Source organism: Arachis ipaensis, chromosome B9 (assembly GCF_059453495.1).
Source record: "Arachis ipaensis isolate K30076 ecotype BB chromosome B9, ASM5945349v1, whole genome shotgun sequence".
NCBI lineage: Eukaryota > Viridiplantae > Streptophyta > Magnoliopsida > Fabales > Fabaceae > Arachis > Arachis ipaensis.
The window spans coordinates 143,452,001-143,524,089 of NC_142444.1; the positions used below are offsets into that span (position 1 = coordinate 143,452,001).

The 72,089-nt window shown below is 33.8% G+C and overlaps 1 protein-coding gene, 1 long non-coding RNA gene and 2 pseudogenes across 6 annotated transcripts in view; 2 read left to right on the forward strand and 2 right to left on the reverse strand.

Moving 5' to 3' along the window:
• Positions 1-29,296: 29,296 nt before the first annotated feature.
• On the forward strand, positions 29,297-30,624 carry LOC107616486 (uncharacterized; annotated as a pseudogene).
• A 9,147-nt stretch (positions 30,625-39,771) lies between these two features.
• Positions 39,772-40,860, forward strand: LOC148546640 (zinc finger BED domain-containing protein RICESLEEPER 1-like). Its single transcript, XM_088498102.1, has 2 exons — positions 39,772-40,702; positions 40,808-40,860. The coding sequence occupies exons 1-2, from the start codon at positions 39,772-39,774 to the stop codon at positions 40,858-40,860; spliced, it is 984 nt and encodes a 327-aa protein (XP_088354228.1).
• Positions 40,861-53,145: 12,285 nt separating this feature from the next.
• LOC107616648 (uncharacterized) lies at positions 53,146-57,458 on the reverse strand (annotated as a pseudogene). Its single transcript, XR_015899948.1, has 7 exons — positions 57,342-57,458; positions 56,732-57,220; positions 56,125-56,280; positions 55,893-56,000; positions 55,024-55,128; positions 54,341-54,382; positions 53,146-54,254 (listed from the first exon to the last, which is right to left on the reverse strand). The product of XR_015899948.1 is annotated as an uncharacterized LOC107616648 (transcript).
• Positions 57,459-69,585: 12,127 nt separating this feature from the next.
• The window catches only part of LOC107616904 (uncharacterized), a 3,922-nt gene continuing 1,418 nt past the window's right edge, over positions 69,586-72,089 (reverse strand). For 3 of the 4 annotated variants that reach the window (XR_015899962.1, XR_015899961.1, XR_015899960.1), the window contains exon 3: positions 69,586-72,089. This exon is cut by the window's right edge. This is a non-coding gene — a long non-coding RNA (uncharacterized LOC107616904). The other variant, XR_015899963.1, reaches the window with a different exon arrangement.

Below are 72,089 nucleotides of genomic sequence, written 5' to 3' on the forward strand. Positions count from 1 at the left end.
TGTGCGCTAAATGTGCAATTTCAAATTTTCAGAGATTGTTTCTTTTTTCCCTCCCAACCAAAATAAACTATCTATCTCAAAATTCAAATTTTTTAATTGAGATGTATTTATAAATAGAACAAGTACCTCTTGGTTGAGTTACGGCCATCTTACCTCTTTCTAGCTTATTATGTTGTTTTCTTATAAAGTTTGTTTTAATATTTGTTTTAGTTAGATTTTAATTTTAATTCTCAGGATAGCCTTAATTCTAGAATTTTGAAGAAACTTGAAGTTCAATTAGTTGAAGAGAATGAGTAGTGTCAAAGGTACTACATCTTTTCTATATGTATCTGATGATTTTTAATTTTTCAAGAACTTGAAGTTCAATTAGTTGAATTTCAATGTTTCTTTTTCTGATATTTTTCTTTTGTACAATGAAAAATTCAGAATTAATTTGAAAATAAGAAAGTTCATTAGAGTGCACAAAACGAGTTAAATAAACACTATTATGAGAAAATTATCTCTTTTATATAGGGTTAAAAATTTTTTTCTTAATATCTTGGTGTAATTTCTTTTTTCATTGTGATATGATACTTTAAGATTTTTACATCATACTTTGCCTCACTTTTATTTATTTATTTATTTATTTTTATTCTTCCCTTACAATTTTGTATTTCTCTTAAATTTTATTTTTTATTTCTATCCAATTTCTCTTTGGTATAAGTTTTTACTATTATTAGTAGCATTTAGATTTTCAAAGCAATTTCCGATTCACTATGAGTATTGAGAAGAAGTGAAAAGTGGTCATTTTAAGTACACTTGTTCTGCCAATGGTAAAAAAAGGACTTTCAAAGACCATGAGGTTGCTATCAAAAGGAAAGGTCTCAGTTTTTATTTTATTTTTTTTTTTTATTATAAAAGCTTTGGTTTTGATTGGTTCTTGAGTTTCATATTTTTAAAGTTTTGATAAAGGTTTCAATTTTCATTTACATATAATTTATTTCTTTTCCATAGTGGATCCTCAAAAATGAATGTTATATTAGAATTTGTTTTAAATACTCTTGAACTCTGATTTTTCTAATTTCTTTCTCTCATATTAATTTGTTTATTTGATAATGTATTAGATAAATCTTGCTCTCTCATATATAATTTTTTTTATAAATTTGGATTATGATATCATAAACACTTAAAATCCTATTATGCTATTCGCTGAGTTATCGTGTCCACGTGTCGGACACATTTTGGACACGACACTCACCGACACGCGTGTCTGCTGTGTCCAACCGTGTCTTAATAAAAAATAAAAAATTCTTCTCCGGACACGCCTGGACACACATAAATACTATCACGTGTCCGCGTGTCCAGTCTTATTCTTAACATATATTCTTAAAATAAATTTAGATATAGTATATGTTATTATTTATTAAAACAAAAAATATTTTAAATACTTCATGTAATTAAAATAAGACATTAAAAATAATTAAAAATTTTAATTTATATTTTAATATCAATAAAATATCAAAATATTATTACAATTTATCTAAAAAATACTTTATATTTTATATATATGCGTGTCCCCGTGTCATGTAAGATTTTAAAATTCGCGTATCGGCATGTCTCGTGTCGTGTCGTGTCCCGTGTCCGTGTCAGTGTCCGTGCATCATAGGATGGTTCTAATTTCTGTTCATTTGAGATCTTCAAGGTATTGGTACAATTCCACTGTCTAATGTGTAAGAAGTTTGATATGCAATATTAGTTCAGAATAGTCAGTCTATGGATTTGATTTTCATGATCTTTCTGTTCGCAGGAAAGAATAGTTGCACCTCATCAGAAGCATGACTATGATACAATCTGTAATCTGAATCAGGAGCCGGCCTCTGGCAATATATATCAAATGTTTCAGTGGCTTTTCTCACTCAGCAAAGGTGATCAATAGCCCAGAGATGAATTTTATTTTGTTTGCTAGGTAAGAAGCCTCAATTGTTAACATTTTTTTCTTTTTCTTCGTTGGCGATACCACTTTAACATATTTTCAGACTTGAGCATCGATCCGATCTAGCAAGAACCGATTTAGATAGATTTTGCTGCCACGGTGGGATTACCTTTTCTATCTTAGGCTTGCGGCCTTATGCCAAGAATTGGAGTTGGATAGAAGTTGAGTTTAAAATGTCCGTTTTTCCTTTTCTCCCCGTAGCAATGCTTCTATAGTTATCAAACATAGAATTGATGTGTCATTTCATGACTCTTGAACTCTGTAATGGTACATATATTTTTTTGTTATTTTTTGTAGGTCTTACTCTCTTTTGTTTATTTCTTTATTTCTTGATTGAATAATTTATTTCTTTTTCTTTTTTGTTTCTGTAGGGGTAAATATTGAAAATTGTTATTAATATATGAGGTCTATATTAATTTTATAAGTATCATTAACATTTTTCTTTTTATGATTTTTTGCATCGAAAGGAATTCAGTCTGATTTAGATTTTTGCCTTTTTTTTAACCTTCTAATTAAAATTGTGTGTTTTAACTTACTAACCGGATTTCATTTGTATGATAAGCACTATTGTTGTGAATTTTATATATAAGTATATATGTACACCTCTAAAGTTGACCCTTCTTAAGATTTAATTGTATACAATTTTTGATGGGATGGGTGTTTATTGGATTGAACTCTTCCTAATTTCTTGGCTAACAATGATTATGAATTGGTTTTGTGTCAATTTCATCACCTGGTTACTTCATTTGGAAACATTTTTTGTGTTAGTTCATTGGAATTAATAGGTAACCCTATTTTATTAACGTGTGGTCAGTTGAATTTGAAGTGTCTATTAACGTTTCAAACCAATTTATGAGATTTGGCAATGATATGTAACTATCTTTCTATTATTCGACTATATCCAAATTCCTTTTGTAAGTTACTATATGTTGTTATTATTAAAAATTATCATGCTCTTTTGAACTTATTCAGTTAATAAACTAATGGCTATGGCTTGGATGATTTGTTTGACTGTTTTTGAATGGTGTTCATCATGCCTCAATCCCAAGGAAGCTATGCTCAGGTGAGTTTTTGTGAAATTTTTCCTCTATTTCATTTTAAAATCTTATATAAATGCTTATATCTCCAATTGTATTGGTTAAAAATACTCTGTTGTATGTTATGCAATTTGACATGACTTTTGTGTCATTCCTCTCATACAAATGCTTTAAAGTTGCAAGACTACCTTTGTGAGGAATGGAAAATAATCTTACTGCTTATCCATTCTTAGAAATAGTCTTTATGCCATTATTATTTATTTAGAACTGTCTTTATTAGAATTGATTATGCAGATTCACTTCATGTTTTGCCTACTTTAGTTGTTTGATCTTTATTCCTATTTTATTTTAGTTATTGTGTTGTTATTGTATTTTTATCATCATTAAAAATTTAATTAACTCTCCATTTAACTTCATAGAAGTTATATAAAATTAGCTACAACACAATATTTATATTTACAAAACTTGAATGGAAGGTTTTATTTATTTATTTAAGAATTAAGGTAATAGTTTTCTCTCTTAAAAACTTGCATGTTCTTGCACATTTCCAATTTTCAGTGTAATATTCATTTCAAGTAGGACCATTCTGAATGTTTAAGGAATCAATGATGCTTGGTTTTAGTTTTGAAACATGGAAAGAATGTAGTAGGTTTATATATACTTATTTGATTCTGTTATGCACGTGTAAATCAATTAATTCTTAGGTGTGTAATTGGTGAGAGTAAAATGTGATTTGTTTATTTTATTTTCTCTTTTAATGTAGAAAGTAGAGATCTATTTGGTATGATTTATATAAATTAGACTGATTATTACACCAATTGAAAATAGGGGTGAACAAGTATATATGTTGTGATAAAAGTGATGTTCTTTATCCAAATTAACTCACAATTTGAAGGCAAATGTTAGAAGAGTTTGCAACTAGATGGTTCCTTTCATTTAAACTCTGACGAAAATAGCTTCCATAAGTATCATAGATTTTCTAATTCTAATAATTCACTTGATAATTTTTGTTTTTATTTTCTTCAATTGCAAGAGCAGAAGAAAAGATTTAGCCTTTTCCATTTGAGAATAATTATTGCATGATTATAATTCAAGTGACCATAGCAGTTAGTTGTTCATTAGAGCCCTTTTTTTCTTCTTCATATTGGTTTATAGCTTTTTTGGATCAGTAATTGAAATTGGCCAAACTTATAATGTATATTACTATATAATTTTTTAATATAATCTGAATTCACCAATTTAGTCAGCGTTTGGTTCTGAGTTTAGTTGTTGCTTCAATTGCAGATCTTCTTGCAGAGGGAGAAAACATTCCGTCAAGGTAGAAGAAGAAGGGACAGTAGTTAGAAGTTGGCCAGTGACTCAAAGGTTAGTCTATATTTTTATTTTCATTTCTTCAATTACAAAAGGAGTAAAAAAGATTGATCCTTTTCCACTTCAAAATAACTATTGCATGACTATAATTCAAGTGATAGACTGCTGACTAATATTTGAGCAAGCCAACAGGGATGCCTTTATCTTGACTGTAGCAGTACATGGAGCCCTTTTTTCTTCTTTTTTATATTGGTTTATAGCTTTATTGGATCAATAACTGAAATTGGCCAGAATTTATAATTAATGTATATTACCATTTTTTTAATATAATATGAATTCACTAATTTAGATTAGCGTTTGGTTCTAATAAGTTTAGCTGCTTCTTCAAGTGCAGGTCTTCTGGCGGAAGGGGAAGCGGATCGGCCAAGGCAGAAGAAGAAGGGGGCGACAGTTGAAAGTTGGCTGGTGACTCATCAAAGGTTAGTTCAAATTAGAATATCCAATACATGATTATTTTGCGCACCCCTAATTTCAAATTCCAAAACTTTTCTACACCCAACCATTGAGGATTCTATTCTTCTCTCTTTCCTTCTTCAATCAAATTATCTATTTCATGTCTAAATCTTTGTGATTGTTTTAGTGACCGAAAGAGAATCAAAAGCAAAAGAAGAAGAAGAAACAGTCTTGCAGAGAAAGGAAAGTTATTATTGCACTTATTTGTATCTAACGATCTAACGTAAAGCTTTATTCAGTTTAATCTACTTCTATTTTGGTTGAAGGTTAAGATTGGGCTGGGTTGTCAAAGGAGCTAATGGTGGTATGGCTAATTTGCCTAGACATCACTCTTTCCGACAATTTCAAATCATTTTCAACTGGTGCGTATAAGGTATCTATTTTTTTTTTCTACTGAAATTTTATTGCTAGCTGTCTATGTCATGCTTATTAGGCTGTTTCTTCTTTTTGTTGATTTTATACTATTGTGTTAAAATTTTATTTATGTAGTTGGTGCAATATTAATCACTTAGATGTTACTTATTACAAAACATATTCCTTTTGTGCATCTTTTTTATGAAATGCAGGTAATCCTAATTATGTATCACAATGATTTCATATTAATGTATAATAATATTTTCTGTTTTATTAAGATTTTTGTGTATTTGATACTTGTTTATTTAGTCTTTTATCATGAAAACTCAAAGATAGATTTTTTTGTGGAATTTTTTTTTCTTCTTCAATATTCACTTTTTCTTTTTTCTCGAAAAATGGACTAGAGCAAAGGAAAGGTCTCAAGGCATTGAGCCAATAAAATAGGAATATTTGCTGGTTGGAGTTGAATTCGAAGGGAAAAGGCCTTGATGTATATTTAGTAGATGTTCGATGTTATGATTTGGTTTAACTAAATTTTCTAGAGAAAAAATTCTGTTTTATATGCAAACTGGCTTCTTGAAACCTAGCTTATTACTCTAAAGATTTTGTGTCTACTACAGAATATTAATATTTATTTTTTAGTATCTATTAATTAAAAAAATCAGTTTATAAGTAAAACAGAATTTGGTAACATGAGGGTGAATGCTACAAATTTGATCAAAGTATCCTGAGCTACCCTCAAAAGAGTACTAAGATCTGGGAGCACAAAGCAGGCGGTCTTAAGAGCAATTGCTCAGGAGCTATGTTTCACCAAATACCGAATCCAAACATAGCACATAGGCATATTATAAAACGTGAGCCCTTCAGGTATGAATACCTTATAACTTCTCTCATTGTAAAGGATTTGATCCTCCCACCCTCTGAATCATTAATTAATTCTAACAATCCAGGCTTTTTAATTAGGAATCGTATGATTGGAGTGCAGTAATGGGTCACTTGAAAGGGGCCGAGAGTGCCTCCCGCGTAATAATTGGAACCCATACTCTTAATTATTTATTTAAACTGGCTAATTTTATCATCCATTTGTGTAGATTATTGATGAAGCTGAGTTCTTTTTATTTGGAATTGATGACCTTACCCAAATGACATTTGGGTATAGTAGAGATGATGTTGGAAAATTTCTTTCCATTTACCTATCAAGCGGCATTCTGCAGAGTGATCCATTCGAAGTTAGTTGTGTAACGTTTATTTGCTCATTGAGGACATGTGAAAGATGGTTCTTGAAATTTTTTAACTGTTTGACAATAATATTAAATGTTCAACTATTAAACTAAATTTTGAAGACTCTTGCAGAGTTCTAATTGAAAGGCTTGTAACACCTCAAGTTGTAGTTTAAGAAATTTGTTAATCTGGCGTAAGAGGGTTGAATGATTAGCTTCCAGTTCTTTGGTTATTCTATTGTTAGAGCTCCTTTCAGTTCTTAACTGCTTTGTTACATTTTAGCTTCCAATCCTTTTTGTTTTATGTGCGCATTTGTTGGGAGCTTCTATTAACTATGCTTTTTGTATTTTTTTTAAGTGCTTCTATTACTTTATGGTTTTTGTTTCAAATTGATTTTGAAAGCTTGCAAAGAATTTGGCCTAATTTTACTAGATTCAAGTATTGTTAGTTAGGTTAAGTTAGATAATTAGTAATATTCTAGCTTTTTTTTTCTCGAATAATATTCTTGGGGGATAATATGGTTGTGTGTTTGATAAACATTGCTGATTATGCTTTGCTAATAACAACAATTGATAATTTAGATCCAATCATCTATCTATTATTAAGGTTTTGTATAATTCAACAATACATAATAAAAAATATAGAGTTTCAAGATAATATATATTCTGTAGCTAAATTTCAAATAATGGAAAAGCTCTAATTTTTAGGAAATCTTTTTAAAGAAAAATTAATCAAATGTGGTTTGATCACTAAAACAGAAGTGAGTGGACTAATCGGGTTTTGCATGACTATACCATAGATGAAGAAGAGTTGAATAGATACATACATGACACTAATAGTGTATTTGTTAACGTAGTCACATTTTTTAAGTTGTATTTGAAATAGTAGTCATTTCATGTTCTTAATTTTACTGTTGTGATGCCAGCTTGGTGGAATCAATTTTTTTCTTTCAATGGAGTGTTCTCCTTTTATACTTTTACTTCGTACTGAAACTACTTTAATTCTTGATATGAAAATGATCAATCCGTCTGGGTATAACAACTAGAATCAATATATTTTGCTTATAGCTATAGTCAATTATATCTAGCATACATTTTATTTAATAAAAATACTCAAGAAGATTATGCTAAAGCTATAGATATTTGCTTTTTCAAACGGTCCATAACCATCAAAAAGTCAGTTGATAGGACAAGAGATTAGAACAACCAAAAGAGCGAAACTTTAGTTCTTATGATTTCTTTGATAAAAAAAATTTATATTCCCAAGGAAAAACAAAGTGAGAGTCCAAATATATTTTTTGTTTGGAGAAAAAAATTTGGATTCCTAACTATAGTGATTATTCTTATGAAAAAGTGTGTTTTTGGGGAGTTTCATGAGTTGATTCAACTATGAATTTAATTGCTCTGACAGTAGAGAGTATGTATTTGAGTATATCAAGAGAAGTCCCTTCATGGACATTTTTCACGCTCAGAAAGAAGCTCGGATTGATGATAAGGTAAATTGTTATCTCTCCCTACTATGTTTTATGTTATGCTTATTAGCTTATATGCATAGTTTATGGAGGCACCATAAATGTTTGCAAGATGTTCTTGAAAATGAATGCTGAGTTATTCAAACAAATAACATTTAGAGCAAGAAGCTAAAGCCAAAGATGTTGAACAGTAGAAGAACTAAGAAGAAACTAGCAAATGTTGGGGAATAAAATAGGATGGACGATATGGTCACATAGTAGGTTCTCATTGTAAATTTAATACGTGAAAAATCATGAGGATGCCACTCTCCATAATCATTTCATAAGTTATTGGTTTATATCTCTCTTTTGGGATAATTAACATTTTTTGAAGAACAGTCATTAGTATAACTTATTAGAAGTTGCTAGCAACATTTTTTATAAGTTGTAAGTAATGTCTGCAGATTAAAGATGCTCTGTAAAATACTTCATGAAGATTTTTATGATTAAAGATTATTTATGAATTAAGGTTGAATATGTTTGTAGTATTACTTAGATTTTTTGATGACATTTATATTTTCCTGCAACAGTTATCCATCACAAATGAATCTAAGACTGAACTGAAAAATAAGTGTCAAAAATAACTAAATGATTTTAATTGATTTTTTTTTTCAGACTGAATCCTTTTTTTTAAGCGCAGTAATAGAAAATGGATTGTATTTGATTATTACGGAAGTAAGATTTGGTAATCTCAATATCTTGCAATCTCATTTTATTACTATATTGTATAAAATTTACACGCTTTAGCTTTTATGTTAGTTAGATAAAGGAAAACACTTAAAATATAGATTTTTAGTTTGTTTAGTCATTTTCTTATTTCAAATTGTTATCATTAGTTAGTTTTTGATCATCGCTTAATTAATGTAATTTAGCATTATGCTGATATTTTTTAGGATTCTTTTGAAACCAACGAAATCAATATAGTATCTTTGTCTCTAAACTTATTGAGCTTAGTACTTTTAGCTTAATGCTATAAAAAAATTGTAATAAGAATTCAAAATGGTCGTAGATATGATACATTTTCTTTTATGTCACACATTCATTTTTTACTATTTGATTTTTCATTTGGATATTTAGAATAGAATAAAGTTAAAATGGTCATTACCTAATATCAAATATTCATATACATAAAACTACAAACTATTATTTATTTACAAATGTAATTTACAAAAATTGTTCATGTATTAGAAAAAAATTGATGTGTTCTAATTTTATACTTTACATGTATATGTCAAAATTTAATACAAGACTCAATTGACAAGAGTTTCACGTAATTACATAAATGGTGAGATATGTTGACTTAATATAGTTTTTTATTTAATGTGTTTTGAACTTAACTATAAAACCAATTATTAGAATTTTGAATATTTCGTGAAAGACATTATAATATGTACGAGATGTCTCCGGTACGGATTTGAAGGGTGGATCGGGAACCCGCGGGCAAGGCTGGAACCGGATTGCTTGACTGGAACGATGGGGGGCGGTACCTGCAAAGACACTCCGACGCTCAAGTCAGAATGGATCTGAGAGGTATGAGGTGTGTGGAATGAATGATACCTGAAGGGACTTGGGCCCTCCTTTTATAGATGATGACCGTTATCTTATCTTATCTTGTTTGATTAGGATAAGAGAGATATTTGAATTTGGAAGTTGGTTAGGAGCCTTGAAGGGCCGGTTCTGGGCCTTCGGGTCGACACGGGTTGTCCCCGGATAACCGGGTGTGCGGGATCCGTGGGTCGGATCCGTAACAGTTTCCCCCACAGCAGGAGAGCGAGCGAGGTCGGTCTGTCGCTGGGAGACGTTTGTTATGGGCTCGATTTTTTCTCGATTGCCCGTATGATTTCTTTGAGGTGAGGTCGGTGCCTCGGTTTTCGTGTCGTGGAAGATTCGTCTGACCGTTTAGGTCTGACGTGACTCTTCCGTATCAGTCGCGTCTGTTGCGTTCTTCGAGGCGTTACCTTCTTTCGAGGGGGTATTTATTGCAAGTTGCGCTTTTTCTTTTTTGCCCTCGCGTTTGCTTTGCTTTCTGAGGGTATTTTCGTCGTTTTGCTTTTTCAAAAACCGTTTTGGTTTTTCTCCTTCAGTTCCCTCGTTCTGCTTTTACTTCTCTATTGCTTCTTTTTCCAATCAAAGCATTTCCTTATTCTCCATTTTTGCTTTCTGTGGTTTCGGTTGGTCTTCTTCTGCGGCATCCTTCCTTCGGGTTTTCTTCCTTTGATTTATCAGGTTAGCATTTCTCTTATTTCTTTTTGCTTCTTCTGCTTTGTTTTCTGCAGTGTTTTGTTTTTGTTTTTGCTAAGTGTAGTTTTTAGAGTAGTTTTGTGGTGTTTGTATGGTGGTTAGATAGTTCTGTTGGGTTTTTAGAAAGGAGCTGGGGAGAGTGCCACCGTATAATTGGTGGTGTGCGATGGCGGTGTTTGTTTTTGGTTTTTTACCCGCCGTCGTTTTCTGCCGTGAGGTTTGGCTGACGGTGGTGCTCGTCGATATTTTAGGTATGGCTCGCCGACGGACGGAGGGTGTGAGGGCTCCGGTGGCCCCGGCGGGGGGTGTCCCTGACCTTTTTTCTTGGGTCACCAGTGATGTTTGGGGGACACCGTCGCGGATGACGGAGGCGGACCTCCAACGGCTCCGTGATGAAGGGGCTGTTTGTGGGGGTGGCGATGCCGAACGCCACTACGAGCTTGCCCTCCCTGGGGTTGACGAGAGGGTTTGCTATACCAATCTCGACTCCCCGACAGTGCCGGATTGGATGTGGGTGTATGAGGCTATGTTTACCCGGCTTGGTGTTCGGCTTCCCTTTTCTCCGTTTGTTCAGCAGTTGTTGAACCGGTGCTCCGTGGCGCCGTCCCAGCTACATCCGAACAGCTGGGCGACGATACGGTCTTTTGAACTTGTTTGTGATTATTTAGAGCTACCTGCCTCAGTAAATGTTTTTCTTTTCCTTTTCTTGTGTACTCTTCCAACTAAGGAGGGGAAACATAAGAAGGGGTATGTATCTTTCCGAGCTCAGCCCCACCGTCGGGTTTTCGGTTTGTATGAAGACTCCTTTCATGGTTTTAAGAGTGGTTACTTTAAAGTTCGTCCCGCGAGGGGGAATCACCCTTTTTGGTTGACGCTGGAGGGTGAACGTCGGTTCCCCACTTACTGGAACTTTAAGGCTGGTCCGTCCGTGTTTACTCGGGTTTCGAAAGAGTTCTTGTCCTCGGAGGAGCGGGATATCGCTCTTGTTCTGTGGCAGTTATTTGGGGAGCGTCCTCTTAATCCTCGGGACGTGATGGGTGATCCTGTTGCTTGCCGGTCGTATGTTGGTGTGTGTCGTGTGTGTCCGTTCTTTACTTGTTTTTATGTTTTGTTTCCCATTTTCGTAACTTGGGATTTTTGTTTCTTGTTTCCTTGCAGTTGAGATGGCTGGTGGCTTGACATCCTTGGTGCGTCTGAAGGCGGCGATGGCCCAGGAGGAGGGGTCGTCGTCCCCGGCTACTCCTGTTTCTAATCCTGCCGTGGAGTCTCAGCCGGTTTCTCAGGAGGTGATTTCCTCGGGTGCGCGGGCCGACGCTCAAGTTTCTCCTGGCCCCGCGAACTCTCTTGAAGTCGTCGTGGTGACGGCTGCTGAGGCTTCTCGGAAGAGAAAAAGGCCTGAGGACCCGAGCAGTGAGACTTTTGAGGATGAGGGTCTTGTGCCCAGCGTGATGGATCGACGCTTCGATGCCCCGGGGTTTATTGATCAACACTTGATGCCTGGAATGGAGCCGTTTTTTTATGGCTGCGATGTTTCGTTCCAGGCCAAGTCGGTGTATCGTGCTCTCCTCCGATCTGCCGTTGTTGTTCGGAAGGCTGAGCCTGTGATGGCTCAGGTCGGTTTGCTAGATAAGAAGCTTCGTCATTCTCATGCTGAGGTAGCCAAGTTGAAGGGGGAACTTGAGGCTGCCGAAGCTGCAAGGGAGAGGGCTGTGAAGTCTTCTGAGGAGGCCGGGTCAGAGATTCTCCGACTTGCCGAGGTTGAAACTTCGCTTCTCTCTCAGTTGGCAGAGGAGCGGCAGCGGGCTTCCGATGTGGGTTCTCAGGCTGCCATGCTTCTCGCCGAGTCGGAGGCTCTAAAGGCCGAGGTTGCTGCCTTGAAGAGGGAGAAAACGGAGTTACTAGCTGATGTGAAGGATGCAATTGCGGCTACCGAGGAAACGATGAGGGCTCAAGCTTCAGTGCTGGCTCCTGGTGTGGATATGTCCGTGATGGGGGCCTTCAAGACTGTTCGCGATGGCCAGATCGTTGACCTTGAGTAGCTTTTATTTTTATCTCTTTTGATTTTTCTTTTGAACTGTGTTTTTGGATATTTTCGGATGGCCAAGGGCCGTGTATTTTGATTTTGGAACACTTTATTTTCGTTTTAATAGTACTTATTGGCCGTTCGGGCCTTTTGTATGTTCCGTTGTTATTTTTGGGCCGTCCGGGCCTATCATGTATTCCGTTTTAGGCTATTTTGTGTGTATTTCGTTTGTTTCCTCAGACCGTCGTTTGGTCGGGTTCTTTTGTGGATATCCGCGTGTTTGGGCCTGGGGGGTGATCAGTCCCCCAGTTGCGGCCGTGTTTTTGTTCTGTATTTGGGATACTAAGGAAAATAGAAATAGCTGTTTTAATGGAATTTTTATTGATGGTTGGGCCTCGTTAAAACCCTCCGTTGGTGGCGGGAAAGAGTACCCGAGTTTAAAACTTAGATGAGAAATAAAACCTTAGAATTTGTAAACTGGTAGGAGAAGTACAAAAACAGAAATGAGGACAAGGGTGCGACCTTTGTAGGTTGGTCTAGGCGTAGTACCGTCGCAAGTTGGCGGCGTTCCATGTTCTCGGGACTTCGTCGCCGTTGAGCCGTTCAAGTTTGTACGCTCTTTTTCCGATTACAGCCTTGATTCTGTATGGTCCTTCCCAGTTGGGGGTGAGCTTTCCTTCTCCTGGGGTCGGGGGACCGATATCGTTTCGTCGTAAGACGAGGTCGTCGGCCGCGAATTCTCGCCGGATGACTCCGTGATTGTATCTCAGGCTGATTCTTTGCTTTAGGGCTAGCTCCCTGAGATGGGTTATGCTTCTTGTTTCGTCAATGAGGTCTCGTTCTGCTTCCTCGTCGTTACCCCCGACCGTTTTCCTGGGGCTTGGGTCTCCGATCTCTACCGGGATGACCGCCTCGACACCGTATGTTAGTCGGAAAGGTGTTTCTCCCGTTGTCGTTTGAGGTGTGGTTCGGTATGACCATAGGACCGACCCGAGTTCGTCGGCCCATAGCCCTTTGGCTTCATCGAGCCGCTTTTTAAGTCCTTTGACGATTATTTTGTTTGCGGATTCCACCTGTCCGTTTGTCTGGGGGTGTTCTACCGAGCTGAAACGGTGGGAGACACGTAGCCCCTCTAAAAGTTCTCTGAATTTTTTGTCGGTGAATTGGGTTTCGTTGTCCGAGATAACGATCTCGGGGATCCCGAATCGGGTGATGATCTGACGCCAGAGGAATTTTCGGCATTGGGTTGCCGTTATGGAGGACAGGGGTTCGGCTTCGATCCATTTAGTGTAGTAGTCTATGGCGACGATGAGATATCTAAGTTGGCCGGGTGCCGTAGGGAAGGGTCCGATGAGGTCGATGCCCCAAGTGCCGAACGGCCGTTCTGCCGATATGGTGCTGAGCTGGTGCGGTGCGGCTTGGTGGATATTGGCGTGTCTTTGGCATTTGTCGCAGTTTTTAACTATTTGTATGGAATCCCGGATAACCGTGGACCAGAAGTAGCCTGCTCTGATGACTTTTTGGGCTAAAGTCTTGCCTCTGACGTGGTGACCGCAGCAGCCTTCGTGGATTTCACGGAGTATGTACTCCGTGTTCTCGGGTTCGATGCATTTGAGCATGGGTTGCGAGAATCCGCGTTTGTATAGCTGTCCTGCAACAATGGTATAGTTGGCGGCTTCCCTTTTTATTCGTTTTTCCTCTTTGGGGTCTGGTGGCAGTGTTCCATCGAGGAGGTATTGCAGGATCGGGTAGGTCCAAGATCCCTGGTTTGAGATTATCAGGTGAGCGTTGGTTGTTGTTGACACGGAGGGTGTCTTAACGACTTCCTGGATTAACGATTTGTTACTGTGTCCGGGTTTGGTACTGGCTAGCTTGGAGAGTAGGTCTGCTCTGGCATTTCGTTCCCAAGGGACGTGCTGTATGGTGACGTGTTCGAATCCTTCTTTTAGTTTGTTTACCTTGGCGAGGTATTGTTGGAGTAGGGGATCTCGTGTCTGGTAGTCTCCGTTAATTTGGGAACTAACTACCTGTGAATCGGTATTTACTTCTAGGACCTTTGCTCCGACTTCCCGGGCTAAGGATAGGCCTGCCAAGAGGGCCTCGTATTCTGCTTGGTTGTTTGATACTGGAAATTCATATCGTACCGACTGTTCGATCGTGATTCCGTCTTGATTTTAGAGTATGACTCCGGCGCCTCCGTAGGTGGAGTTTGATGAGCCGTCAACATGTAGTTTCCATGATTCGGGGGTGAGCTTTCCCGGGGTCATCTCGGCGATGAAGTCGGCCATAGCTTGTGCTTTGATCGCATTTCGGGGTTCGAATTTGATCTGGAATTGAGATAGTTCGATGGACCACGCTAGCATTCTTCCCGCTAGGTCGGGTTTCTGCAACACCTATTTGACCGCCTGGTCGGTTCGAACCGTCACGGGATGAGCTTGGAAGTATTGTCGTAGGCGTCGGGAGGCTGTAAGGAGTGTGAAAGCTAGCTTTTCTAAGCGTGAGTAGCGAGCTTCCGCATCTTGTAGGACTTTGCTTATGAAGTATACGGGTTTTTGTTCCTTTTTCTCGTTTTCACGGACGAGTGCTGCTGCGAGTGCCTCTTCCGTTATGGAGAGGTATAAGTAAAGTGTTTCCCCTGTTTGGGGTTTGGCGAGGATTGGTGGTTCCGCTAGGACCCTCTTGAAGTGTTGGAATGCTTCTTCACATTCCGTCTCCGATTTGAAAGGGGCTCCTTTTTTCATTAGTTTGAAGAAAGGGGTCGCTTTTTTGGCCGAAGCCCCGAGAAAGCGCGATAATGCCGTCAGTCGGCCGGTAAGCTTTTGGATGTCTTTAAGGTTTTGGGGCTCGTCATCTCGAGGACGGCGCGACATTTCTCTGGGTTTGCTTCAACTCCGCGTTGCGTAATCATGAAGCCGAGGAACTTTCCTGCCTCCATTCCGAAGGCACATTTTGCCGGGTTGAGTCGCATTTGGTGCTTTCGTAGGGTATTCATTATGACCTTGAGGTCGTCGGTTAGTTGTTCGCCAGATTCGGTCTTGGCGAGCATGTCGTCTATGTAGACTTCTAATTTGTTACCGGACAGGTCTCGAAATATCTTGTTAACCAGTCTTTGATAGGTTGCTCCAGCATTTTTCAAACCGAAGGGCATTACTGTGTAGCAGTACGTCCCGTCTGGGGTGATGAACGCTGTTTTCTCTTCGTCTGGTCGGTGCATCGGAATCTGGTTGTATCCGGAATATGCGTCCATGAAGCTGAGGTATCGGTGACCGGATGCAGCGTCTACCAATCCGTCGATGTTTGGTAGGGGGAAGGCGTCCTTCGGACAAGCTTTGTTGAGGTCCGTGTAGTCGACGCACATTCGCCATTTCCCGTTAGATTTTTTCACTAGTACGACGTTGGCTAGCCAGGTCGTGTAGGGGAGTTCCCGGATGAAGTTGGCCTCGAGTAGGGCTTTAACTTGTTTTTGACTTCGGTGGCTCGGTCTGGTGACATTTTTCTTCTCCTTTGTGCTACTGGTTTAGCTTTGGGGTCCACGGCTAGACGGTGAGACATTAGGTCGGGGTTTATTCCCGGCATGTCGGCTGGTGTGAATGCAAACAGGTCTCTATTTTGTTTCAGGAGTTGAGAGAGCTCCTCTTTGAGGTCATATGGGAGGTTCCTATTAATGAAGGTGTATTCATCCTTGGTTGGCCCTATTTGTAGTTTTTCCATATCCCCTTCTGGCTCTGGCCTGAGTTGGCCGTCTTGTCGGGCATCCAGATCGGCTAGGAATACTCCGGCCGTATCTCGGGATTTCTTCCTTAGGGCTAGGCTGGTGTTGTCGCATTCGGCTGCGACTTCTCGGTCCCGTGGATTGTGCCAACGGAGCCGTCGTCGGTTCTGAATTTCATAAGGAGGTATTTGGTAAAGATGACTGCGGAGAAGTCATTGATTGTTTTCCTTCCATTAGGATCACGTTATAGGCTGTGGAGTCTTTTAGGACTACGAATTCAGATAGGATTGTCTTCTTCTGGCTGCTCGTTCCTATGGTGATGGGAAGTGTGATTGAGCCATCTGGCTTGAGGAAGTTGTCTCCGAGTCCCGTGACGCCGTGGCGGTGTGTTTGGAGGTTGTCGTTGTGGAGTCCGAGTTTATCGAAGGCTCCTCGAAAAAGGATGTTTGAGTCTGCCCCGGTGTCTACCAGTATCCTTCGTACGAGTCCTGTTCCGATTCTAGCTGAGATGACGAAAGGGGCATCTTCGGCTGAGGTGCCGGGTTGGCAGTCCTCTGGTAAGAACGTTATCGTATTGTCGGTCGCGGAGATTGGGGCTTGGTTCCTTACAGCCATTACCTTGAGGTCCTTCTTCATTGTTAGTTTTGACTTGCTTGATACGTCCTTGCCTGTGATGACGTTTACTATGATGGTCGGATCTTCCTCTGGGCTTTCCCTGGGGGGTTGCTCGACCTGTCTCTCTCCGCGCGTCTCGGTTCTCTGATGATTTTGGCAAATTCTGGGAGTTTGCCGTCTCGTATGGCTTGTTCAAGGGCGTCTTTAAGGTCGAAACAATCTTGTGTTTTATGACCGTAACCTCGGTGGTATTCGCAGTAGAGGGTTTTGTTGCCTCCTATCCTTTCTTTGAGTTGTCGGGCTTTTGGAATGATGCCTCAATCTGCTATTTGGTGGTATATCTCGGTTGTCAGGGGCGTGTAATTAGAGAATTTGCCTATTCTCGGTGGTCGGCTAGTCGGCCTGGGGTGGTCCCGTTGATTCTCTTTGGATGTTGGGTTTTGGTGAGAAGCCGAATTGCCGCGCTGGGTGTTGCCGTGCTGCCGCTTGTTGGCGGCGACGACCTGGCTGACTTCTTCGTCGTTGATGTAGTCTTTGGCGACGTTCTGGATCTCATGCATGGTCCATACCGGTCTAGTGGTGAGGTGTTTGCGAAAATCTTCGTTCATTAGCCCATTGGTCAGGCAAAGGCTTGCGACGGAATCCGTGAGTCCGTTGACCGTTAGGCATTCGTCGTTGAAGCGGTCGAGGTATTTTCTTGTGGATTCTTCTTGTTTTTGCGTGACCCCTAGTAAGCTGATGGGGTGTTTGGCTTTAGTGATCCTAGTAGTGAACTGGGCCATGAACTTTCGTGTAATATCGTGGAAGCTGGCTATGGATCCGTTTGGGAGGGCGTTGAACCATTTGATCGCTGGCCCGGCGAGGGTTACCGGGAAGGCTCTGCATCGGACCGCGTCGACCGCTCCTTCTAGGTTCATTCTGGCCTCAAAAGCCATTAGATGTTCTTGGGGATCCTTAGTTCCATCGTATTTCATATCGGTAGGTTTGTCGAAGCCTTTGGGGAGTTTTGCTCTTAGGATTCTTTCTGTGAAGGGTGTAGCTCCCATTATTATATGGTCGTTTCTCGTGCGTTTGGTGTTTCGGTCCCTCTGATCTTCGTCTGAGTAGTGTTGATAACTCAGATCTCGAGAAGCGCTGCGGTTATGTTTCTTGTTGTATCGCCGTTCTGGCGATTTCTCGTGTCTGTGGTCGCGTGAGGAGCTGCGACCGTCTCTTCTGTCGTGTCGTCGGGTTAGCGACCTACCGCGGCGAGATCTTGATCTGGAGGTTGCATGGCTTCCGTGTTCGTTGTTGTGTTTTCCTTTATTGGTTATCTTGCCTTCGAGTTCCTGAACCCGGAGGCAGAGATCCTGGATGATCTGCGCTGCTTTGTCGCTGGCTTTCTCAGGATGTCGTCGGTCCGTGACGTCGTGATCGTTCGCGTTTTGGATAGTACTCGCTATTCTCGCTTGGTTTGTGACTTCACGGTGCTCGGGGGTTGGGTTAATTGGTTGAGAGTCATCCTGGCTTGAGGGGGTTTCCTCTAGGACGTCCCCCATCGGGCCCAGCTGGCGCAGAGTCCCCACAGACGGCGCCAATGTACGAGATGTCTCCGGTACGGATTTGAAGGGTGGATCGGGAACCCGCGGGCAAGGCTGGAACCGGATTGCTTGACTGGAGTGATGGGGGGCGGTACCTGCAAAGACACTCCGACGCTCAAGTCAGAATGGATCTGAGAGGTATGAGGTGTGTGGAATGAATGATACCTGAAGGGACTTGGGTCCTCCTTTTATAGATGATGACCTTTATCTTATCTTATCTTGTTTGATTAGGATAAGAGAGATATTTGAATTTGGAAGTTGGTTAGGAGCCTTGAAGGGCCGGTTCTGGGCCTTCGGGTCGACACGAGTTGTCCCCGGATAACCGGGTGTGCGGGATCCGTGGGTCGGATCCGTAACATAATATAAATAAATTTAATATTTTTTTAAATGGCATTTACTATTGTACGTTTAATAGAAAATTTACATAAGTAATAGATTTTAACTAAATATATATAAAGCACTAATAAAACACGAAGTCAAAAATATATTTATATTTTTTGCATTAGGGATTTTTTTTATTTTGATTTTGTGATTCCGAATAACTATTTATATCGGTGTTAAGTTATTTGCATAATTATATTACTCATATCACCTTTCTTTTTTTTTTTTGTAAAATCATTAAAGTTATTGCTTTTTTTGCTTTACCGGTTTCATTTTGAAAAATGATTCCACTGGGATTCATTATTATTTTGAAAATTTACATATTGTTGAAAAGTAACAAAGAAAAAAAAAATATCTGTCGATTGTCAGCACCCTTAAGAATTCATGCTTCTTAAATCTGATATGTTAAAAAAAATTTAGAGACACATTAGGAACTATTTTTAAAATACTATCTCTTTATTTTTCAAATGGTATATTAAAAATAGACTATATTTTGTGCATTCAAATAGCAGTGAAGTATTCATTTAAGCGCCACTTTCACAATATTTAGGAATAAAGAGTAAAAGAAAACAAAAAAGAAAAAAAAAAGATAAACCAAAAAGCAACGTCCTCTATAGTACTCTCTCTCATTTAAGTTAGAGTTTGGATTAAAAGGTAGTGGTTGAGAGATTTGTAGGAACGAGTTGATGTTGGCCCAAAAAAAGTCTTACATTTATCTCTCTATTTCTTTCTTTTATCTTGGAAAATAATAAGTTTGAAGAGAGATTTCAAACATCCATTCTTTTTTTCTTTCTCTTTTTCTTCAATTAGCAAATAAACAAAATTAAAGGCCAAAATAGTAATTTTCTCAGATCCTTAAGTTCATCTTTTTATGCATTTGGCCTTCTCTTTTTGATATACTTTTATTAGCATTGAAAAATAACAACTTATATTTTTTGTAAAAAAAAGTTTATCTAAAAAATAAATTATTTTAACACGATAAATTAAAGAATTTTTTGTATATACATAAATTATATTGTTTATGGTTCTTATTCATATTTGGCCCAGTTTGGGTAAACAACTTAATTAAGTTACTTTTGAAAATATAGTTTAAACAATAAATGACTATATTAAAAATAGTTTATAAATAAGTTATTTTGTGTTTGGGTTTTTAGTTTTAAAAGTATTTATTTTATAGAAATGTGATCAAAAGTAGTAGTATTATGAGAGAAGTCATTTTTTTAACTTCTCTATAAGTTCTTAAATACCTTCTTAGAAAGCTGCAATTTGGTTTTGAAAATTGCACCAGACATTAATACTGCTACTTTTTATAAGTCAAAAGCTCAAAAAAATTACTTTTGAAGCTTCCCAAACAGACCCAAATTTATCTTTTGAACTGTGTTGTTTATATTTTAAATTATATTTGTTGTCGCATAATTTATAAAGTTGAACACGATATTACTTTCATGTTTATCTTATCGTGTGCTCTAATTTATCTTTTTTTCGATGTAGGTTTTATTTTGTTTTTTAATTCTCTTGAAATTTCAGCTGAACTCTTTTGCATGATTGATAAAAGTTTGTAGCTTTTATTTTATTTTTATCTGGGTCAATCTTCATAATTCATGGGTTTAAATGAATTTTCTAGAGAAAATATTCTGCTTTATTTGCAAATTGGCTTCTCGAAAATTATGCTCTTGCTGGATCCATTTCCTATTAGTGTGATTTTGCAATTTGTGAGTCTTCATTCGGTTTGCAGCATGATATATTTTGCAGTGTGGTTCTTATTGTTTTCATTTCCCATTATTTAAACATTGGATTATATAAAATTCACTTTTCATACATATTGAAGTCTTATTCTGCTTTTACTTATGTGGTGGAGAAAGATTCCTAGGATTTTACCTTTGCGTTCATACTCTGGCTACAAGTTGATAACATGGTACTGACATAGACATCTCTGTAATTCAGGCACCACCCGTGATAGTGTTCTCTTTTGCCAGTGCAGGACTCGCAAGTAATTTTCTTGATGGTTGTTTGGCATGATTTATATATTCTTACACAGTCGTTTGGTATCGGTTAAAGGTTGAGCCACGTTTGAGTTTGTAAGAAAAGTTTCACATGGACACAAGAAGGTCTGTTCAAAAGTAAAGAAAGATCTGATTGTTGGTGATTTGAGTAATAATTTTTAACTAAAATATTTTTCATTGTGGTCTATAAATTTCATTCGAATCATTAAAAAGTAAGTATTACTTTTTTCAAACTATAATTATAGTGAATATTAGTTGGTTCTAATTTTCTTTGAATTGATTAAAATTTTATAAAAATGTGTTAATCTTATTCTACTACAAGATTATATAAAAAAATTTTAATTAAAAAGAGAGGAGAAGTTGAGAATAGAAAAGGTCAGTTTTTTATTACTTGAACTGAAGATCATTAATTAAGTCCTATTAAAAAGACTTTTAATACCAAAATTATTAACAATAATCAATTTTCCTTTTAACATGTATCGTATTTAAGAAGAAGGACCAAATATTTTATAAAAAGTTAAATATATTCGTAATTATTTTCTTATCTAATTTTCATAATTTGTATGTTAATGATTTTTATGTCACCTAAAATTTTCATCAATTATTTAGTTTTTTTTTTTTAGCTTTTTGTCATTTTTCGTCATTCTTATGCTCATTAAGAATACAAAAAAAAAGTTGAAAAAAATGTGAAGATTACTTAAACTTTAGAATAGATAACATTTATTAATATAAAAAACTCAAAAATAAATAAAAAAATAATTCATCATATATTTTTTTCAACATTTAGTTCTTTCTTTTAATTATCATAAATACTAAAAAAAATAAATGTTTCTTAACAATTCGAATATTAAAAGTCTTTTTAATCATTAGTAATTAATTCTTCATAATGGTGCAGTGTCATTTTTAAAATATATATATATATATATATCTTTTATTTTTATGTTTCTTTAATTTTTTCCTATTTTTAAAAAGATCAGAAGTAATCAGCAACAAAAAGTAAAAAGCCAAACCTTACCACCCACTTCCTCCACCTTTCCCCCAGACAAAAAAAAAAAGGAAAGTAGCGTGAACCTCATTCGTCTCTTTCTGTGTCGTCTCACGTTGCTCAACCCTAAAACCCGACCACCGAACTTTTTCAGATTCAAAACCCTATATCCTCCTACTGTCCTACAATATATGAAGGTCTCATCATACGCAGTGGCTCCCAGCGCTTCCAAATCGTCTGACAGACCATTCTTCTGCAGTATTCGGCGGATAGTTCTTTTTTCTTGAGCTCTCGACAGATCGAAACGGTATACTTCACCCAAGTAACAAGGGACGTGTTGTTAAGGTAAATCCTCTAAAAACTGAAAACGGAAGAATCAATTTCAGCTTTTGCCCTAATGGTTGCACTGCTATCTAAGTTTTTTGTTTAGTATTTTTTCTTTTGCTCTTCTTTTCAGTTTTGCTAGCTTTCTTTGCCTTTAAAGTTTTTTTTTTGGACATGCATGTATCATACAATGAAAGATTAGGTGCCAATTTAAAGTGAAAGAAAGTAAACAGTTAATTTTCAGAACAAGACATGTCTCATACTTCCTTGAGTGCAACATCTCATTCTTATTAAGTTGTTTTTGTTTATGCTTTCTGTTACCATGATTTTAATTTTTTATTTAAACTCTTTTCTTCTTCTTTACAAAGATCACTTATTTTTCAAAGTACTCCAACTATTAATCCCAATTTTATACTCTCAGGTAAGGCTTTATTCTTTTAAGTTTTGTAATCTCTTCCTCAACTTAAAAAATATAGTCATTGTTTACATTATTTTATCGATTATTTTAAAATATAAAAAAAAATTTTTGAAATCAGCTTTATCATATTTATAATTTTTGAATATTCATTTTGATCTTTTATATTTTATTATTGATTTAATTTTTGTATATTTTCTTTTTTTTCATATCGTTTGTTATGCATATTCTAATTAACAAATTCATAATTCATGATTGTTTAAATAATTATTAGTCGTAGTGGTTAGCTTTCTGAAATTTCTGAAGATTATAATTAAGATTAGTAGAAATTCAATTTACTAGAATAAATAACGATATTTTTTTCATCTATTTCTTCTTTTGTTGATCAACTGATGCTGTTCCTTCTTTATGTTTCTTCTTTATGTTTCTGGATTCAATTTTATCACTTGTTTTTCTTGAATTTGTTGAAATCTCCTATTAGGGTTTACTTTATTATAATACTCTCTTTTGCAGTAACACACAAGATCTTTTGTTTGTTCGCGAATCTTTATACGAAATCTCTCTATCTGATAAGGCTGAATGGCGATGGATACCGATAGAGAAGATCCGAACAGGTATGGTGCTGAGCATTAGAGAAGATGTTTTGTTTGTTGCATTTTCGATTTCATTGAAGTCTCATCTACTTTTCCATTCAATATATTTCAGATTAACTTGTGAAAATTTTAATGTCAATTAAATATCGATGTTATGCCATCTATAAATTTTTTTTAAATTCTTTCTCAAATATTTTTTTTGTTGTAATTTAATTTTATTGAATTTTTATTTATATGTAGGCCACATTTCATAACTTGTTGTAATCTCTAAAATATGTTTTATAGTAGTTTTCCAAAGTGGTTTCTTGGGTATTTTTCATAAATATGATTTTAATTTGTTACTTTTTTCTTTTTTTGGTATACTTAGTTAGTTGGTTTCTTAGTTAAAAGTCTCAGTCTTAGCCTCTAATCATACCATTATGTGCTAATAGAAGTTTTTAGCAACCCAACAATATTGGCCCAACGAAAAAGAACGGATTTTTAGATTTTGCCTTTTCAGTAACCAGGCAACCAAATATATTATGGAATATTATATCATGCATGTTAACCGATTAAAGAGGTGGGTTAAATCTTTAACTTCGAATGGTTTGTTTTTAATTTATATTCAGTTAGTGGTCTTTTCTACTTTCCTCCTCTTGATAGTTTCTTTTGCCTGTTAGATGAGTTTGTTTAGCTAACTCTGAGTTCCTGATCTTTCTAATCTGAAATGGGTGTAGACTATAACAACTCTAAAAAGATTAGTTTTGATAAATTATCAATGTCCATTCAAAATAAATAATATAATGTTTACTAATCATACATATAATGATAGTGACTTTAAAAATTCAGCATTTATTAATATGTGAAAAGATGATTCAATGTTTATGTACATGATTTAGTTTCAGAATCCATCAAGATAATAGCAATTTCTTTTTTATTGTTTCTTTCAAAACTTCAGTATTTTTTTCTGGACATTCAAAAAGACATGATATGTGTTTCTTACTTAGTTACCTATTTTTGTCATGCTCATTATAATGCGAGTTCATTTACGTGATTATTATTCTCTTGTGTTGCTCAGTTGGTAATAATGGTAGATTTAAATGTACATATACCTTTCTTTGCTAAATAATTACGTAATATTATGTGATGCATTTTTAGCATGTTTTGTTAGACATGAATTAACTTTAGGAAGAAATTTGAATATAGGGTGAGAGAGCTCTTCCCCCAACTTTTGTTTCAACTCATGGTGAAGAATTAGAGACAATGTTCTATGTCATTGACGAGCTAGATAATTGTTTAGTGTTGGAGCTGAGAAAAAACAATGATCAGTTGCTCATAACTGACTACTCATTTGAACAGATTAGAACTTTCTATTTAATCAATAGAGGGGCATCTGTTCAATTTAGGTATGTCGGTTTTGGAATTTTTTTTATTTCATTGTGGAATCACGACAACCAACCCATCCAAGTTCACCTTGATTCTCACTCATATGTGCCTGAGCTAATGGACCCAGAGACACTTGATAATGTATCAAGAGTGTTCCACATAAAGTATACCAGGATTGATGAGGACTCATCACCTGATATGATGGTTCTATCTGGGTCTGAACCATCTGATGATGAGTTTTCATCAGACGGTGATGAAAACAATGATCAAGATGGGACACTGGTAGGGGATAATCCGCATAATTTGATAGATTTGTCTGGTGGAAGCACTTTATCAATGGAGGGCAACGAACAAAGTAACGAGACAAATGAATTGTCTGATCATAGGTAATGCTAAATGTAACTTTTTTTCGTTGTGTTTTGGATTTTAATATCATGGTATAGATCGGTATTTTTTAATGTGATGACTAACATGTTTAAATTATCCTGACCTAGATATACTCCAGAGGTTTATTATGAAAAGACCATCACAGCTTCGGATCTGGGTTAATCTAGACTGGTAAGTTGATCTCAAAAGAGTGATTTATTTTATTTTTTTTTTCTTGCAAGCTTATTAAATATTCTTCCTAAATCTGTTATTCATTGTGTATGAAAATATTATGTTTATCTTAACTATGAATTATTCATTGCAGTATTTGGCTTCGAAATTTGCTGCGTATCTTAAACCATCTGGAGATGGTTCGATTTGGACGATCACTGGTCCACGTTCCAATGTAGAGAAGAATGTGTTCTTTTTTCACTTACTGAAAAGTGGAGGAAGAGGTTGTGAATGGAAGTTTGGGATCGGGTGGAATGAATGTTGTAGAGTATACACTTTAAAGGAGGGGGACAACATTACCTTGAAACTCGACTCGATACCTAACCGCCAGATAGAGTTGTCGATTCAATGATGTTAGGCCTCCTATGTATAATTCTGTTTGATAGATATTTTAAACTATATGTTAAATTATTTTGGACATGTTTTGTTTTTTGATTAATGAACAAATTTACATATGTTGTAAATATTTTGTTTTGCTATCAATAAGTATATTGACAATCTATGTTTTTAAGGTTATGTATAATAGAAAACTACATCTCTGTTGGACTTTTTTTTTTGTTTTTTTAGTGTCTAATAATTTTTATTATATTTTATTATCTTACAAAGCATGTTATACTGTTCATTGATATATTGAGTAATTATTGTACTCTATTATTTTATTTTAATGTAGTGATAATTTTGTTATTATCCAAATTTAATACAACATATCTATCTTTATAGAATATTTTTTAGTTATATTCTTAGTATTTTTTCTTTTAAAGGATTTTAGATTACACGAATCTCGTGCATTGCACGGGTTATCACGCTAGTATATATATATATAGTACTGAAACAAAATAATTATAAATATATTTCGTTTATACTATCAATAAAATATATATATAAAAAATTTAAATATGTATTTCAATTGCATAATAGATAAGTTGTAATTTTTTTTTAAATATATCTTATTGACAATGTAAATAAAATACATTTATAACTATCGAATTTGCAGTGCGAACAGAATACACATAAAAGTATCATGTTAATTAATTGACGGTATTTAAAATATAATTTAGATCGATTTAAAAGATAAAAATTAATCTGATTTATTATAATGTGCCACTTTTATGTTTATTTTTCAATTTTTATATATTCAATTAATTCAAATGATTATGATTTATATAATATTAATTTAAATTTATTTTTTAATTCATTTTAATTCAAACAGTTGTAATTTAAATAAAATTGATTTATATATTCAAATAATAATAACCATCATATAATATATTTTTTTATTATTGCATTATATTTTATTATTTTCAATATTTTATCACATAATATAAAATAGTTTAACTTGTTATTAAAATATTTAATTTAAATTTTTTTATATATTCTATGATTATTAATGTAATAGATTTTTATTTATATATTTTATGATCAATCATAAAATATATAAAAAATTAAATATTTTTGTAATGAGTTAAAATATTTTATATTATGTGATAATGAAATATTAAAATAAATAAAATTTATTATAATAATAAATATATATCTTATATTATTATTATGATTATTTAAATCATCAAATAATTATCACTAATTCATCTATATAATTATTACTGATAGATATTTTAATCAAATGAATTAAAATTTATATTATTTAATTTTAAACTTACGAGACATGATCAGGGACGGATATACGGGAACGAGTGGAGGCCTTAACTTCTAGTTTTTTTAAAAAAAATTAATAGTATAATTTAATTTTTTTAAAAATTATTTAATATTTAGTCTAGTATAAATAAAAATCTAGTCTATCCTAAATATTAATAATTTCTAATATCTAAAAAGTAAATAATAATATTAAAAAAATATGAAAAATATATTATTACTAATATTTTTAATTAAATAAAATTTTTTAAATCTCATAAAATGAATTGTTTTTCTTTTTGTAACTATCCTTCTTAATTCATTTGGTATTAATTTTTTTCTGTTTCAACTGCTATAACTAAAAGATCTTTTTCAATTATGAATATTGTGAAAAGTAACTCAAACAAAATAAAAGATAAATTTTTTGTTAATTGTCTTTTAATTATATTAAAAAATTTGCTAAAAAATTTGACACAAATTCTATTATCAATGAATTTTATGATACAAAAAATTTACCATTTCATTAATAAAATATACACATATTTTTTATATTTTAAAATATATTTTTTATTGATATATTATTTATAATATATCTTATATTATATAATTTTTTACATCATTTTTAATATTATATATATTATGAACTCCATGATAATATTTTTATATCCGTCCACTCACGTTTACATCTTGTAATCAGATATTAGAAAAGTGTTATCTAGACGTATCTAAAATCTAATGCTTAATGTTTTGCATTACTTTTGCTGATCTGTAGATGCTTTCAAATGATATGCACATACTTCAATTGCAAATACAAAATGTTCCTAATTGACTTGGATATATCTTCTTTTTTTAAGTTCTTTTCAAATATTTGGTTGACAATTTAATTAAACAATAACTTGATCATTTAACAATATTCTAAAAAGAATTATACATGTTAAAAATAATAATTTTTAAGAGATAATAAAAAAATAATTTAAATAATTTAAAATTATTTTATTTAATATTTATTAATTATTGTTAAAATAATTGTATAATTTTAAGTGTAATAAATATATAATTTCGGATATTATGTTGTATAAAATAACTTTAGATATTATTCTTTAATATTACACGAAAAAAAATTCAAAGGAGCATTTAATTATTGATGCAAATAATTTTTTTCTTTTATTTTTTAGTTTTTTGCCAAACTTCCTTATATGATTTTATTAAAAACAATCGTACTTAAGATTAATTTGGAGCAACGTGAACAAATATTCAAATTAATCGAATATTTTATTGAAATAATTATTTGTACTTGTTAAATGTGACCGGGCAAGAATGAAGGCAAAGTTTACTTAGATGAATGCAGTAGCGTTACAGAAATCAATCGACGGAAGAAGGAACTAACTCACGAGGACTTGGAGCTCCCACAGAATAATGATCTCTACTTGTTTGATGATCTGTTCCTGGAACTGCAACGACAACTTCATTGATGGCAGATGCAGGTTCCATGGGCACGGGACCCCCTGCATTATTGTTGCATAAGAAGTGTGATAACACTAGCAAGCGACTTGCTGAATTGAAATTAACGACTAAATTTGATCTACTTACATTTGCAGTTATCCAAGCATCGTTTCCAAAATGGCAGTTGGCATTCATCCAGAGATAGGGGGAGAGGTGTTTTTGCTAATATCAACAAAAAATTACTTACTAACCCATATGATGAGATCACTTTGGTAGTGACTAGTTTCTGACAACGTCTCACCAATTCCAGAGCTACATCTATCACGCACCATCAAAATTAATGGATATTATATATGAACATCCGTGTTTACTAATTTGAAATACGACAATGACATAACCATTAATATAAAATATATATTAAAATATAAATATATATTATAAATAAATTAAATCACACATATATTTGTACATAAATAAATTGATGATTGATTTTAGTATACGAATAATATTATTTTTATTTAGAATAATATAAGAAATAAGAAAAATCTAAAAAAAATAAAAAGTAATCAATATTATCGACCATATCACTGCAATCCAGCCCTGTGTGAAAGGGATAGAGACCAATGTGGGATTCTTGTCAACCATGCATTTCGCGACCTTAATATTAACATTCTCATCCGAATTCTGAGCGGCATACATCAACGCAGTAGCACCTTGATTGTCCATCAACTCAAGATCACCTGCTAACATTAGATGCACTAAGCTTTCAACAATATGCAGATGCCCATACATAGCTGCAATATGGAGTGCTCGCTGACCCTTGTGCGTGATCCTTGCATTCAATGCTTCTGGATGCTCTTCCAGAACTTTCATGGTGCCGTCTAAGTCCCCTTTGCGCACTGCCACCAAAAGTCCTTCATTTTCCTCTAAACTACTACCTAACCTGCTTCTTCTATTATCTGCATATGAATATGATCCCGCCATAACCATAAGTTGCTATGTATATATTCTGAACTTTCTCTTTGCAGAAGCAGAGAACGTGATACTTTAGTAGTCTCCTGTGACCTAAATTTAAAGAACCATACATACTTAGTATCAAATTCATCAACACTTCAGGCCCAAGGTACACAAAATTCTAACAATAAGCAAGACCAAATAGAATGATCAATTTTTGTCTTTTTCTCTCTATTCTATTTGTAAATTCTGTCTTTTGTCTTTTTCTTTCTTTATACCTTCTTAATGTTTCTAGAATTTAGATGACTTTTTCTTTTCTGTTAGAAATAGGAATCTTCTATCATGATACGGAAAGATTTGGTTTGTTATGAGAGTTGTCCATGTATATATATTGTCTCCCTAAAATCATTCAATTCAAGAAAATATACACATTTTCTTCAGCCTTCTTTATCTTTTTCATTGCTCTGCTTTTCTATTATGGTATCAGAGCTTCTTTAAAGAAGCTCTGCTGATACCCAATGGCCAAGACCACTAACCCAAACACACCACACTCTTCTTCTTCTTCTTCTAGCTCTACAAATACAAATGCAGAAGCTATTTCTTCTTCCTCCACAGACACATCCAACCCTTTTCACATACATCCTAGTGAGAGTCCCACTTCTGTTCTGGTAACACCACTGCTCACTGCAACAATTACCACTCATGGAGTCGTGCTTTCTCCATGGCCGTCATCATGAAGAACAAGCATGGATTCCTCACAGGAACCATCCCCATGCCCTCTCCTGAGGATCCCACCTTTCCTGCCTGGGAAAGATGTAACAGTCTCGTTCTATCATGGTTGTTCTATTCTTTTTCCCCTTCCATCACTCAAAGCGTCATATACTTCTCAACCGCCTCCACTGTATGGGAAGACCTACGAGAACGTTTTTCACAGATTGATTTGTTGCGAATCGCAGAACTACAAGAAGAAGTATATGGACTCAAGCAAGGAAATCAATCAGTGACAGATTTCTTTACCTTTCTGAAAACCCTATGGGAAGAGCTGGAGAATGCTAGACCCCTACCTCCGTGTAGCTGTCCAGCTAAGAAGCATCGAAATCAAGATTTTGTAATTCATTTTTTGAAAGGGCTGGATGAAAGATACGCTGTTGTTGGCTCACAAGTTCTGATGCTCGACCCTCTGCCTCCAATTACTCGAGTCTTCGCAATGGTGATCCAGCAGGAGCGAAACCTTCAAATCGCTTCTGGAATCCTAGATGATCAACGCCTACTCACTGCTGCTGTCAATACTCGCCGTCCTGCACCAGGGCGAGGCCGCGGCGGTTACTCCCAAGGGCGTGGTGTTGGCTCTAACAAGCAGTGTACCTTTTTCGACCGGGTGGGGCACACTGTCGATGTGTGCTATGGAAAGCATGGGTATCCACCCAGTCACCCGCGATACCCCGGTCATCCACGCCTCCCGGACCGAGCAGCTTCCCCCAGCAGTAGCGCCGCCATGACCGTGACATCTTTCTCTCATTCACATGCCCAGTTGCAAGGAAATAGGGCAGTGATGGGTAGCACTCCAGAACCTCTTTTGGGCCTTACTCCACAACAACATAACACTCTGATGGCTTACTTGAAGCAGGCCGAGGCCCATGTGCCAGAGACTAAAGATGATAAGGGTTCCTCCTCCTCCCAATCTGGGCTTCTCCCCAGTCCACGTACACATATCCTTTGTTCTGCAAAAACCTTTTCTATTTTAAACAAAGATTTTTCAAAAACTTTTAGTGATACTTGGATCATAGATTCTGGTGCTAGTGATCATATTTTAATTTATCCTTTTTTGTCTCATACACAAAAATAAACCCTATTCTTGTCCACATGCCCAACGGTTCAAATGCTACTGCACATTATAGGGGAATAGTTAAATTTTCATCTTCTTTGACTCTTATTCATGCATTATATTTACCTCAATTTCATTTTAATCTTATCTCAGTGTCTAAGCTCACTTCTACATTACCTTGTGAACTTATTTTCTCTCAATTTTATTGTCTCATACAAGAATCGAGCAAATCGAGGATGATTGGTTTGGGTGAATTAAGAGATGGGTTGTATGTGTTAGACAAGAAGTCCACTACAAGTTCATCAAATGACATCCATCCCACACATATTGCTTCAGTCCACACCTCCAACCTATGGCATTTTAGATTAGGACATCTTTCTGGACACCGTCTTAGCATTTTACATAAACAATATCCTTTTATTTCCTTGAATCATGAAAATGAAGCATGTGATGTATGCCATTTCTCAAAGCAAAAGAAACCTTCTTTTTCCGTTAGTCATAATCGTGCTCATGCTCCTTTTGATCTATTGCATCTTGACATATGGGGACCTTTTAGACAAAATTCAATCCACAACTACAAATATTTTCTAACTATTGTGGATGATTTTAGTCGATTCACTTGGATTATTTTACTAAAATCCAAGAATGAGGTTTCTCAACATGTCATCAATTTTGTTGCTCTTGTTGAAACACAATTTGACTCTAAAGTTAAAACAATTCGTTCAGACAATGGCCCAGAATTTTTAATCCCAAATTTTTATTTGTCAAAAGGGATTCTTCATCAACGAAGTTGTGTTGAGACTCCCCAACAAAATGGGCGTGTCGAACGTAAGCATCAACATATATTAAATGTAGCAAGGGCCTTAATGTTTCAATCCAATTTACCCCTTAATTTTTGGTCTTATGCTATAAACCATGCAGTTTATTTAATAAATAGAGTTCCCTCTTCTATTCTTGATTTTAAAACTCCTTTTGAAACTTTGTTTAACAAAGTATTTAACTACAATGATCTCAAAGTTTTTGGTTGTCTTTGTTTTGTTTCAACCCTTCTCAACCATCGTTCCAAATTTGATCAAAGAGCTCACAAAGCCATTTTTCTTGGTTATCAAATAGGAACAAAGGGATTCATTGTTTATCTTTTGGATCAAAAGAAATTTATGGTGTCCAGAAATGTTGTGTTTTATGAGTAAACTTTTCCCTTTTCTATAAATCACAAACAAAGACAAATACTCAGCCCAATACCACCAGTTGAAAACACCCCATTCTTAAACACTACACAAAATGAGATAGGCCCACATAAAATTCCAACAAATCCCTCCTTACCTATTGGGCCACAACCCTTGACCCATGATCCTATCACTCCCCCCTTATCTCTCTCAGACTCCACTGTGCCTTCAACCCCTCTCCAAGACCACCATACACAACCTACCAATTCCACACCCACTCCTTTATCGTCCTCCCCTACCACCCCAAACTCATCAACATCGACCGATACCCCATCTTCTACCTCACCCAAGACCACCGCCCCTTCCATGCCACCACTGCGACAAAGTTCCCGTGCCACCAGGCCATCCATACACCTTCAGGACTACGTATGCAACGCCTCTCTTCATTCATCCACGTCAACACCCTCAAGAACTCGATATCCAATTTCTTCTGTCCTCTCTCTCTCAAATTTCTCAGCCAGTTACAAAAGCTTATTATCTTTATACTCTGACCATGAACCTCGGTCTTTTCAAGAAGCAAATCAATCCCCTCAGTGACGTGCCGCCATGAAAGAGGAACTTGTTGCTTTGGATTTGAACCAAACTTGGTTTCTGGTGGATTGCCCTCCACGAGTGAAACCCATAGGCTGCAAATGGATTTTCAAAATTAAAAGGCATCCAGATGGGTCCATTGAGCATTACAAAGCACGGTTAGTAGCAAAAGGATTTACGCAGACAGAGGGCATAGATTTTCTGGAGACTTTTTCCCCAGTGGTGAAACCTACCACTATTAGACTGGTCTTAGCCATTGCTTCCATCCGAAAGTGGCCAATCCATCAGCTCGACGTCAATAACGCTTTTCTTCATGGCGATCTTACTGAAATTGTGTATATGGATCCACCTCCCGGCCTCACTCTCAGTAATCCAAGGATCTGCTGTCGTCTTCACAAATCCTTATATGGACTGAAACAATCGAGCCGAATGTGGTATGACAAGCTTTTTGTACTCTTGATGTCTTGTGGGTATCAGCAGACTGTCTTTGATTATAGCCTTTTTGTTAAATTTTTGGGCAATAAAATTTCTATTCTATTGGTCTATGTTGATGACATTGTCATCACTGGCAGTTCAGTTTCTGAATTAGCAGCTATCAAGCGTACTTTGGATGCACATTTCAAAATTAAGGATCTTGGTACCTTGAAGTACTTTCTTGGTATTGAGGTAGCCCATTCCTCAAAAGGAATTTCCCTCTCACAACATAAATATTGCATTGACGTGTTATCTGACTCTGGATTGCTAGGTGCAAAACCTGTTAGTTCTCCTATGGACATCACAACTAAATTGTTTTAAGATGACAGCCCTCTTCTTTCTGATCCTTTGGTGTATCGCCTATTAGTTGGACGCCTCATATATCTCACTACTACAAGGCCAGATATCACCTATGCAACCCAACAATTAAGTCAATTCATGGCTTCTCCAACTCAGAAGCATTACACAGCTGCAATTCGGGTGCTCAAATATTTGAAGAACAATCCCGGTCGAGGCTTATTCTATCCTAGAGACTCTGACTTCCAGATTTTTGGATTCAGTGATTCTAACTGGGCCGGCTGTCCCGACACTAGACGCTCCTTAACTGGATATTGCTTCTTCTTAGGCAAATCTTTGGTTTCTTGGAAAACAAAGAAGCAGACAATAGTGGCTCGGTCCTCCACCGAAGCTGAGTATCGCGCCCTTGCAAACACCACCTGTGAGCTTCTGGATTCTGAACTTATTGCAATTTCTTCACATATCTTGCGATCGACTACCTGTATTATTTTGTGATAACCAAAGTGCCCTCCACATTGCGGCAAATCCTATTTTCTATGAGTGAACGAAGCACCTTGAAGTTGATTGCCACCTTGTCTGGCAAAAAGCCCAAGCCGGCATCATGAAACTGCTTCCAGTCCCATCCTCAGATCAGCTAGCCGATATGTTTACAAAAGCTCTCCCAAAGCATCCTTTTCATGCCAATCTTTTCAAGATGGGGATTTTAGACATCTACCATCCTCCAGCTTGCGGGAGCATATCAAATTCATCAATACTTCAGGCCCAAGGCACACAAAATTCTAACAATAGGCAAGACCAGATAGAATGATCAATTTTTGTCTTTTTCTCTCTATTCTATTTGTAAATTCTGTCTTTTGTCTTTTTCTTTCTTTATACATTCTTAATGTTTCTAGAATTTAGATGATATTTTCTTTTCTGTTAGAAATAGGAATCTTCTATCATGATACGGAAAGATTTGGTTTGTTATGAGAGTTGTCCATGTATATATATTGTCTCCCTAAAATCATTCAATTCAAGAAAATATACACATTTTCTTCAGCCTTCTTTATCTTTTTCATTGCTCTACTTTTCTATTACTTAGCTTCCAATTTATGTTTCTCTTGCCAATAGTTCTTTTCTCTTTCTCTTGATTCTTTTTCCCTTATAACTCACCTTCTTCAATATAATATTAGACCACGAAGTCTTTTTAAACTCGCAAGTGTTAAATTTTTATTCATCAAGATCTGATCTCGTCATGAGCCATTAAAATAAATACTTGAATTGTTATTCGCATCGGCACCAACACATATAAAAATAAATATTGTTTTATGGCCAATAAACATTATCAGTTTTTGTTATCACTTTATCAAAAATAATTTGCACTCGTATTTATAAAAATTTTGTATATAAAAAATATATAATTTATATTTATATTTTTAAAAGTTTATTCATGTAAATTAATAAAATTTATTTATTACAGATAATTCAAAATTTGTACTGATTAAATAATAATATAAAATATTAAAAATTACAAAATTTCAAGAATTCTTTCGTAAAGAATTTTAGTTATGAAAACAAAAATATATGAGGATAATTTTTTAACATGCAATATTTACTATTTGAAATTGGAATTGTATACATGTATTATGAAAAAATAGAACTATATAATTGTTTTAAGGTACCTATCAAGAACTCCAATATCTAAATCGGTAAAAATTTAAGTAGATCTATGTAAGAATTAAATTAAAAAAAAAATTACTTAAGTGATATTAAGAATTATAAATGTCACCTAGTCATTTTAGAGATGACTACAAATGATCATGAATAATTATTTTTTTATAGAATAAAAAATTATCTTATATTTAGATTAGTTGTATTATTATCTTGACAATACTCTAATGCATTGGACAACCCCCAATGCTAGATATAAGATATACATCTACACACTTTTTATATATTTATCAATTTTTTTTTTCGGTTGCAGCTGGTAGGACTTAAACCCGAGACCTCTAAAATGAGAAGGAGACGAAATACCATGTGAGTTATGGCTCGTTGACAAAAAAAAAAACGTTTAACTTGTTCTTCAAATCGAGTAGAATACAAATTTTAGAGATCTGTATCCAAAGTCGGTGCGATCCACGTGAATAAGGCCATATGGACTGCCCGTTTAATACCAAAAAACAAAAGGCCATATGGACTAATTTTGCCGCCGTTTAGACCGATTTTGTTTGGTCTAACTTCGAACGTAATATATCACTAAAAAATGTGGGTTGAATTTATATTCAGTAGGTCTAAATATAAACAACATTAAAAATATATAAATTTAAAATAATAAAAAAATTTATAATTCTCCTCCTCAAACTATTTTGAGCATAGTTAAATTTTTTTATGATTTTCGTTAACAGGTTTCTTTAAGCTATTGATTAAGATGGTGACAATTTTTTTTATTTTTCTCTTAATAAATCTATTACAAACATGTTGAAAATTTCAACTATTTAATTTGTTTCATAAAATATTTCTCTATTAAACACCTTAATAAGTACTGGGTATAAGTCAAAATGATGATATTTTATGCTAAATATATACAATATAACACAAATTATAATTGACTGATATAAATTAAAAATTTAAATATTTTTAAAAGATAATTCTAATAATTATTACTAAATAAACTAAAAATATATTTCCTAATATATAAATTAAACCTACGTTAACAATATTTACTAACTAAATCCAATAATACATTTCTAATTATAATATATTAACTATCATTTAATTATTATAAACAATAATATTAATATCTAACATTATTATTAATATTTTTGTTAAATTAATAAAAATAAAATAATAACTTACATAATTAAAATGAATAAGATAATTAACAATATAAACTTCAGAACGATTAACAATTGTTTTCTTGACATTGTTGTGTTGCTGAAATTTTGTTGAGCTTGGAATAAATTAGAAGAAAGTTGAAGAAGAAAAGAGAAGAGAATGGATGTGAGAGAGTACTGAATTGGGAGAAGGAGAGGGAGTTTGAAGCGTGTTGTGAGTTGTGCGAGAGAGAAAGAGAGAAAGAGCTTGCACAAATACGTGAAATTGGTGTATAAATTGAACGATTCGATATGTATACTTAAATCGGACTGTTCAATTATTTTTTCATTAATTTAGACTATCTAACTTTTTCATCAATTTAGACTATCTAATTTTTTTTTTTTAATATCACAACGGCGTTAAGTATCATACTTTTCAATAATACGGAGAATTAATACGCCATTTTTTTATCCATTTCAAAATAAAAAAGCGGATACTTAAACGGCTAATCCCATATTATTATTACAAACTTTTTTGTCGTGCAGACCAATTGAAAAATATTAAAAGAAGACTTAATAATGACTGACGCCTAAATAATATTAAAAGAAGTAGGGGTGTAAATTATCGAACCGGACCGAAAATTATCGCAGAACCGAACCGAATTTTACAACAACCGATTGAAAAATAAAAAAACCGGTTTTTTTTGTTTTTTTCGAACTAAACCGATCGGTTCGGTTTGGTTTTCGGTTGTCTTTGCTAAAACCGAACCGAACCGGACCGAACCGAAGGATGATGGTTCAGTGGAGTGTGATTTTACTAAGTTGCCCCCGTTAACCTAGGTATAAAAAGGAAACTCAGAAAAATAACCTAGCTTTCTTCTTCCCCTTTCTTCTTCAGCCGCGAACCCTACCTAGCCTATACCCAGTTACCCAGTCTGCCAGCCACCCACACCTCTCTCCCCCATTCTTCGAAGGTTCCACGGTTCCACCTCCGAGCTCCATACTTGAGAGAAGGAGAGGCTGAGGGAGACAGAGAACTCGCCAATCGTCGCTCGAAGCCTCGAGGTCGTTCATCATCGCCGTCAAAGGGTCGCCGTCGCAGGGTCGCCGAGCAACAAAGCCAAAGTCGAGCACTCGAGCAGCACTCCAATGTCCAACTAGTCCAGCCGCCGAGCAAGACTCCAGAGGCCGAGCCGCCGAACAACCAGTCCCTCTCCTGCAAAAACCCAAAACGAAACATAACTATGTCTTCGTCAGAGGTTAGATTTTGTGTTTGGTTATTTGTATTGTTATGTGAGTTTCTGATTGTATGTGTAGTGATTTGGAAGACTTATTTAAAAATATACAGAGTTAATGAACAGAAAAAATGAAGTTCTGGAGTTGTTAGATCTGAGAAAATGTTGCTGTGTTGAAAATATACAAATGTTTAGTGATTTGTTTTTTAGTTAATGTTGCTGTGTTGTTTTTGTTAACTACTAGTGAGTCTCTTTGATTGCTCTTTCTTGTTCTTGTGATACTGATCATTGGCTTATTTGTATTGTTATGTGAGTTTCTAATTGTATGTTTAGTGATTTAGAAGACTTATTTAAAAATATACAGAGTTAATGAACAGAAAAAATGAAGTTATAGAGTTATTAGATCTAAGAAAATGTTACTGTGTTGAATGTGTCTTATTTTTGGGGGTGAATCAGCAACCTCTTATTCTTGGTGATAACCATAAGTTGCAGGTGATTCCTTCATTTATCATTTGTTTGATTAAGCTGCTAACCATGTGGTGAACTGCCTTTTCATGTTGCCTTTTACATGATAGAGTAAATATTGAGTTTTAGTATATTACTGAAATGTTACTTAAAGATGCTGAAAAGAGACCATGATATCTTTGCGAATATTGGTCAACTATTTTATGACTTTGCCAGTACTATTAAGTGATATGACAATGATGCATGATGAATAACTAAAATAGTTCGATTGTGTTAACAGCAGTGCTTAAAACTTGTTTTAGGTTTGTACTTGTAGGCATATGATGTGCATAAGCCTTTCTATTATCTAACAATACTTTTTTAACCATTTCTTAGTATTACATAGTTATGATTATTAAATTCTAAAACTCAAGCAACTTATTATATGAGAAGTGTGGTTAACGTAAACAGAGAAAAAGATTAAAAAAAGAAGGTAGTTTCTTGTTGGAATGGTTATCAATTATCACACATAAAATGTTGGCAGTTTAGATATCACTTAAAAGAGAATGAATTTATTTTAAAAATCTTATGACATTTATTTATCACTTTTTATTTGTGATGGATATCTCTGCATCTCTGTTCCGTCTTACCAAAGGTCTATTTTTTGTTCACTTTTCTGCTTCTTTAACTCTGCACTTTTGTCAAGTGGATTCATTGGTGGAAGATATTGGTTTATTTTATATAGAGGTTGTTTATTTTATTGGTGGAAGGTATTGATATCAACCAAATTTAATTTCTTTGTTAATATATAACTAATTGTTGATTGGCTGCTTAGGAGCTATTGTGGTTTTGTTGATGGAAACAAAACTGTTGGTTCTGTTCATGAGTTAAAAATGCTACTTTTTCATTGTTCTGTTTATATGTATGCAGCCAACAAGCAATGAGGTGCCCAATGAACGGACGCCTGAAGTTGGGGGTGAAAATGTCGAGTCCGTGGTACGTTCCTCAACGGACAGCGGCACGCTTACCAAACCCCCGCCCCACCCTAGAACAAAGAAGAGGAAGGTTGATATGACTAATGTGGGTGCAACTTCGGGAGCAACTCCTACAAATCCAGCTCCAAGCAATGTGGACACTGATGAAGAGGATGGCAAGGATGAAGCCAATGAAGGTAACAGAAAACCTTCTAGACCTAGATCCTGGACTTGGAAATACTTTACAAAGGATCCTAAGTCCAAGCCATCACATCCTAGGGCTAAATGTAATTGGTGTGGTGCATCATATGCATGTGACTCTCATAGAAATGGTACAACTAATATGCGTTATCATTTGTTGAATCAATGTAAAAAATTTCCTAGGGACTCGGGTGACCCTAGTCAAACAATCCTTACCTTCCAACAAAAAAAAGAGGGTGAAGGGGTATTTACTGCAGTTACTTTTGATGCTGAAATGTGTAGAAAAGTCCTTGCTAGGATGATAATTATTGATGAGCTACCGTTCAAGTTTGTTGAGGGGGAGGGATTCAGATTCTATATGAGTATAGTGCAACCTAGATTTCCACTTCCAGGAAGGATTACTGTTGCTAAGGATTGTTGGAATCTTTATATTAGTGAGAAGAATAGGTTGAAAACTGTGTTCAAACAACCGAATCAATCTGTTTGTTTAACTACTGATTGTTGGACTTCTGTGCAAAATCTGAATTATATGTGTCTCACTGCTCATTACATTGATCATGATTGAAAATTGCAAAAGAGGATTATCAATTTTTGTCTTATTAAAAACCACAAGGGAGAAACAATTGGTAGAAAAATTGAGAGATGTCTTTTGGGGTGGGGGATATCTAGAGTGTTCACAATTACTGTTGATAATACTAGTTCTAATGATACTGAAATATCTTATCTAAGAACTAGAATGGAGGATTGGAATTTACATCCTTTGAAAGGAGAACATTTGCATGTTAGGTGTTGTGCACATATTCTTAATCTTGTTGTTAATGATGGTCTGAAAGAGATGCATGAATCTATTAGTAAGATAAGAAATGCTATTAGATATGTGTGTGCTTCCCCTAGTCGCATGAATAGGTTCAAAATTTTCATAAAGGAAGCTAGGATACAAGACAAGTGTACTTTTCAACTCGATGTTCCCACTAGATGAAACTCTACATACACTATGCTTGAAAGTGGTTTGAAGTTTCAAAAGGCGTTCAAGAGGCTAGGGGAGAGAGATACAGAATATGCTCTAATGCAAGGTGGTATTCCGAGGAATATTGATTGGGACAATGCAAAACACTTTATGGAATTCTTGAAAATTTTTCATGATGTTACAAAGAGTGTGTCTGGTAGTTTGCTTGTGACTTCTTCTCAATATTTTCATGAGTTTTGTAAGATTTTGCGAGTGTTCAAGGCTTCTTGTGGTAGTCGAGATCCATTACTTGGGAGTATGGCTGAGAGGATGAAGCTTAAGTATGACAAATATTGGGGTAACATAAAAAATATCAATATGATGATTTTTGTTGCTGTGGTTCTTGATCCTAGATACAAGTTGAAGTTTGTGAACTTTAGCTTTGAAAAGCTATATGATAAGGATGATACTGATTTTTTGGGTGCAAAAGTGAAAGAGATCTTCTCCAATATGTTTGATTGCTATGTGAGTGCAAATAATGGGGGTAGATCATTTACTTCAGCAATAATGGATGGTGCATCAGATGTGGGAGTACCTGATGGTGACATGGCTGGTGATTTTTTCAAGGAGGTTCATTTTCATGAGATCATCAACAAGAATGAGGTGGATTTGTATTTGATGGATGGTTTAGAGAAGCCTCGTGATCAAAATACTTTTGACATATTGAATTGGTGGAAGGTAAATTCTAGCAAGTATCCTATCTTATCCCAAATAGCTAGAGATGTCTTAGCAATGCCGGTCTCGACTGTTGCTTCAGAATCAGCTTTTAGCACTGGTGGAAGAGTGCTTAACAACTATAGGAGTTCTTTAACTCCAAAGACAGTTGAGGCATTGATATGCACACAAAATTGGCTTCGTGCTTCTCCAATGACAACTGGTTTTGAAGAGCTTATTGAAGAGTTTGAGAAACTTGAGTTAGGTATGCAAAAAAGAAATTTGTAGTTCCCTTTATGGTTTATGTTTATAATTTATAATCTATATTATGTTTATAATCTATATTGATTTTCTTGTTTTATTTTTGTAAAAATTGCACCAACCGGAGAAGATGAGGATGAGTCTGGTGTAGATTCTGATTAAACATGGTGGCTGTTTGGCTTTTGTTTGTTTAAAAGTGAATGTTTCGGTTTAAACAGTGTTTATTGTTGTTGTTTGTGTTTATTGTTTTTGTTTTGCTAGACATTTTTAATTGTCTTTGTTTTATGTTTAATTAAATTGAATTTGTATTGGATTTGGATGTGATAAACTCTTGTTATTCTAGTTTATTGAAAGTTTTAAATATCATTTTATAGCATTTTAAATTCAGATAAGCAGGTGTAAAAAATCGAAAAAATCGACCGAACCAAACCGCTGTTGGTTTGGTTCGATTCGGTTCGGTTGCTCAAACAGCAGCCAACCGAACGGTTGGCCTCTTAAAAAAACCGATCAAGTCGGTTCGGTTGGTTTTCGATCCAAAACCGAACCGAATCAAACCGATTACACCCCTAAAAAGAAGTCTTAATTGCTAGTTGTTCTCTCCAATTCCTACATAGAGGAAGCTGCTGCCTAGGATTTCTAAGCTTGTGCATAGAAAGTTCTTTCTCTGTATTCGAATTCCATTTAAGAAAAAAAATTACTATTTTATAAAAACATGTTAAAATTATAAAAATAAAATTTTTAATTAAAATTTTAATATATTTATTTTATATATATTGAGAGAAAAAATTTAAATTTTTTATTATTGATAATCTTATTATATATCTTAATATTAATTAAACAAAAATAATGATAGAATCACAATCAAATTTTCATTTTTTCAAGCAATGCTAATATTATTTTTAATATTATACTATTAAAAATATAATCAATCCCTTTTTATCAATTTAATCATATTTAATATTTTAAAAATAAAAAAAAAATCAAATGTCAAATTTTGACTTTCATAAAATATAAAATTTGTCAGCGCAAATGTCAAATTTTGTCTAACACAATTAATCCCAGGTTAAGCTGTTTGTTGTCTTCCCATTGTTCGTTCTTTCGAAATTGTTCCCCACCAGACCAGAATGAATGACAATCTAGCTGCATTGCATTTGCATAGGAACTAGTTTTAAAGAAAAAATAAATAAATATTAGATGAAAAAACTAAACAATTATTATAAAATGAAATATTATGAAACCTTTTAATATATGAGAAAATAATCATTTTTAATTTCTAAATGGTATTTAATTTACTAGTCTATTTATAAAAAATAGTAAAATAGAATCTTCTCTCTCATAAAAATAAGAATAAATTATCATATTAAATTATTTCACATTTAATATTATCCAATTATGTTTCGACTTTTATTTTAGAATTGTCCTTATAAAAAGATATAATATAAACCGATTTAATATCATAGTATAATAAATCGTTTTAAACTGATTTACCATACGAATACGTTACCAGGTAAATCGTTGTTCTTAAAAACGATTTAGTAGGGTGAGGGGAGTTGCTTGTAATTCCAATTTCTAAAACCGATTTACTAGGAATATCATATATGTATAATTTGGTTTCTATTAAACCAATTAGGAACACCTCCATATAAATAAGTGAAACCACATTGTGTATGATATGCTTATGATTTTAAAATGTCTGATAAAATTTCTTATTACTAGTTTATTATAAAAAAAATCAAGAAAAAAACGAGAAAAAATTAAATTCAGTAGCAAAAATCCACTTAATGTCTTCGTTCGCCCATCTATTGATTTTAAAAAATTACAAAATACTATACTACAAAAGTTTGAGATTTGTGGAATAAAGCTAGTGAAAAAATTGTCTACAAGATTCTTATTGCTATCTGTAAGAATTTTACGAAGTATAATTCTTTTGTAATAGGAAATGATGATGACTCTAAGTGTTATTTCACTATCACATGAATTTTTCTAGAGTAAAGGTGCCTCAGTTGTATGCGAAGCTTGGAAATGTGGTTGGGAGTATTACAAAAACTTATACACGCTTTTCGTTTTAATATAATGCCTTTTAAGTGCTCTTATATAAAATTATTTTGAACCAGGGGAAAAGGTAACATTTGATGCACTCTGACGAAAGAATTCGCTACTCAGTTGGTGAAACATATGGATCAACAACCAACCACTGAGTATATACTCATCTTGGAATTTACAAAATTCAATCTATATAAAGGTAAAAATAATAATCAATAAAAAGGACGTGGTCAGCACTGTCGCGTGATCTCCATCAGCCACAGCGACTTCAATTCACCAACCATCAGCATTGTCGTGCGACCTTCATCAACCACAACGAGTCGACGTTGTAGAGCGCGAGGATGCGGTCTCCGATGAGAGCTGGACTTCGACGAGGACTAGACTCCGTGACTTCGCAAGAAGATTGGAGGAGAATTTCATCCATTGGTGGTTGTTGTCGCCAAAGAACCAGAGGGCGGGGAGTTTGCTGAGGATGATCACCAATGACTTCAACACCTAGTTTTACAATTGTTGAGTCTGCAGCGGAATTTTAACTTCTAATAGCTACAAAGTAATATGAAATTGAACACTAATCACAATAATGCACTCGCTATATAATTACTAAAGAGAAAAAGAAATAATAATAATAATAATAATAATAATAATAATAATAATATGAAAAGAAGATGTGAATGTAGTTGTTATTGTTGATGATGATTGAATTGAAATTCTACAAACGTTTATATAGTGGTTATATGCTATAATTTCAACGGATAGAAATAAAAATTTCCTATAATAACCCTTAGCCTTCCTTTTCTTTCTCTCTCCCTCACAATTCTCCACCTCGTTCACAATTTGAAATCTACGCAAATTTTGGACGATCAAAGAATGGTATTCGTATTCGGTTGCATCATTGACAATGACTGCCTAACATAAAACAATATTGAGCAATTTCAAACAGTGTTAGAACTTGCTTCCTGACACCACTTTAGTCAACATGTCAGCGGGATTTTCATCCGTGTGTACTTTTACAAGAGAAATGTCACCTTTCTCCATAACATCACGCACGAAGTGATATCTAACATCAATATGCTTGGTACGAGCATGATGAACCTGATTTTTAGCCAAATGAATTGCACTTTGACTATCACAATTCAGATCCACGCAATCTTGTTTCAACCCCAAATCATCTAGAAGACCTCTTAGCCACAATGCTTCTTTCACCCCTTCTGCTACTGCCATGTACTCAGCTTCTGTAGTAGATAGTGCCACTGTAGCTTGTAACATCGATCGCCAACTAACTGGAGCACCTTGTATTTTATATACATAACCAGTCGTAGAACGTCTTCTATCTAGATCACCAGCATAATCAGAATCAACAAAGCCACTGATTTGACATGATTTTCCACTAAAGCATAAACCTGTGTCAATGGTGCCCTTCAAGTATCTTAATATCCACTTGACTGCTTCCCAGTGTGCCTTACCCGTGTTTGCCATGAACCTGCTAACAACACTTACTGCCTGTGAAATATTTGGGCGTGTACATACCATAGCATACATTAGGCTACCGACTGCACTAGCATAAGGTACATTTTCCATGTAAGCCTTATCCTCTGCTGTTGTGGGAGATTGTTTACTAGAGAGCCTAAAATGTGGAGCCAACGGTGTTACCACCGATTTAGCATTTTTCATTTCAAATCTTTCAATGACGCGCTCAATGTATCCTCTTTGGCTCAAGAACAATTTTTGGCTTGATCTCTCCCTTTTAATTTCCATGCCTAATATTTTTCGTGCAGCACCCAAGTCTTTTATTTCAAATTCTTTACCAAGTTGAACCTTTAACATATCTATTTCTACCTTGCTCTTAGAGGCAATAAGCATGTCATCCACATACAATAGAAGATAGATATAATCACCTCCAGGAAGCTTACGAATGTATACACAACAATCATAATTACTTCTGGAAAAATCTTGTTTTAACATAAAGGAGTCAAATCGCTTATACCATTGCCGAGGAGATTGTTTCAATCCATATAGCGATTTCCTCAAGCGACATACCTGACTTTCTTTACCCTCAACCTTGAAATCCTCAGGTTGATACATGTAGATTTCTTCCTCTAAGTCACCGTGCAAGAATGCAGTCTTTACGTCTAGTTGTTCCAACTCAAGATCACCATGAGCGACAAGACTTAAAAGCACCCGTATGGAAGTGTGTTTCACCACTAGAGAAAATATCTCATTGTAATCAACACCTTCTTTCTGTGCAAATCCCTTTGCTGTTAACCTAGCTTTGAATCTTGTACCATCTGACTTAGTAGGATCTTCTTTTCTTTTATACACCCACTTACAACCAATTGCAGTCTTTTCCACGGGCAATGGGACCAGATCCCATGTCTTGTTCTTATGAAGAGATTGCATCTCTTCCTCCATAGCGACCAACCAACTCTCTCTATCTTTGTCTTTGATAGCATGTTTGAAGGTGACCGACTCATCATCCTCCACTGAGAGTGCATAATCTACCAAGTTTAGCTGCCCATAATGTCTCAAAGGCTTGTCTGACCCAAACTTCTGAACAAATTTATAATTCCTTTTTGGCCTAGTAGATGCCAAAAAATCCTGCTACTGCTGTTGTAATACATGTGCATTTTCTCGCTGAATTTTCTCATGATCAAGTTCATCCTCTGCATCATCTCGAGTAGCATTAGGATGCTCCACCTGAACATTATTAGAGTCTATTTGTTGGTATTTAGACTCTATCTCCACCACTTGAGTATTTAAAGTTTTTCCAACATCACCATCATCTGGCACCACATCTTTAGACAAAGCTACCATAGATCGTTCATCAAAGGTAACATCCTTGTTAATTACAAACTTAGAATCATTTACACTCCAAAGGCGATAGCCTTGAACCCCTCTTGGATATCCCAAAAAGATTGCCTTCTTAGCTCTATCATCAAGCTTATTATCTTTGACATGATAATAGGTTGTGCATCCAAAGACTCTGAGTTTCTCGTAATCTGCATGTTCACCTGACCATACCTTATAAGGTGTGTCTCCATCTAGAGAAGAATGTGGGGATCGATTCACTATGTAGCAAGCTGTAGCAACCGATTCTGCCCACTATTCTCTGCCTAACCCGGAATTAGAGCGCATACACCTTGCCTTCTCAAGTAGCGTACGATTCAGTCGTTCGGCGACTCCATTCTGTTGTGGTATTTTTCTAACTGTCCAGTGTCTTGTAATGCCTTCTCGGTCACAGAACTCCTTGAAAGCCCCATCCATGTACTCTGTGCCATTATCAGATCGTAGAGTTTTTAACTTCCTATCCGTTCGATTTTCAACCATTGCTCTCCATCGCTTAAAAGTACCGAATACCTCATTCTTATGTTTGAGGAAGTAAATCCAAACATACCTGGAATAATCATCAACAAAAGTAACAAAATACCTGGAACCACCCTTGGAAGTAACTTTAGCCGGGCCCCAAACATCAGTATGCACATAGTCTAACAACCCTCTGCTTTTATGCTTGCTTGTAGAAAACTTCACCCTATGTGCCTTTCCATACACACAATGTTCACAAAATTCCATTTGTGGTTTCTTCATATTCTTCAGCAAACCTTGTCCACAAAGCAATGATAGACCTTTCTCTGACATATGTCTAAGCCGCATGTGCCATATTCTCGTGCAATCTGTTTGATCTCTACTTCCACCGATTCCAACTGCTAACTCACCTATAACCGTTGTCCCCAAAAGAGAATAAAGATTACCGTGACGAACTCCTTTCATCACTACCAAAGAACCACGAACAACTTTCAGTACCCCATTTTCCGCAACTATTTTGCAACCATTTTTCTCCAACAAACCTATGGAGATCAGATTTTTCCGCAAGTCTGGAATATGTCTCACATCTTTTAAGGTTCTTACGACACCATCATGCATCTTGATTCTTACAGTACCCAACCCCACAGTTTTACAAGCATGATCATTGCCCATTAAAACTGTGCCACCATTTATGCTTTCATAGGTAGTAAACCACTTCTATTTGGACACATATGGTGAGACTGAATCAAGAATCCACTTATCGAAGATTTCATAAGATTGTTCTGTCACAGAGTAATAATCTTCCTCATCATTTGAGACGTAGCTTGCTTCTTGCTTTTCTTTTGGGTTGTCGTTGTTTTGTTTCTTGAAAGTTATCTTCTTATTTGGACAATTTGCTTTGAAATGTCCAGCCTCACCACATTTAAAGCATGTTCTCTCCGCGTGAGGTCTAGATTTTGGCCTAGACTTTCCACGCTTATTACCTTTTCCTCTTTCATTAGTCCTTCCTCTAGCCGCGAACAATCCTTGTGCTTGATCATTATACTCTCTTCCATTTGAAGATGACATTACACTTGTAGCAACCTTACATAGATCATCTGCTAAAAGTGATGCCCTCGTCTCATCCATGGTCAGAGTGTCACCCACCAGCATCAATGTCTGTACCAGATTTTCATAGGACTTCGCTAATGAAAGTAACAATATGAGTGCCTGGTCTTCATCATCAACCTTCACATCTATATCCTTTAAGTTTGATATGATCCTATCAAACTTATTGATATATTCTCGGATTGAGGTGCCTTCCTCCATCTTGCATGTATACAATTTGGATTATAAGTAGATCCTATTAGTTAGAGTCTTTGTCATGAAGTTACTCTCTAACTTTAACCAGACGCCTGCTGCAGTTGCTTCTTCGTTCACCAAGAAAGCAACATCCCTCTCAAGGCATAAGATTATTGCAGCCCGTGCCTCAAGATCTAATTCTTCCCAATCCTCATCTTCCATTCCTTTCGGCTTTTTCTCTTTTTCCGCTAGTGCCTTGTGTAACTTTTGTGATATAAGCAGATTTTTCATCTGCATCCTCCAATAGGAAAAATCATTTTTTCCATTGAACTTCTCGATTTCATATTTGCCTACTTTGACATTACTACTAGTAGAAGCCATTATATTCAAAATTGAATTTTACCACTCAAATAATGAATAATATAACGTTGGCTCTTGATACCAATTGTTGAGTCTGCAGCGGAATTTTAACTTCTAATAGCTACAAAGTAATATGAAATTGAACACTACTCACAATAATGCACTCGCTATATAATTACTAAAGAGAAAAGGAAATAAAATAAAATAATAATAATAATAATAATAATAATATGAAAAGAAGATGTGAATGTAGTTGTTATTGTTGATGATGATTGAATTGAAATTCTACAAACGTTTATATAGTGGTTATATGCTATAATTTCAACGGATAGAAATAAAACTTTCCTATAATAACTCTTAGCCTTCCTTTTCTTAGCCTTCCTTTTCTTTCTCTCTCCCTCACAACAATGGTACCCTTCAGAAACTTCATCTCTTTTCTCATTTTCTGTTACCCCTTCATCATTGTTGCTGGTGCTGTTGTTGTTGTTGGAGAATGTGAAAAGGAGAATAGATGAAATGGTGGACTTGCATCTTGCGGATTGAATTTGTGGTCTTGGATCTGTTTCTTCTGCGATGATGTGGTTGCACCGGTAATTTGGGATTTTCAGATAATTTTTTAGTGTTTAGATAATTTTGTTGTGCAGAACCCATATTTTATGAATACAAATGATAATTTCCTTTTTCTATGGATAGATGTGTCAGCTTTTTTAACTTTCGTGGGTAGAAATGATAATTTACTCTTTTTTCTATTGAATATTTGACTAAGCATAATTTGAGTCGTTTATTGTATATTGTATAGTTGGTACTTAATTTCCTTATTCCCTTTTTCTTCTCTACCTGTGTGGTTAACAAAGCCTCAACACATTGAAGGAAATTAAAAAAAAATTAAAAAATTAACATTTTTATTAATATTAACCATTATTTAATAAATCACATCCTACTCAACAAATTTAGCATACAAACTGCAACAAAAATGTGAAAAACACAAAAGGAATTGGCTTGCTCTTTGAAAGCAAGCTTTTCGAGCATGCAATTTGGATGTGATGCATCAATTGAAAGACTAAAATCCGATGTGGAGAAGTCAAATAGCCTTCTTGAGTATGGTGAACTCCCGTAAGAAGAGTTTCGAGCAATAAACTTACAGAGTTTCTTGCACTCGAAGGCCTGCAAATGAGTTCACAAGTTTGAGTTTTACAATTCAAAATTATCTAAGCTCAAACAGTTTCAGTGAATATATATACTTTCATGAACAATTAATATGAAGTATAAAATGAATTTTTCCAGTGATATCAATGTTCAACAATGATATAAGCTACCTTGCACTACTCTTTCTAGCATTACTCATGGCAGTTACATGGGCAGCCTCTTGCATCCTGATAAGCTTGGCATAAACTCCATTTTCGCCTTTGGCAAAAAGCTCATCATGAGTTCCGATTTTCTTGCTGAAGTACTGCAACAAGGTCAGCTTTGCGAATCGTGGAAAGGCGATGTGCAATCACAAGTGTTGTTCTACCAATCATAAACCTATCAACTGCTTCTTGCACTAGCTTTTCTGACTTGGAGTCTAACGCACTTGTCGCCTCATCTAGGAGAAGAATTTCCGGGTTCATTATTTTGAGATAAATCATTATTTCTGTTATCCAATTTCATTTTCATTTCTTTTAGCCATATATTTTACTTAAAACTTCTAGAATTGGACTAGCAATGATGGTAACAACCCATGTTTGTATGCTAGTGTTAGATCTTAAATCAAATAATGTGATTCTTTTCACATTGCACAACCACCACAACCACAAACATGCATTTACTTGTTATTGTTTCTTTGAGACAAAATACAAAAATCTTTTTTTACCTAAACAGACACTTCAAAAATGGATGAAGCATTGGCTAACCTGTGTTTCATAACCTTCTGGAAGTTTGATAATGAAAGAACGAGCATTGGCTACTCTTAAAGCTTCTTCTTAAGAGTATGTTTTTTCTCATTGTTGTCACAAACAAAGCCGGTTCTTGACTCACTAGTCCTATTTGCTACCTCAACCATTTTAGCATCAAACTCTTAACATCATTCCCATCTAGCAAAACTTGTCTTACACACAATTTCTTCAATTAATTAGTGTCACATAACATACCATACCATATCATATGGCCTTTAATTAATACGCATAACTTCAGTTCCAGAATTTTTAATGTAATATCCTACCATACAGAGTTTTACGCTTAAGTTCGTAAATCAAAGGTGGTGGAGTATTATGACCTCTAAAAGTAAAAATGCGTACATAAGCATATATGAAAAGAAGTTTAACTAGGAGTCTTAAAAAAAAGTTGAACAAAACAAATAGAAAATGCGTCGCACTTGAAACGGTTAAGCGTAAAAGGGATAGATAACAGCGTATAGTAAAGATAATGTACATAATATATACATGGAGTTCTAAAAAGATACAAGTAGCAAGCTCTTAACTCGACCTGTAAAACAAAGGCAGGCCAGAGTACAGATATAAATATATATAACCCAAATTATATCCAAAAGACAAAAATATAAATCATGTTTCTTCGAATTCAACCTTTAAGAGGGACAAAATATAAGTTATGAACAAAGATGGAAAATATTATTTATATACATATACAAAATACAAAATACAAAATACAAAATCTCCAAATGTAGATATTCGCATCCCAAGAGTCTCTAGCATGCTCAACGAGGTGTCTCACGTCTTGCATATAAAAAACAATGATATATGTATGGAATGAGAACTGAGGGTTCTCAATATAGTAAAGGTGTTCATATAGATAATAAATAATGTCCCGAAAAGCCAAAGGCATTCCAAAACTCTAACAATCCATGTTCGTATCCTAAATTTTTTACTAAACCAGAAATATGGTAATTATATCTAAGGGTTCTAATTTAACTCTTCATTTTCTTTCTCAGCAATCCTCCAAACTCTAGGTGGAACAACCCTTAGCGCCTCCTCCACCCCCCAGAGGGATCTCTCAAAAACAAACACAGGCAAAACAGAAAAGAAAAGCACAAGTATAGATAGCAGTTACAGCAAATAGATCAGGAAGCAATTAATTACAGTTAAGAAATTAGGCAAACCAAAGCATATGCATTCTTCTGCGTACGTGAGAATTTGTAAAAAGACAATTCCACGTATGCATCCACTGTTCGCGTACGTGAGAATAGTGGGCAGAGAAAGAGTCCCGCGTACGCAAGATACATGCCGCAGATGCATGAGTGTAAAAATGACAATGTCGCGTACGCAACCCTCTTCCCTGTACGTGAGTGTGTTGCCAGAGCCCAATACTCGTGTACACGTGAGACTGTCACGTACGCAACCATATCAGTTTTGCCAAAAAGATGTTAAAGTTCAAAAAAATCATTTTTTTACACCAAACTTCTAACGCCAATAATTTTTTCAAAAAAAAATATTTTCAATTTGTTCTTCGAACGTTATAAATTTTTCGGACCAAATTTTTATTCAAAATAAGTTTCACAAGATTTGGGGGTCCGGAAGCCAAGTTATGCCCCGCCGAAATTGGTCAAAAATTCAGTTTTTACCAAAAGCTCAAATACTCTAGTTTTTCAAAATTCTCAATCCAAAACCAACCAAATCACAACTAAAACAACACCAAGCATTCTCGTACATCGCCAAACACTAGTCCTCTACTATCAATCATTTAATCACCTAAATTATCAACTTTTCATTATCAATTCAGCATCATACTCATCACATATGTATATACATACATTAATTTCATCAAATCCAACCATTCAAAATATTCAAGCCTATCATATCGCAGTTAACCTAAGTTTTCACATAATATTATATATTATCTATAAGAAACAAAAACCATACCTTGGCTGATTCTTCCCTAAGCCACAAAACTCCTTGTCCACAAGCTTTCAAGTATCCAATCAACTCAACAAGCTTCAACATGAAATTCAATCTAATTTTATACAATTCACCGAAAATCAATACTAGATTTCACTAAATCAATAATTCATAAGAGTTTAGTAGTTTCTTACCTTATCCACTGAACAATTAGATAAAACCCAAGCTAGTTTAACCTTAAACCATTAAAATACTGAAATTCTCAATACCCATGAACCAAAATCAAGAAAATGAAGGGGGTGGAGAATTGGATGAGAAATTTAAATTTCTTATAATTTTGTTCACAATGGATTTAAAGAGCTCGACAAGGTGGTCGCGTGGCCGCAAACGGTGCGGCAATCGGAGCTCAAAATTGAAAGTTATGAGGAATAGAAGATTGGATTGAAAATGGAGGTTAGGTTTCCTTTGCTCCTTCCCTCAATGCAGCGTGTTTCATGTGTGTTAGGAGGAGAGAAGGTTGAGTCTTGGCTTTTATATATTGGGCTTTGGGCCCAATACGATTTGACCCGTTGGCTCTAATTTCAAATCAGAATATTTAAGATTAATGTTTTAATATGCATTCTAAATATTTTTACTTTTCTAAAATATAAAATTTAATTTCTTAATTTTTTAGACTCATAATTAATTTATTAGTTAATTATTTATTAATTTACCGAATTTTACATTTAACAAGCAAGTAAACTACATACTAAATAAGAATGCAACTTTACTTAACCATCACTCAAATCAAGTGATGGAATTGTAGCGGTTGAGTTTACCTTATGAAGAGTCATAGAATCTCTCTACGAGGGACAGAACCGTGCTCCTTCTCGAACATGCTTCTTCTGCCGCCAGCAACGATGAGCACAAGGAAGGTGCGCGACTAAGTGCGAGATAGTAATGAGACGGGAAGCGATGACGATGATTAGTCCCGGGATCTTCTTCTTCTGTCGTTCGGCAACGACGAACACAGGGGGAGCACGCGAGCGCGACTGAGTGTGAGAACCAATGAGTCACAGAGAGAGATGAGAGCTCGAGCTTTAGTGAGACATTGACGAGAGAAAGGGGATAGGGCATAAGGCTGATGAACGAGGTCGTATTAGAAATTTAAAAAAAAAAATTAAGCACGATCCGGTCCAGATTATATAAACCGGCGGGATCAAACCAAACTGAATCTGAAGAATAAATTATTAACCGGTTTTAGAAATTTAGTGATTGATGTTTACCCGCAAATAGTATTTTTGTTTAACTTCTTTGAATTAGAAATATTTTACGTAATATTCATCATGCCACTTAACAGTGAACAATTCTGCGCTTAGAATATGATGAAAAAGAAAAAGATACGAGATCAAGTATACTTTGAAATTTGGACAAATAATTTCCATGAAGTAAGAGCAATTAAAAAAATCACTAGAAGACTAACAAACTAACCAATTATTGCAGTTCATAACCGTCCACGCAGCAGAGTAGAGAAAGAGAAATGGTTACCTTTTATTCTTTTTCCAATAATTTTATAAAAAAAAAAATGGTACATTATATTGCAATACAAAGAAGAAGAGAAAACTATAAACCAAATGATGATTAGATTGAAATGTTCAAACACAATAAGAATTCATCAAAGTTGAACACCACACTGGCTACTTAGCTAGCTTTTAGTTTATTAATCTCAAAGCCAAGGCTTAATATTTCTATCAAAGATGCCTGGTGCATAGGTTGACTTAAAGATCAGAACAAGCAATGGAAATTGCAACCAAATATATAAAGTAACCGGAACAGAGGCAAGCAGAGTCACAGGAATGACGATCCATGATCGATTTTGGAGCATAAGGAAAAGAGAAGCACAAAACGCAGCCATCATGGTTGCAAGAGAGATGAACATGGTGGAAAGGCCTATCATCAGCTTTGTAGGCAGTGAGTTGAGAAAATCATCCTCTGCATAGCGAGAAGTGAGGAGACCCAGAAACATAAGCAGTGAAGTTGTGGAAGAGAAGAGTGACACTGCATCTGATATTATAAACAATAGAAATAGCTTTTTATGCAAGAAAATTGGATATCCCTTGCTTTGGTCATTGCCACCGGGAACAGTGAAAGCAGCAGCAAAAGTGATGGTAGCTACAAGAGCTGCTACAACACCGCAAGAACTAGCTGTTTCTTTGGTCCATTTCTCACCTTCTTTCACCAAATTGGTATGTTGTTCTGTGAACAATGCTCTGGGTGTCAAATTGTTATCGTTTAAACGTTCTCTTATCATAGGTGTTGTGATACTCTCCACTTCCTTAAACCACTGCAATTCTCTTTGCATCTGTAAAAGGGCCCCAGGAATCGGACTAAGTTGTATTGGAGGAGCTAGCATTCCTGCCATGTGTAGCATGGAATTTCCAAAGTAATCTATGGAGGTTGAAAGAAAAGGCTTCGCACTAAGGCCATGAATAAGATTGTAAACGTTTGCTTGACGATACTCCACAGCGAGGGAAAATATGCGCCTCCTTTTTTCATCATGGATCGCATAAAGTGTAAAGTGCACCTTTAATGCTTCCACAATGAATACAGCGTTCCCTCGTTTTGCTGCCTCAAATATCGCATTCCTTATTCCACTTTCTTGTATTTCTTTATCATTTAAAGGAGTCACTCCTCTACATGTAGCACGTAAGAGTGCAAGATATTGTTGGTGACCTAACTTTGCTTCGCGTATTTTCTTAATTCCTGTTGTATGCGTGTCAAAAATCTAAATATTTTCATGTGAAATTTCATATTATTGAAGGAATCTTAAAAAGGATTTCTTATGGTACCTAATAAATTGTCGATATTCCCAACCAATCCGAGCAGTAACCCTACATACACATCATCGTAAAAAAATAATTAGGGGAAAAATGATACAAATGAAAATGCCAAAATTCGAGCAAACGTACAAGCTGAGTTCCATGGCATATATATTTGCTAATTAACAATTACTCTAACAAGAAAATATATTAAGAAACAAAAATTAGGAATTGTTCAAGGAATCTGATGTAATAACTACTATTAGAAGTTTTTTTTTTTTCCTATACAAAGAATTCAACTTTTGGTTCTTTAACGAGTGTATATAAAACTAAAAATCGGTGTAATCACAAATTCTTCGTTGTAGCAATTGACCAAGAAAAGGATTTGAAGCTGAAAAGAAAAAGTATAAAGAACTAATTTTTTGTTAGTTAATATTAGTCAATTTTATTTTAAAATTTATAATTTAAAATTTAGAATTAATTTTTAGAAAATTAACTGATATTAGCTAAAAAATTTAATTTCTTAATATTACTCAAAAAAATTAAAAAGTGATTTTTTTCAAAGAGTTTAATTAAAAAGCTAACTTTTTTTAGTGAAATTTTATTAATTCTAAATTAAAATAAAATAACTACTTTCGTAATTTTAGTAGTACTTGGAAGAGAGGGAAAAAAAATAAAAAATTAAATTAAACTAAAATAAAACTTTGACTTACTTTCATACAACCATCTTTTCCAAGATGGGAATTGGCTTTTATCCCCAGCTCCCTGATCACGCATTGCTAATTTTGTCCAATCCCTCACCAAGTCCAGAGTCACATCTAATTAATATGCACGCATCATTTAATTAGCCACATTTAAAAATTGTGTTAAATTACAGCCATTACCAAAAAGGATCAAGATGCAATTGTAATGTGATACTAATTTACCATGAAAACAGGAAAATGCATCCTCTCCATTTTTTTTAACATTTGAGAGAATAAAGTGTGATCTTTTATTTTTAATTTTATAAATGATATCAAAATTAAATAAGAGAGAAAGAGCAATAAAAAGTAAAATCTTATACTGAATACCATCCAGTTTTTTTTCTACTGAAGATGATCTATTCCCTGAAAACAGTCCTCGTATTGCAATATATAACTGTCATATAATTATAATTTAAAATATTTATATTAATAAAATAATAAAATAAGACAAGTTTTAGAGACCGTTTATTTCAGTGAAGATTCAATTAAATTTTGTTGCTTTATATAAAATTTTAATTAAACTAAAGTTAAATATTAAAGTGATAAATTTTATAATTAATCTCGAGTTACTATTTATGAAATATAATACATAAACTAATTGTAAGAAATTGACTGATATTCACTAAAAAAAAGTTAGCTCCTTCGTATTATTCTTTAAATTTTACATACTAAATTCTAATATTAAATTCTAAATCTCTAAAAAACAAAAGTTAAAAAATATTTTTACAATAAAAAATTAACTAATATTCCAACAATAATTAAGCCTAATTTCAATGAATATAGAGTTAGGTTACATGATCCAAGATGGAAGGATATTTGAAATGTACACATGAACTCACCACTACCAGCACTCCTTGCATAATTATCTCTGATGCTGTCATTAACTTCCGCAACGAGATTAACAACTTCATCTAGGGCAAATTCATGGGCTAGGTGCACGTGGATCCCTTTATTGTTGTATAAGCAAGTGTAAATGTGAATTTAGTCATACATATAATATAAGCTACTTTCTTTATTTTAATAGTACTTGGAAGAGAGAAAAATAAAATAAAAAATAAAACTTTAACTTACTTTCATACAACCATCTTTTCCAAGATGGTAACTGTATTTGATCTAGTGACGAGGAAGGTGCTTTTGCTAACGTCAACAATAAGTTATCCCCAGCTCCCTGACCCTGATTACGCATTGCTAATCTTGGACAACGCCTCAACAAGTCCACAGCCACATCTAATTAATATGCACGCACCATTTAACTAGCCACATCTAAAAAATGTGTTAAATTATGGCCATTCTTGCAAAGGCATCAAGATGCAATTGTGATATGATACTAATTTACAATGGAAAACTTCCGCCATATAATTACAATTTAAAAACACTCATGTTGATGAAATAAGACAAATTCTAGAGAGAGTAATTTAATTGAGTAAAGAACCAACTAAACTTTGCTACTTTATATAAAATAAGGAAAAGTCTAGGGCCAGCAACTTTTATGTTTTCTGGCCAATACTTAACCATCAAAATAAAAGTGAGTGATTTTCCATCATTAGATGTAATCTCATACCATTAAAAACATTATTGATGGCCAATTGATGATTACAAAACACCAAAATTGCTGGCACCCTAACATTTCTCATAAAATAATATTATTGAATTGAAACCGAAGGGAGGATATTTTTACCAAACATCTTGGAATAGTAGCACCTGACGAGAAGATCAGCGCCATATTTGCCATTTTCAGGGCGCAACACATGAAATGGTGTGACAGAATACAAATAGCGAGCCAGTTCATTGTGGCCCAATTCAACAGCCCATGTCACCGGAATCCAATAATATGGGGTTGGAAGAGTGAGCAACCTATCATGTTTTGCGACGATGCATTTTGCAGCTCAAATGTTAAAATTCTCGTCCTTATTTAAAACAGCAGAACACAACACTGTGTTTGAATCAGTTGCCAGCTCAAGATCCTCCGGTGACATGAGTTGCACTAACTTCTCAACAATGTGCAAATGCCCGAACGTAAGTGCAATATGAAGTGCTCTTCCGCGCCAGTACGTCATCACCTCTGCCCTGATTGCTCCTGTCTCCACCGCCGCCAACTTTAAGGTCTCCTCTAAGTCTCCCCTTCGCACTGCCTCCAGTAATTTTTTCGTATTTGCTTCTGTTTCATCTGTATGTTTGATTCAAAATTTTAAAATATATATAGGCGGACATAAAGAAATATGTATAGATAAAGATATTTATATATATTTTTATTTATACATGATAACTAATTAATAAATTAAAGTAACCTGGATTCCTTGATGAGCTTCCTTGTGCAGCAGAAACTGGTTTTGGTCTCTCCATGACGGAACGAAAATCTATTTGGTATATTGTCGTCAGCGAGAGCAGGCACCAAATTTGGAGATAGACACTTATACAATCTAGTTTAGCTAATTATATATGCTATCGTCTGTACTATATTATAAGAAATCAGACCAGGACATAATATCTTCTCACCAGAATCGTGTATAATATGTTGCCCTTCTCAAACTCAAAGAACCATTATATTCTATTATTCTATAAGCTTAAAAGTTGTCTAACTTATTAAAAATTAATATTTAATTTTAAAAGTATAAAAATAAATAATTATTAAATATTTAAAATTTATCATAAAAAATAAATTAAGTAAAAGTTAAACATCGAATTATAGACCATCTAAAATCCACTTATTCTGTATTTCTACTTCTGCCAGGGTTTTTCTGACTCTCCCTTGTGGTTTTTCATTTTTCTCTTTTTAATTAAAAATATTATACATATTAAAAATCTATTACTAAATTAACTATGGTCTAATTCTTATGATTGAAGTGTAAAGTATTTACTATTTTAACTAAGGTCTAATTATCTGTATTCATAATTTTACTAAATTTCTAATTGAATTTTTATAAATTTCCTAAGTATATACTTATACGAACTAAATTAAAAAAAATTTAAGTGATAAAGACTGAATCACAAATTAAATTATACATCAATGTTTCATATTTCTTTTAAATTGGGTGAAGTCTATTTGTCCTTTATTATTATGAAAATATAATAGAAGACAATTATGTATTTTCAGATAAAAAATTAAGAAATAAATATTTTATAATTATATTATATGAATTTAATTATAGAGTAATCATTAAGAATTGTAATTCATTTTCCAAACTATATATATAATTTTTTTGAAAACATACAAATGATGAAAAATACAAAGTTTTTTTAAAATAAATTGGGAAAATAATTAGAAAGATAGTTTAAGACTCTTGATTATTTTTCTTAAATATATTAGTAAACTGAATAAAAATAATGTATCCGATTAAAAAACATTACATTAAATATATTATCTTTTAGTATGCTATTAATTCATTCAATATCATGGAAAAAATAAATGAAAATATTTTATTTTTTTGTGCAATTCTAATTTACTTTCATTTGTAATCAAGTTCTTATTATTTACAATTTCTTTCAATTAAGCCTTTATAAGAATATACCTATAATGGCAAACATCTTATCACAGACTTTTATAATGTATGAAAAATTTAATTACAAACTGTTAAAATACAATAACCTATTAATAAATTTGAGAAAATTATGAAGAATCCAAATTGATTATACCACTAACTAATTTCTTTTTCTTTTACACATATTTAACAAACAAAGAGTAAATTAATAAACACATTTGACTATAATGAATTAATTTCATATTTATTATTTTATTATCTATTAATATCGTAGTATATAATAAAGAGAGTGTGTTTTTTTTTTTTTTTTTTGAGAAATACTAAATAAATAAATTATTTTTTAATTAAATTCAATCAATTTTTTCTTCTTTTATTTCAATTAATTTTTATTATATCAGTAAATTATTAAATTAATTTAATTAAATTTAATTATCCAAATAATTTAATTATGTAGCATCATAGTTTTTTCCGTGACCACAATGATTAACTAATAAAGTAATAATACTTTTCGTTCTGGAGACTCAAAGAACAATTATATTTTCTTTTTGCTTCTATCCACAACCTTTTTTATGGATTTTGTTTTTAAATAAATTAAATAAATATTTTATTTATGAAAATAAACATTTTGCAATTTTTTTACGAAATTGCATTGTATGACTTATTTCGTTTACAGTGTAAACGAAATAATTATTCACGTATTTTGTTTACACTATAAATGAAATAAGATTAAAAATGTAGCGGTCGTATGATATTTATACACGTGTTGTGTAACGAGCTTATTTTGTTTACAGTGTAAACGAAATACGTGAATAATTATTTCGTTTACACTGTAAACGAAATAAAAATAAGAACGCCTATATATAAGAGTTTCGTTCACAGCACATGTGAAAGCTTGAAATCCTTCATTTCTTTTACTTTTCTCCCATTTTACTCTTTTCTAATCAAATCTATGGATTACTTGAAGATTATGACGCGCGCCGATTAACACAATGTGGACATTAATAGGCTGAACGCCACGTGACACGTTGTCGGAGTAGACGACTTTGAAGTTGATTTTGTTCTTCCTTTAATGTTTATGTTAAACATGAAATATGTTGCCATAATGTGGATACTTTCATAGAAATAGTGTGCAGTAGATATTAGACATAGAAATATATTATTCTGAGTGATTTGAACGATCCGGTAAGATATTAGACATACTTTCACATAGATTTGTTTTTAATGATTTTAGTTATAAAAAAAAATAATTAAGATATATTAGTAAACTTAATTACGTCTAAATATGTAGAGGTTTGTATTTATTTAATAATTAAAAAGATAGTTTAAGACTCTTGATTATTTTTCTTAAATATATTAGTAAACTGAATAAAAATAATGTATCCGATTAAAAATATTTCATTAAATATATTATCTTTTAGTATGTTATTAATTCATTCAATATTATGAAAAAAATAAATGAAAATATTTTATTTTTATGTGCATTTCTAATTTACTTTTATTTGTAATCAAGTTCTAATTATTTATAATTTCTTTCAATTAAGCCTTTATAAGAATATACCTATAAAAATATTTCGTTTTCTTTACACATTTTTGTAATGGCAAACATCTTATCACAAACTTCTATAAAATATAAAAAATTTAATTACAAACTTTTAAAATATAATAACCTATTAATAAATTTGATAAAATTATGAAAAATTCAAATTGATTATGCCACTAACTAATTTCTTTTTCTTTTACACATATTTAACAAACAAAAAGTAAATTAATAAACACATTTGACTATAATGAATTAATTTCATATTTATTATTTTATTATCTTCTATTAATATATCAATAAATTATTAAATTAATTTAATTGAATTTACTTATGTAGCGTCATATATAGTTTTTTTCGTGACCACAATGATTAACTAATAAAGTAATAATACTTTTCCTTCTGGAGACTCAAAGAACAATTGTTTTCTTTTTGCTTTTATCCACAACCTTTTTATGGATTTTGTTTTTAAATAAATTAAATAAATATTTTATTTACGGAAATAAACATTTTACAATTTTTTTACGAAATTGCATCGTATGACTTATTTCGTTTATATTATAAACGAAATAAGACTGAAAACGTAGCGGCCGTATGACGTTTACACACATATTATATAACGAGTTTATTTCGTTTACAGTGTAAACGAAGTACATAGATAATTATTTCGTTTACAGTGTAAACGAAATAAAAATAAGAACGCCTATATATAAGAGTTTTATTCGCAGTGCATGTGAAAGCCTGAAACCCTTCATTTTCTTCACTTTTCTCCCACTTTACTCTTCTCTAATCAAATTTACGAGTTACTTGAAGATTATGGCTCGTGCCAATCAATAAGATGTGGACATTAATAGGCTGAATGCCACGTGGCACATTACCGACGACTTTGAAGTTGGTCTTATTCTTCGTTTAATGTTTATGTTAAGCATGAAATATGTTGCCGTAGTGTGAATACCTTCATAGAAGTAGTGTGCAATAGATATTAGGCATTGGAATATATTGTTCTGAGTGGTTTGAACGATCCTATGGGATATTAGGCATACTTTCACATGGATTTAGTCGGTAAAACTTTATTTCGGTTTGTTTTTAACGACTTTAGTTATAAAAAAAGGATAATTAAGATATATTGGTAAACTTAATTACGTCTGAATATGTAGAGGTTTGTATTTATTTAATATAAAAATTTCTGAATTTTTATATTGAAGTTGTTATAACTTAAATTAAGTTAGTAAGTTGAATGTTGTAGTCATTGTTTGTTATTTTAGATATTTTTGTTAGATATTTTAATTTAGATTTAATTATATAGACGTTTGTCAATTTAGGCACAAATTTTTTATTTAGATATTTTATTTAAATTTAATTATATACACGTTTATTCATTCAGTTATGCCTTCAATAAGTAACCAGTTTTATTTTGAAATAATTTGAAAGTTTAGATTATATGCATGTTTAGTTATTTCTTAACGTAATTTTATAATTCAGTTTGAGTTATGTAAATGTCTGTTGGTTTGATGAAATTTTTTAAGGTTAGATTAAAATAATAATTAAATTAATTTATTTTAAAAAATATCGTTAGAATTATCTAATCTGAGGTTTTTATAGCTTTATAGGTTGATAGACTCCTGATATGGATTTTTTATTTTTTACCAGCTGGGTTGCCTACTTCTGCCCAAGAGAGTTAGCCACAGACTCCTACCACCAGACGCCATTCTCTCTTATTTGAGGGAGGCTGGATTTGACGACGTCGTGCCACTGAGGATAACTTTGAATATTTTAATTTAGGTTATTGAATAACCTTACTAATAAAATAAACAAGTCGTTGATGCTTACTGTCATCTTCCAAAACTAAGGTTGAAGTCATCGTTTCTTCAATTATAGACAAGTATAAATATAAGGGTTTTTCGGGTTCTGGTTTTGCTAGAACAGGAGGAGACAATAACAAATTTTTAAAATGTTGAAAAGCGGTCTCACATTCTTCTGTCCATACAAAATCGACTTCTTTCCTCATTAAATTAAAAACGGCTTTGCTTTTTCAGCAGAAGCTCCCAAAAATCTCGATAAGGTGACCGACCTATGAGCCTCTATACCTTTTTGAGGTTTTGAGGACTCAACATATCGAGTATAGTTTGACACTTTTCAGGGTTAACTTCGAAACCCCTTTGACTTACCAAAAAACCTAAGGATTTACCTCCCTAACCCCGAAAGCACATTTTACTGGATTCAACCTCATCTGGAGAAGCCGGAGGCAGTGAAAAGTTTCTTGCAGATCAACAATTAAGTTAGAATCTTCTTTGTCAACATATCATCAATATAGACTTCTATGTTTTTTTTTTATTTGTTGCTTAAATACTATGGACACCAGTCTTTGATAAGTGATCCATGCATTTTTCGAACCAAACGACATTACAACATAACAATAAATCTCTTTTGGGATAATAAAAGCAGTTTTATCTTCATCAGGTGGATGCATTGGTATTTTGTTATAACCACTATAAGTATCCAGGAAACTTAATATTCGATATCCCGAGGTAGAATCAATTATATTATCAATGTTGGGTAATGGGAAGCAATATTTTGGGCCGGCTTTATTCAAATCAGTGTAATCAACACACATACGTCATTTTCCAATAGATTTTTTCACCATTACAACATTGGATAACCATGTTAAATAAGTTAACTCCCGAATAAATCCAGCATCCAATAACCCTTGTACTTATTTTTTAATTTTGGTAGTTGGGTATGGTGACATTTTTCGACATCGTAATCGGCTTGAACATAGGGTCAATAGCAAGTTGATGGGACTTGAGTATATGATCAATTCCAGACATATCGAAAGGTTCCCATGCAAACAAATCAACATTAGCTCTCAAAAAACTTTTAAGTTCCAACTTCTGGGGATGATTAAGGGTGTTCATGGTTCAGTTTTTTCATACACTAAACCATTTTAAATGGTTTAGAAACTGAACCAAACTACTTTGTCAAATAAAAAATTGGTTTTAAACCAGTTTACAATACAGTGCACCAGTTTAAACCAATTCATAAAAATAAAACCAGTTTAAACTGGTTTATAGGCTAAAACTAGTTTTAACTCGAGGTGTTCAAAAAAACTAGTTTAACTAAACTGAACTGAAATTGAACTAAAACTGTTTTAAATAAACCAGTTTTTTTTTAATAAAAAACTGAACTGAAACTAGAATTTTTATAAATACCAATTTCTTAAAAACTAATTTTTATGGTTCAACTTGGTTTTAAACCAAATATCTGGTTTTATTCAAACTCTAGAATGTGAAAAACCCTAACCGTTCTGCTGCTATCGCTACCAACCTTCTTCCAAAACTCCAAAACGACATTCCTCTTTCCCTGCTGCCATCGCTACCAACCCACCACTACCATCGCTGCCGTCGTCGTCATTGAACTGCTCTCCGTTGGTCAGTTCTGCAGTTCCGGCATCACTCACTGTTGCTACTTCTAACACAGCAACACCATTCCTCTTTCCACTGTTGCCGCTGCCACCAACCCACCACTTCCATCGTCACCATCGCCATCATTGAACTACTCTCCATCGGTTAGTTCCGGCGTCGCTCATTGTCGCGACTTCTAACACAGAACGACATTCTTCTCTTCTCTGCTGCCCGCCATTACCAACCCCTGCTACTACTATCTAACACAGTAGGTCATCTCTTTTCTCTTTACTTTCTAATTTCCTTCTTTACACTTTTTAACTTGGGTTTATCATTATCTTTTACTATGATTGGAAGCAGAGGAGACAATACTTATAGCTTTCTTACATCTGGGTGTGCTCTATTTTGTTCAAGCTTCTACCTTTCGTGGATGACTACTGTTTTAGAAAGCTAACTAGTTGTTGATGCTGCATAAACAGTAAGAGTCTCACTTTTTCAGATTTTGTGCCCTCTTAATTAGTAAAAAATGATCTTGTTTGGAATTAATTTTGTGAACATGAGCTGGAGCAAAAGCTTGTTTTGTATCTAATTTTATGTTTAGAAATTTGGACTGTGATTAGCAAAGATATATCTGATTTTATATACTACAATGAATTATTTTTTTTGGATGGCTTCCAAATTTGTTTTAAATTTGTGTTGTTGCTTCCAAATTTCCAATGTCCTTAACCCTTTGGGCCATGCTGCTATTTTATAGTTGGCTTTAATATACGGTATAGGGTTGTCATTAGTTTATGGGATAAGTACTTTTTTCGTCCCCAAGGTTTGGGGTCGAAATCAAAATCGTCCCCGACCTTTTTTTCTTATTAAAATCATCCTCAACGTTACAAAACGTTATAAAATCGTCCTTTTTTACTTCAATTTTATTTTTTTTACCAAATTACCCTTCATTATTAAAAAATTATAAAATAAAATAAATATAAAACAAATAAATAAAAAAAGAAGAAAAGAGGGTGGGGACTGGGAAGAGAAAGAAAGGGGGGAGGCCGCGAGAAAAAGGGGGGGGAGGAGGGGGGAGAGAAGGGGGACCGCCGCCCTGCCCTACTGCTTTGCCGTCCTGTCGCACCACACCGCACCGCACCGCACCACCGCATCACCATTCTTCTGTGAACTGGATTTTTGATGAAATGTGTTGTTGCTGAAATTTGAATTTCTAAATTTTTGATGAAATTTGTTGTTGTTGATGAAATATATTGATGATGATGATGACCATGAAGAGAGGGGCATGAGGAAGGGGTGGGGGGTTACGGTGAGGGGGTGAGGGGTGGGGGGGGTTACGGTGAGGGGGTGAGGGAGTGGAGTGAGGAGTGGGGGGTTACGGTGAGGGGCTTGATGGTGGTGGTGGTGGTGGTGGTGGTGGTGTTGATGGTGGTTGTGGTGGTATGGTGTTGTTGCTGTTGTTTGGTGGTCTTGGTGTTGGTGTTGGTTGGTTGTTTGTGGTGGTGTTTGTGTTGGTGGTGGTGGTGGTAGTGGTGGTAATGTTGGTGGCAGTGGAGGTGGTGGGGTGAGGAAGGTGAAGAGGAGAATGATGATGATGAAGGTATTTTGGTCCAAAAATTTGGAAAATGATGATTTTAAAGCGTTTTTGAACGTTGAGGATGATTTTAATAAGAAAAAAGGTCGATGACGATTTTGATTTCGACCCCAAACCTTGGGGACGAAAAAAGTACTTATCCCTTAGTTTATCTACCAAACTTATATGTTTTTTATGAATAATTCTTGTATTCTTTTGTGTTCATTTTCATAGAAATTACAATAGACCTTGAATAATATATGTAGACACATTGATTGATATGCAAGAGTCACCCACTAAATTGGTTAAGTCTTTTAGTCATTGTATTGGTATTCTTTGTATTATTTATGGAGCTTGCAGGCATCGGATTCGATGGTCCCAAAACGTTTGGACCATTAAATGGTCCCATAACAAAACATATTTTTTAAATTTTTTAATAATTGCTAAATAGTCCTTATTTAATTTTAATTACAAATTAATCCTTTATATATTATTTAATTATAAAATCTATTTTTTATTTTATAAATTATTATTTTATCATTCATCTATCATGTTTATTAATAATCAAAAACTAAAACAATAATATTAGATCTTCCATTAATCGTAATAAATATTTTGCAATCTTAATCGATCATAATTTTATCATTGATCCGTTTACATACATATTGGATTGGGAAAATCGTGTTTGTTAGAAATTCAATCGATTGGATGCACAAACCAATCGATTAAAATTCAGGCTTTCTAAACTTCAATCAATTGGAATTGATACACAATCGATTGAATTTTGCACGGCATGTGGATTTTTTTATTCAATCAATTGAAATCATCAAAGCAATTTGAGAAATACATAGATACAAGGGAATAAACCATATTTAACAAGAGTTTTTTTCATTATAAATTAAAAAAAAAAAACCATTATTGTACAGTTGTACTCCTATATATTCTGGAGACGATGATAATGGTTGCCATTGCCTATTGTGAAGCTTAATAATTTGAGTTAGTAATTTTTTTTAGAATTTGAAATGAAATTCGCCTTGCTCTGCATTAAAAAAAATTCGTATTTGAGAAATTAAAGTTGAAAATTTGAGTTTTGAAAAATAATAATTTTTTTAATTTTATTTCAGAAAAAAATCCATTACTAAAAGATAAAAAATATCTTTTTATTACACAATCAATTTCATAAATAAAGAATCGAAATAAAGAATTGCAAAATTAGAGATTATATTCACTAATCTCGATTTTGTAATCCAAATAATGGATTGTTTTCTAACACTACAAAAAAAAATTGATTGGATCATTGTGATTATATTGGATATTAAAGATATGGATAAACAATGAAGAAAAATTTGATATTAAGTAGATGGATAAATAATGAACAAAAACAATGAAAAAATTGATAATCAATCAGATTGATAAACGATTCTAATTGTAGGATTGAGTAATTGTTGATAGATTATTCACCAATTTATAATCTTTATTAAAGAAAAGATAAGATTAGAGTATCTAAATTGAAATAAAATCTTAAAAATTGAAGAAGAATTTCAAAGATAAGATAGATGAATAATAAAATAATAATTTATAATCACGAGTAGAAAAATTTAGAAAAGCGTAACATATAATGCATTGCACAATTCAATCAATTGGGTATCACAACCAATCGATTGAATTGTGAAAATCTATATTGGTTTCGAAGACTTAAATTGATTGGGTAATATGACCAATCGATTGAATAAGAAAAACTCCACGTGCCTTGCAAAATTCAATCGATTGTGTATCAATTCCAATCGATTGAAGTTTGGAAAAACCTGAATTTCAATCGATTGATTTGTGCATCCAATCGATTGAATTTCTAACAAACACGATTTTTCCAATCCAATACGTATGTAATGGATCAATGATAAATTATGATCGATTAAGATTACAAAATATTTATTACGATTAATAGAAAATCTAATTTGTTATTGTTTTAATTTTTTATTATTAATAAACATGATAGATGAATGATAAAAAAATAATTTATAAAATAAAAAATAGATTTTATAATTAAATAATATATAAAGGATCAATTTATAATTAAAATTAAATAAGGACTATTTATTAGTTATTAAAAAACATGTTTGGTTATGTGAGCATTTAATGATCCAAACGTTCTGGGGACCATCGAATCTTTTGCCGAGCTTGCATATTACCTATAAGTAACTATGAATTGATACCATGATACAGCAAATTGAAAATGGAGTGCATGAGCAAAGTCGATTTATTGGCGTATAAATGACAAAAAGTGAGAAGGTTATTAGTAATTATTCTTCAATTCTTGTGTAGTTTTATTTAATTAGTTATTTGATTTACAATTAGATTTGTTGCTCATATTAAAAATGTCTGAAGGAGAAGAGTATTCAAATTCTGCTATCCCTCAAAGGTATAAAGAAGTATACGAGATGTAAAAATTGCAATGATCAAATAAAATATGCGGGGGAATAAGTGCTATGCATCAACATTGGAAGCAATGTTTTGACTTGGACAACGAACAGTAAAAGGACAGAAAGGGGAACAAGTGGTCCTATATCCTCATTGAGTGTTACCAAATTTGACCGAGTAGTACCTCCAAGTATCCTCATTGAGATGTTTGTGACTGAAGAGCTATCTTTTCGATTTGTAGAAAGAAATGTGTTTCGAAAGCTCTAGCTTGCAACCCAAGTTTAAAATTCCTTCGCGTACTACATTGGCCTTTGATATACTATACTTTCTCTTTATAATACAGAAAAAGTGAAGTTACAAAATTATCTCTCTCATCATTGTCAAAAAATGTGCCTTACAACTAACACTTGGACGTTAGCGTCAAAATTTGACTTATATGTCTCTAACACACACTTTATTGACAATGATTGGAAATTGCAAAAGAGGATATTTAATTTTTGTCGGGTTGAGGGTCATTTAGGAAAAATACTTGGTAGGGCTATTGAAAGCTGTTTGGATGCTTGAAAATTGCATCAAATTTTTATTGCAATGGTTGACAATGCAGCTTCTAATGATGATGTAATTTTATACTTGAAGAGAGATTAAATGCATGGAATAGTCTAGTTTTGAACGGGGACTATCTTCATATGCGTTGTTGTGTCCATATCTTGAATTTGATAATAAAAGATGGCTTGAAAGAAATTGATGACTCAATTACAAGAATTATCCTCTATGAGAAGTGAAAGCTTCAAAGCGTGCATTAAGCGGGAGAGCATCAGCTATAAAGAGCTTGTTTGTTTGGATCTCGAAATTCAGTGGAATTCGACATATTTAATGTTGGAGGCAGCATTGAAGCTTCGAGTGGCATTTGATTTGCTAGAATTGCAAGATGATAAATATAGAAATAAGATGAATGAACAAATCTGATGGTGTGCCTACAGTTGTTGATTGGACTTATGCAGAGTTCGATTTTATCATTCTTGAAAATATTCTATGATGCTACATTGCATATTTATGGAAGTTTGTATGTTTCTAGTAATAAATACATGAAAGAAGTCTTTAGCATCGGAAGGTAAATCAGGTTGCATTGTGATGTGAGCTTAAGGTTAATGGCATCCGAAATGCAAAGGAAATATGATAAATATTGGAGAACTCCAAATATCATTAACATGTTAATTATAATTGTGCTTAATCCATGTCAGAAGTTAGATTTTGTAAATTGGATTTGGATGTATCCTTCGATGTAGAAAAGGGAGGAGAATTCAAGTCAAAATTATTTACTTGCTTGAATTCCCTTTATAATCACTACCAAGGCAAACAGAATGAGTCTCAAATTAATCAAATATGCAATGATCAATGAAGAGGATAAAGATAGATATCCTGAATATTTATTTGCAGTCAATTGGATGTGATTCAGATGCTAAATTTAAACTTGACAGATATCTGAAAGAAGATTGTAAGTCTAAAAACAAATTGGCAGAGTTGGATATTTTAAGTTGGTGGAAGAAAAATTCAACCCGACTCCCTATTCTTGCACGTATGGCTCGAGAAGTTCTACCCATATTGGGTTTCTTCAGTTGCTTCTGAGAGTGCATTTAGTACGGGAAGAAGGATTATTGACCCTTATCGAAACTCCTTTGACACCATATATAGTGGAGACTCTTGTATACACTCAAGATTGGGTAATAGATGAGCCTTTTGAACTAATTGAAAATTTTGAAGAGATTGAAAAAGCTGAACAAGGTAATATATTTCTTTTTTTTTTTTTATTGCTTGTTTGTTATTAATTGTTAATTTTTTATAATTAATGAGATATTTCTTTTACGTAGGGAGAAATTCTACAACAAATGTTGGTACATATATTTCTTTAGAAGTTGATTAGAATATTGTAATGGCCAAAACATTCAAAACATTATATATATATATATATATATATATATATATATATATATATATATATATAGTATTAACTTAAATGAAGTTAAAATAAGCTAAATCAAATCCAACACAATTTTGACCGATTACAATATTTTAACCATCTTCTAAAGAAATATGTGTGCCAACATTTGTTGTAGAATTCTCCCTACATAAAAAAAATCTCATTAATTATAGAAAACTAACCATTAGTAACAAACAAGCAATAAAAAAAAGTACATTACCATGTTTAGCTTTTTCAATCTCTTTAAAATTTTTAATTAGTCTAAGAGGCTCATCTATTACCCAATCATGAGTTCATACAAAAACTTCCACTATATGTAGTGTCAAAGAGCTCCGATAAGGATCAATAATCCTTCATTCTGTACTAAACGCACTTTCAAAAGCAACCGTATAACTGGTATGGCTAGAACTTCTCGAGCCATACGTGCAAGCATAGGAAATTGGGTTGAATTTCCTTTCCACCAATCTAAAATATCCAACTTTGCCAACTTGTTTCTAGGCTTACAATCTTCTTTTAGATATCTATCAAGTTTAAATTTAGCATCTGATGCAGTTGATTGCAAATAAATATTTAGGATATCATCTTCTTCCTCTCCATTGATCATTGCATCTTGATTACTTTAAAACTCATTCTCTTTGCCTTGGTAGTGATTTATAAAGGGAATTCAAGCAAGTAAATAATTTTGACTTGAGTTTTCCTCCCTTTTCTACACCAAATGACTCATCAAAAATTCAATTTACAAAATTCAACTTGTGACATGGATCAAGCATAATTGCAATTAACATGTTAATGCCATTTGGAATTTTCTAGTACTTATCATATTTCCTTTACACCTTGGACCTCATTGATCTTATGCTCAAATCACTATTTTCACAATGCAGCTTGATTTTTCTTCCAATGTTAAAAGACTTCTTTCATGTATTTATTACTAGTAACATACAAACTCCCAAAAGTACGCAATTTAGCATCATAGAATATTTTTAAGAATGGTAAAATTGACTCTGCATAAGTCCAATCATTATCTGTAGGCACACCATAAGATTTGTTCATCTCATTCTTATATTTATCATCTTGCAACTCTAACAAATCAAACGTCGTTCGAAGCTTCAATGCTGCCTCCAACATTGAATATGTCAAATTCCATCGAGTTTTGATATCCAAACAAACAAGCTCTTTATAGTTGATGCCCTCCCGCTCAATGCACGCTTTGAAACTTTCACTTCTCATAGAAGATGACTTGACATATTTCACTGCATTGCGAATTCTTTTAATCGAATCATCAATATCTTTCAAGTCATCTTTCACTGTCAAATTTAAGATATAGGCACAACAATGCAATGAAGATAGTCCCCCTTCAAAATTAGACTATTTCATGCATTTAATCTCTTTTTCAAGTATAAAATTGCAACATCATTAGAAGTTGCATTGTTAACCATTACAGTAAAAACTTGATGCAATTTTCAAACATCCAAACAACCTTCAATAGCTCTACCAAGTATTTCTCCTGGATGACTCTCACCCGACAAAAAATCAATATCCTCTTTTGCAACTTCCAATCATTGTCAATAAAGTGTGCCGTTAGAGACATATAAGTCAAATTTCAACTCGACGTCCAAGTGTCAGTTGTAAGACACACTTTTCCATGTTGAGAGAGATAATTTTGTAACTTCACTTGCTCTATATCATAAAGAGAAAATATATCACGGGCCAATATAGTACAGGAAAGGGATTTTAAACTTGGGTTGCAAGCTATCAAGAGCCTTCGAAACACATTTCTTTCTACAAATCGAAAAACTAGCTCTTCGATCACAAACATCTCAATGAGGATACTTCAAAATAATGCTCGGTCAAACTTGGTAACACTCGGTGAGGATATAGGACCACTTGTTCTCCCTTTTGTCTTTTTTCTCTTGCTCTGCTCATTGTCCAAGTCAAAGCATCGCTTCCAATGTTGATGCATAGCACGTGTTCTCCCCGCATATTTTATTTGACCATTGTAATTTTTACGTCTCGCATACTTCTCTATACTTCCATATCTATAATCGATTTTTACGCCTAGAATATCCACTAGATTGAGGAGGTAATGAGGGATTAGCAAGAGGGGCAGCAGGATTTGAATGTTTTTTTCCTACATTTTTAATATGAGCAACAAACTTAATTGTAAATTAAATAACTAATTAAACAAAACCACACACAAATAGAAGAGTAATTACTAATATCCTTCTCATTTTTTGACTTTTTATCATTTATATGCCAATAAATTGACTTTGCTCATGCACTACATTTTCACTTTGTTGTTCGACTCATCGTGGTATCAATTCATAATTACTTAAAGGTAATATGCAAGCTGCCAAGCTCCATAAATAATACAAAGAATACCAACACAGTGACTAGTAGACTTAACCAACTTAGTTGGTAACTCTTGCATATCAATCAATGTGTCTACGTACATTATTCAAGGTCCATGTCAACACATAGATTTCTATGCAAATAAACACATAAGAATACAAGAATTATTCATCAAAACATATAGGTTTGGTAGATAAACTAATAACAACCCTAAACCATAGATTTCTATGCAAATAAACACATAAGAATACAAGAATTATTCATCAAAACATATAGGTTTGGTAGATAAACTAATAACAACCCT

What these genes read in the sequence shown, in the direction of transcription:
- LOC148546640 (XM_088498102.1), top strand. Translation starts at nt 39,772, where the DNA reads ATGCTTGAAAGTGGTTTGAAGTTTCAAAAGGCGTTCAAGAGGCTAGGG. An exon ending in GTTTGAGAAACTTGAGTTAG is followed by an intron (nt 40,703 to 40,807) that starts GTATGCAAAAAA and finishes TTATTTTTGTAA; the next exon opens with AAATTGCACCAACCGGAGAA.